Raw genomic sequence first — 72,089 nt, forward strand, 5'->3', positions numbered from 1 at the left:
TCCTCAAGCAATGATCATGGAGTGTTCAAATTGTTCTCCATCACCTTTTTCTTCTCTTGAAACACCTTTTATAAAATCTTCAGTTTAGTTCAAATTTCCTTGTACCATTTATCTTCTTTAATGTTTACTCATTAATTACATTTCACATACTCTTGAAGAATCTTCTTTTATATCTGCATTACACTCCTTTAATAAAGTTGTAGTCTAAGAATATGAACTCACTATTTACATTTTTCTTCCATATGTAATTGTTGTAAGTTGGTCATGTTACCATCTTTAACAATGTTAATCCAATATCCTTCTACCACTAATCATGTCTTAATATGGGGTCACTTATCTTCCATATTAAATCAATGTAGACCATCATAAAAAGATTCTCAATATGAAATGGCTTTGCAAACACCAATGTAATAAACATGTTGGAAACACATCAAGTATGAACCAAACACAAAGCATACACATGAAAACATGAAGTATATACATGGATTTATGCAAACATGAAGCCTACACATAAAAACACGAAGCATACACATGAATATATGCAAACATGCAGCATACATGTGAATACATGTATTGTTAAGATTCTTCTTAGTGACTAGAATGATTCATTGATTCATCTTTTCGCTGCAAGATAGCAAGATCAAGGCTTTGATACCAATTGTAATGTCCCCTATTGGGAGGCTACCTATTCCCCAATAATCAACACCCATTACTTAATATTATCATGCCTTATAATTTTTTAAACTACATAACCATATTTATTCAAAGTACAATTAATAGTGACTATATTCAAACCCTAATTCTTACTTCCTTTCTAATCCTCAACCTCGAATGGGGATTTATTTGTCTAGGGCGCGGTGACACCACCTCCATAATTGGGCCCAAGTTTCAAGAACATTCATCCAGACTACCCTTGGGGCTCACCTAATTTGGGGTGGATTTACTCTGCCTCTCCCTAACAACACCATGCCTCTCCTTATGGGGGGACAATTGAAATGATTAAGTATTGGGTTGCGAGTATGCTAACTTCTCATGTAATATGAATATATATGAAAATAAGTATGACTATCATACATATTGTAGTCTATATTAATATTACTATTAAATTTTGCATAAGAACATTAGCAGGCTAATAAGCATACATATTAAGCACATCCCATGCATACCACCAAGAACAAGGATGTTACCCCCTATAACTTAATAACAATCCCGATATGATCTGATAGATGATGATGTCCTTGGACACTTTTGATTCCTTTCCTTTATATCTCTCAATGTGAGGGAGAGGTCACACCTCACCATCATGTATGCCCTTTGGCAAGAGGCACACCCTTTAACCATTAGCACCCTTTGAAAGAGTGCAACTCTTCATTAATTATGCCCTTTGAAAGGGACACAACCTTTCACAATCAGATTTGCACTTCTTATTTAAATCAGATCTGCACTTCTGATTCTCAAATTATCTCCCTTCAAATGAGTTATTTTCTCCCTTTTATACCTCATATTTGGGGAAGTCACAACTTATCATTTCATGTCTTTTGACCATTAATTATTTATTACTAAATTATATTTCAAAGTGGAGACATTACAAGAATATATTAAAAAATTATTTCCAGATCTTCTTACTACTACAAACATTTAATTTGATATACTATAATTTTTTATTTTTTATTTTTTACAAGATTTTGAAGTTCTAATTATAGTTTGAATTTGCAAATCTAATAATGTGTTAAAGCTAGCTTATATGAATCCATGCAGAATGTGAAGCCATTAGGATAGAACCTTCATTTCTTAAAAGAATACCGTTGTTTGGAAAGCACATGTGATACCACCAAAGATTCAATTTTTCACTTCAGGTTGTGTGAAATCATCTCAGAGTCTCTACACTACATACTTTCTAGAGTAGCATAAGTCTTCAATCATTCATAATATTTGTTCTAGAGCAGTCCTTTCCTTCTCAAACTGTTTAAAGAACGGAACCAATTAGAATGTGTCATTAGTCAAGTTGGACCACACATTAGCTCTTTGGAACTGACGTAAGCACATTTGTAAGTAGTATAGTTTTTCGACCAAGGAGAGAGGTTAATTAGAATCATGCTTAAGAATACATATTTTTGTAATACATTTTTTAACTGGGAGGCCATCGAGACCGTCTCAATAGGAGGTTTGCAACTACGATTGCAACTATGCCATGCATCTAGGGTTTGGCACAAGACTACAGGGGTCGTAGCCTCTAACGTGGGGGAGAGCAGGTGGCCTCCTCCACGTAGGTAAGTTTCTCTCATCTCCTGGGTGTCTTTTTGTTTTTCGAGTCTTCTTTTTCTCTTGTCCTTCCCCGTCGTCGCCCGCACTCCTCTCTGCGTGCATGGGTTTATGAACATTTATGGAGGGCTCGTCCGAAGGTGTCTCCAAATCGCACGTCAGATCAAGTGTCGAAGATGTGAAAAAGAAAACCTTCAAAGAAGTCGTTGATCAACCACTCGACGCCATCGTAGAGGGTGCTAGGTTTGTTACAGTAGATAATGGCAGCCCCGTGGAAAAGGTAAGGACCCTAACTCTACCTTGGACTCCATCTCTATCATTCCTAATGATTTAATGTGTGACGAAATAGCTCTTGAAAAGAATATATTAAAAGATAGTGCTATTTTCTTTGTTGTTGTTGATGTTGATAAATGTCCAGCCTGAAAATTTCTTGATGACTGGTTTAGAAATGTTTGGAATATCAAATAAGGTTATCATGTTTCATTTTGTAGATTAATTCAAAAAGGATTATTCGTCATTTTTTTCAAGGATCATAAGGCTCAATTGGAAGTCATTAGTAAACAATACTGGACGGTGGCTAAATGTACATTTTGAGCCCTAGGGTGGTCTCCTGAAGTTGTCGATGAAGAAATATTGGCACTTTCGTGCCCTAGGTGACTTCTGGTTAAGAATGTCCCTCCTCTGCTATGGAGATTCATACCCCAAATGATTAATCCTATTGGCAAGACTATCTGGTTGGATAATTCGGCCCCCCTTATACCGCACTTGGATGCTAGGATTCTGGTTTCGATCAACCCTGGCCTTGACCTACCCAATTCTATAAACATTGAATTAGGGGATGAAATTGTGTTTTGCCCCATTGAAATTCTCGGAAGAATTAATGTGTGCTTCCTCTGTAGAAAAGAGGGACATATTCGAAAGAATTGCCCCATTATTAATCGGAATAAAGGAATGGAGAAGGCCTGTAATGGTGCTAACGATCCTCCACCAGTTCATGGAAACCAAGTGCCACTCATGGATAAATTTGACTCCCTTAGTAAAAAGATCAATAGAGCTATGAATGGAGCGAATAATATGTCTCCTGGGTCTAGTAAAAATGCAAATATTGGGAACTCCAATGAAGTCCCCCCTTCCCATTCTGCAATTTTGGAAGCCCTAAAACAGATGGGTGAAGATTAGCAAGATGGTTTTCAGGTGGTTGGAAAAAACCCTAAGAAAAGGAGAAGGAAAAACGCCCAACAATTGGCTCTGGAGAAAATTAGAGCGACTAACCCTAATCACAATAAACATAGAGAGGATAAAACCTTTGTAGTGTACAACCTGGCCTCGCTTATGGAAGATGACATGCAGGAAATCCCCCCAGAAAGGAGATTCTCGAACACGAATGCAACCTCCGCCCTTGTCAGTTCTGTAGCTAAGAGTTTCGAAGAGAGGGACGGTTTCAGCAGTGAGTTAGGTAAGGGAGGGAGCCCTAGTGGGACATTGAGTTTAAAGGCTACTCATAAGAACTCTACAGATATGGATGTTTCCTATGAGCGTGCCTTAACCTGTGTCCCTGAAAATGTGATAGGAACCCCCTCTCTTACAGAATCCACTCCTGAAGCAGTCATCTCCCTTCCCCCTAAGAAGTTTGTTGAAATTGAGCATAACTGTGTGATTGAGGTCATTGTTGCTGACCCTAATAGATGTGATGCCAGTCTTAGTAAGCCTTTAGCACTTGAGGATGAGACCCTAGGCAGCTGTAATAGTTTGAAGGCATTCAGACCTTGTTCTGAGAGTGGAGATGCCCCCAGTCAGCCTGATCCCAATAAGGATCCAGAGTACAAGGATGACTCTCAATATGATGAATACACCGGCGAAGAAGGGGAGTGGATGACTAATAGTGAGAACACTGAGGTTATACCCAGAAGAAGAGGTAGACCACTGGGCTCCAAGAATAAGGGTTCAACCAATAGAAGGAAAACCGAAGAGAAAAAAAATCTCCCCAAGTGTTTCAACAGTTTTAAGACTGTTAAAGAGTAACAAGCTCTCGTTTAGTTATGATGAAGTGCATTTCATGGAATATTAGAGGTTTGGACTCACCAGATAGGAAACAGATTGTTAGGAAGTTTGTTAACTAGCATAAAGATGCAAATGTTGTCATGTTACAAGAATTAAAAGCAGTCAAGTTTACCTTGGAGGTCAATCTAGAATTCATCTGGAAAGACTCTATTAAGATTTGTTCAAACCATGATAAGGGAAGAGGGGGAGTTGAGCTTCTCATCAACGCCAAATGGAAAGATCACATTGTTACCAAGGGTGCTCACCGTGTAACAGAGCAATGTGGGTCTCACTGGACATTAACAAAACTGTCATTGGCGTGTGCTCAATCTATGCTGCCAATGACTATAAGGAAAGGATCGAATTATGGGATTGGATTGCCTCCCTCCCTGATATTCCGTGGATTATTGGGGGAGACTTCAACATGATTGAAAGTCATGAGGATAAATGCGGTGGTGTAGCTATGGAATGGAAAGGAGCCGAGAAACTTCATTGGGAAAGAATGAAGAATTGTAAGAAACTCTTTGACCCCCTACTTGGTAACAAGAAGGCTGCAAAAGGAATTTGGTTCACTTGGTGCAATTACCAGAGAGGAAAACATAGAATCTGTTGTATATTGGATAGGTTTTATGTAGATAGAGAACAATTCTCCTTTACACCAGATAATCAGGGTAATGTTGTGACAGTATGGCCGATTTCACTCTCGGACCATCACCCTGTGGTTTCTCTAATTAGGTTCAGAGACTCCAGCCAAGCAAGGGGAAGAAGGAGATAAATTCATCCTCAACACCCATCTCCTTAAGGATCCGGATGTGTTGGTCGCCATAAAAATTATTAGATTACTCAACAAAGGAAATAAGGATTTGAAATCTCATGTAAACAGATGGATCCAAAATGTTAAGAGTTGGCAGACCCTTCTACAGACTATTGGGCAGAAAAAAGCTAAAGATTATAGATCGCAGGAGAAAACACTTACTGATGAAATGTTCTGATGCGAAGTAGATGTCTAGAACAGCCCGAGCAAAGTGGAATTATCCGACAAAGTTGCTCAGGCTAGAGATGCTCTGAGGAAGCATCAACAGGTTAAGATTGGAGGTGCAATGATTAGGGCCCGAAGTCAGTGGATGCAATTCGGTGACAAAGGGTCTAAATTCTTTTTCAATATGCTTAAGCAAAAACAAACCAGAGAAAAGATTAATAGGATATGGGTAAACAACAAAGAGGTAATGGAAATAGAAGAAATTAAAGAGGCGTTTTGCCTTTTCTACAAATGACTCTTCTCCTCGGAAGATTCCCTCAAGTCTCAGGAAGCCAGAGAGAAATGCAGAGCAATTATTCCCAGTAGGATTACTGAGGACTCACAAGCATTGAGGAAAAATATATGTGGGTGAACTGAAAAATGTCATTAGAAACCTTAACAATGACAAGACATCGGGCCCGGACGGACTGCCTGTTGAGTTTTATAAAGCTAATGAGGAATGGATTTGCCAAGACCTCCATGACCTATATTCTGAGGCCTATGAGAGTGGTTCTCTAGGAGAATATATCAATAAAGGGACTATTAAGCTATTACCCAAAGAAGGGGACAAGTCACTCATAAAAAATTGGAGACCCATTACTCTCCTCAATGTGTCCTATAAAATTATGGCCAAGGCTCTTGCACTCAGGTTAGAGAATGTGCTCTCCAAATTCATCTGTCCCACACAAACAAGGTTCATTAAGGGAAGGTTCATCCTAGAGAATCTAATTACTAGTTGGGAGGCAATGGACTGGGCAAATGTCTCAAGGCAGAATGTGGCCATGTTTCTTTTAGATTTTGAGAAGGCTTATGACAGGGTTGAATGGGAATTTATTTTGATGATGCTAGAAGTCTTTGGATTTCCTGTGGAATTTTGTAAATGGGTGAAGATTCTCCTTAAAGATGTGTCTGCACGGGTAGAGATTAATGGATCTCTCACTCAGGTAATTAAACTCGGTAGGTCTCTTAGACAGGGTTGCCCTCTTTCCCCTGCGCTATTTGTTATTGCTTCTGATGCCCTATTCTATATATTAGGAGACTACACCATATCCCCTAAAATAGGAGGTGTTATGCTTCTTGATGAGTCTAAATTGATTAATACCCAATTTGTTGACGACACTGCACTTTTTGTTGAACTTACCAAGCAAAACATGGAAGCCCTAGAGTGCGAAATTAAGTTCTTAGGTGAGATTTCAGGGGCAAAAATCTCTCAGGCTAAATCTACCATGCTTGGGTGGAAAGAGGAGCCTCCATAATGGTTACACCAGTTTGGAATCCAATGGGGGGGGCCTAACAAGATTGTAAGATACTTGGGGATACCCTTCGCTATCTCCCCCTCTCTCAAGGAGATGTGGATATGGGTTAGAGGCAAAATTGACAAGAAGCTCAATAAATAGAATAATAGATATCTATCGCTTGTTGGTAGAGTGCAAGTTTGTCAAAAAATTCTATCCTCATATAGCATTTAATATTCCTCTGTTTGGATGTTCTCCAACTATCAAATCCTGGAAATACAAAAAACTATAAGAAATTTCCTATGGTCTGACGGGAAAGGAAATAAGAAGATACACTCTGTTAAGTGGGGGTGGTGCCACATAGAGAAGAGTATGGGAGGGCTCGGGTTAAAAAACCTGAGAATACAAGGGGTTGCTCTTGCTACAAAATGGATCTTCCAGGCATTTGATGGCAATGAACCATGGAAAATTCTGGTCAGAAACAACATCATGAGAGTTGTTCCTAAGAAGGCTAAATCCTGGAAGTCTTTACCCTTTTGTGACCTAGTGGCTGGAGGATTTGCAGTCTCAGTGCAAGGTTCGAGTGTCTTTAAGTCTATTTGGAAAGCCTAGGAAAGTATTAGACCTTGTATCACCAATAGTAGGGCCAGCAACAATGACCACATCCATGGGGAGAGGTCTATCTGGTGGAACCTTTTCCATTCTTCTAAACCTCTCGCGCTTACTCAAGGGTGCCCTACTAAGTCTTGGGCAATTAAAAGCATTCGCTGCTTTAAAGACATTATTGATAATGATAGGCTTATTAGCTGGGATACCCTTAGAGTTAGATATGATCTGCAGACTTCCCAAAAGAGAACCTACAATATGGTGAAGCATGCTTGTACAGATTTGCATTTGCCTAAAAACTGTAAGATAAATAATGAAAGATGTACTGATCTTATGTGGAATAATAATATTTATGTTTCCAATATCAAAGCTATTAATGTTTATAATACCCTCTCATATGATGAATCTATTATAAAGTATGCTAACACTTTGTGGTATACAGACCTCTTTGTGTAACAATGGTAGAAGATATTCTCACGACTATGGAGCAGCCCTACTACACCCAAGAAAAAATGTTTTAAATGGATGATGATTATTAACAGGCTGCCATTCAAAAAAAATCATAATAATAGTGATATCTGCAACATGTGTAGAGTACCTGAGTCTGTTAGGCACATTTTCTTTGAGTGTAATATTGCTAGAGAAATTTGGTGGTTGTTTGGTATTTCTATTCCTAATCAGATTCTTATTCTAGATGTTCTCATTGGATATATTATGAGCTTGAAAAAGGCTACTAACCTATTTTTGCATATTCTATCCACTGAAATTTTATGGTATATGTGGAAAATTAGAAATGAAGATAAGTTCCAAGGTAAAGCTAGGGCCCTTACCGAGTCATTTCATGGACTCACTCTTCATCACATCTTTTTGCAGGTATTTGTTACAATGAACATTGGGAGAACAAATTTCTTAGATTCCTTAAAGACAAACAAGCCAAGATGTTCGTACATGAGTTAGAGAATGGGTACAAATGGAGGCAAGCTGCAGGGTAACACCAGTCAGTTGATTTAGCATTGGAGAGTCTTGGGTTAGAGATTGGGAAAACCAGAGACCCAGTGATGGAAAACATTCAAATGCTTAGTCAGTTACTTGAGGGAAAGCGGGCCGTGTGGATGGAAGGCCCTCTGGGGTGGACGACCTGGATGGAGGCCTTTCAAGACCAAAAGCAGATGTGATCTGGCTTCTCCATTCCATTAGCACACACATGTGATCTGGATACCTCATACTACAGACTAGTGTCTTCTTTGTAGATGTATACATAGTCTTTTATAGTTTTTTGGATCAGCGATCCATATGTACACACAGCTGTAATCAGTAAGGTACTGGTAAAGACAGTCTTTTTTTGTATCAGTTCACTCCTTATATGCAATATAAAAAAAAAACTAGGAGGCCATCCATCTTGTTAGTTTGTAAAAGAGCCGAGAAAATCTATAGCTAATAAAGAATAAAGATATTGATTAAAAAAGTTAGAGTTCTATTGAATTTGAGACTTTGAGTTATAACTTGTCAAGAATAAAAATATCGATTAAAAAAGTTGAGAGTTCTAATGTGTTTGAGACTTTGAGTTAGGTTCTTCATTTATTTATTTTTGTTATGGGCGTGATTGCATATAAGAGGGCAAACTGAGATTTCCACTACCAATTACAAAATGATATCAATGCATTTGTGGTTCTTCCGAAAGTGAGCTGAGAGCAAGTTGAATCTTAGAAGAATAGGAAATGTGTAGATAGAAATGTTGATTGTGAGGCAATTTGCACTAGGATAACAAGGCACTCGACCTGCAAGCAAGTGAAAACTCTAATTACAACTTATGGTTTTGCTTGACCTGTTTTCGACATGTCATCCAAAAGTGTAGCCAATAGAGGTATAGCCATAGTGGCCAATACGGGTCAAGGGAATCAAAGTCTCACAAATAGAAGAGCTAAAGATTATGAGGTATATTGTGTCTACAATAAATATCCTACAACAAGACTAATAAGAAAGGATGTAAAACTAAGATGATTATGAGAGTTGCAAAGAGACCTAATGAAGATTGTAAACTATCGAAGGTAAAGATTCCAAGAGAGATCAGCGTGAGAGCACTAAGAGGAAAGAAGGTGAGCACATTGTAACATTTTCACATACATTTCAACTTGTCATCCAAATACTGAACGCTTCCATGGAAAGCTAAACGCCCATAAATGGGCATATGAAAACAGGCCTCTAGCCTTCAAACATGATACTCTTCATATTCTCAAAAATAATTTTTGGCACAAGGATTGCTTCGAACCATTGATGCTAATTACCATTGCATCAATATATTCATCCTCAAGTACATATTCTGCATTAAAAACTTACTGCAGAAAGGATCATACCTCTATGGTTGAGAGGTGGGATATGTAGAGCACCGACAAGGCTTGTGAAAATGAGCCTTTCCGGTGCCTCTTGGCTTGAGACTAAAAATTTAGGATAAGAGTAATCCAGTATATAAAATCTCCATCTATCCTAAAAGTGTTCCCAGTAAAGCAAGTGAAAAAATGAACTTTTGAACAAATACATATATTATATGCCATACCATCCAAAACTGCTCAAAAGACAACAAAGTAAAAACAACATTAAAACCAGGAGTTGGGGCAATATTTTATCTTCGATTATAAAGAACATTAACCCTTTTCCTTTTAAAGCAAAAGAATAATCAAATATGAAGTTCATAGGAAAAACAGAAAAAGAACAATAGGGAAAACAGGAAACTACAAAGCTAGATGGTGTATCATTAATCCTCCTGTGCATCCCTTTGTTCTTTTATGAGCATTTGATTTTGTCAAACTGTTCGAGGCATTGCCCCTCACCCCTGCCATCGCTCCCCATCTCCACACACTTGATAGTATTTGGCATTAGTGAACGTGCATAACGGATTCAACAATTGATAAGAGATGATGAGAAATAAATATGTATAGATAATTTTAAAACATAGATTCTCATAACATTTTTCAACTGGTCATTGTTAATGGTTTAGCATATTATTACCAAATACAACAGGAAGATGGAACACATTCAAGGTAGCAATATGTGTCACTTTGTTTAAGGAGAGCATGATATACTATTTGAATATCCATTGTATACGGAACATGATATACATATAAAAAAGACACCACAGATTCTTGTGCTCAGCGGAAAATGTTATTTATATTGGCAATAAAAAAGACATGCTTTAAGGATGGAAACATTCTCAAACTGTTCAAAAAAAGCATTCCCTAGCAACACAGAAGCCCCATCCAAAAGCACTGGGTTTCCCGATCTTGCCTGAGCATAATATAATTGCTTATGCATGTTTGGAGATCAACCATAAATAAAAATAGTTGCAGAAACTATGGAACCAATAGGTGCAGCTTGAAAACTACTTAAGTAGCTATAGACAAGTACATCCTCTGATACTTGCCTTCATTTCCATAATTTCCTCAATGACATGTTTTTCTCTGTTTCCTTTTTCATAACTTTAGCTACAGCCATTTCAAAATCCTCCTGTGTCACATGGACTCGTCTTTCTCGTAATGCAAACATTCCTGCTTCTGTGCATACAGCCTGTCCAAATGCAAAATGTATAATAATTAGAACCTAAACCATAGAACAACAAACAAAATGTACTTGCTGTATAAATACAAATAGAGAACTAGTTTACCTTGAGCTCAGCACCTGAAGCACCATTCATTTTTTCAGCAATTTTCTTCAGATCAATACCACGCATCAGGTTCATTTTTCTTGAATGGATTTTCAAAATGTCCCAGCGAGACTGTGATATATAATTACGACAACAGTTGATTAAAAATATATCTATTTGAGAGTTGCTTGCTAAAATCAAGAATCTCTCTTAAATTCAAATTCCTGTTTAAAAATAGAATTCTTGTAAAAAGTTTATTCACGGAAGGATGCTCTTTTCAAAAGTAAGCAGTGATGAAAACCCAAACAATTATCCAGGTGCTTGGTGGATTTTCAAAATGTCCCAGTGAGACTATAATAGATAAATCCCACTACAGTTGATTAAAAAGATGTCTACTTGAGAGTCTTGCTAAAATAAAAAATATCTCTTGCTGAACTCAAATTTCTGCAGTTAAACCTGTTTAAAAATAGAAATCCTGTAATAAGTTTATTCACAAAAAAAATGCTCTCTTCAAAGAAAGCATAGATGAAAAGTAAAACCCAAAGAACTATCCAGGTATTTGAAAGGGTTTTTAAAACATCCCAGCAAGACTTTAATATATAAATACTACTACAGTTGATTAGAAATACGTGTACTGGTTGGTCTCTTGCTAAAATCAAGAATATCTCTTACTGAACTCAACTTTCTTTGATCTGTTTAAAAATAGAATTTGTCTGACAAGTTTCTTCACAAAAAGGATGCTCTCTTAAAAAATAAGCATTGACAAAGATGCAAACAACTATCCAGATACTTGAATGAATTTTCAAAATGTCCCAGAAAGACTGTAATATATAAATAATGCTATAGTTGATTAAAATATGCCTACTTGAGAATCTCTTGCTAAAATCAAGAATGTCTCTTACAAACTCAAATTTCTGCAGTTAATCTGTTAAAAAGAGAGTTCCTCTAATAAGCTTATTCACAAAAGGCTGCTCTCTTCGAAAGTAAGCATTGAAGAATATACAAACAGCTATCCAGGTACTCTTTTCCCTAGTAATCCTGGTCAATTCTAACAGGTCCAAGCATTATATTTAAAAATGCATGTACATATTTCCCATCATAAAAACTACACACAGTTCCCAACCCTGACCCTGTTGCTTGGCAGCTAATGTACCAGGTTTGGGAAATGGTCCTCATACCTGAACAGGTACAAATCTGGATCTAGGTGCTGACCTGGGTCCATTCCAAGTTCACCTAAGGCAAGGACCAGGTGCCCGAGGTACCCACCAGGTATGTCTGAGGGAACAAAGGTCACCTAGAGCGTACCTTGAACAAACCTGGGGGTAAGCAAGGGGACCCACTGGCAGCAATATCCAAATTTAAGAAAAAAGGACAAAATCATCTACCATCATTTAAACTTCCCATTTCTTCTCAAAGTTTAACCTTGCTGGTTTTTTGAGTGGTGAAGGATTGCTAAGGCATAAAGTATGTTTATTAGGTGCTTTTGGAAACAACTAGCTTGCAACAGTAAGTTTTATCAATCAACACAGTTTATTTTGAGTTTTTTTTCAATCTTCTTCAGATTTTTTCCAAACTTTCTAGTTTCTTTTAAAAAATTTGAATGTATTTTGTAAATGTTATTCATTTTTTTTTACTTATAAAGGTATTGTAGGGTTGTATTGTTGCTGGTTTTTTTAACAAGTTAATATGCCCTAGGGTTACATTCTGAATTTTTATTTGATTTTCCTAAATAACAAGAAGAATCCAGACAGAATATTTGTTCCTAGTTCTAGTTCAGTGGCCAAAAGGACAGATAGGTCATTCAAATTTGACCAAGCATTGTATCTTTGGCAACATTTACAATTATTGAGCAACTTCCTAGAAGTGGTGGTTTTCTTTGATGTTGTAGTCAATGCCATAATGGCTAAAAGAGATCATATAGTCTCGTGAAAGCTCATCTATGTGCTATGGAATCAAAGTTTGTCCAAGACCAAACAAAAAGGAGCTGCCAAAGGAATAAGTTCTCTCATATATCAAAAGACAAGAATAAGTTGATGTTATCAATGAGAGCAATATTAAGATCTCGTCCTATATCTAAAACAAGATTGTGCAAACTACCTACAAGCACATTTTTAGAATCTTCAATAGTCGCTGCCCCATATCCTTTATCAGTGACACTATCTTCCCAAGAAGGTGATAATTCCTCCCTTTCCCTTGAAAAAGGCCCATTAGAAAAGGCATTTTAGAATTAAAAGAGGGGCATTGCAAACGAACTCATTGTGTACAACATTTATGCCGATAGGCTTCCTTTCAATCTAGTGAGATCATCATATTAGAAGATGTGGTAACAGCAATCAGTCAAATACCCTCAAGTTACAAGTCCACATATAAGAAGGTGCACACCACCTTATTGACCAAAAAAAACTTTGTTGTGGAGTTGCTACAACCAATCAAGGCTTCACATGCCCAAACAAGAGTGTTCAACATTTCTCAAGGATGCAAAGATTGTAAAAACTAACATTTACTCAATATTATTGTGGTGTGTCTTAAAGGAGCAATGTTTTTAAAGGAAGTTGATTGTAACAAGCAAGTGAAGAATACAATCTTCACTGCCAAAATCTTCATAGAGGCAACCAAGATAGTCAGAGTTGAAAAAGTTGGAAAGTCATAAAAAAAAACACTAAAAATTCTAGGGCAATAGATTTGTTGATCAAAGCAACATACACAATCCACTCCCTCAACTTGGTGATGCAAAAAATGGCACAAAGATAGAATGTATGAAAGAAAAGTACACCGAGGTTCAAGAAATTAAGATGTATGTGACAAACAATCATATGTCACAACCATCTTCAAGTCTTTCTCAAAGTTTGCAATATACTTTTAATTCGTACTTTTACACTATATTAAGCATGGTTACCAGACACACATCTCCGACCCCCTGAGACACATCTCAAGCACCGAGATGCATCCTCAGTATTAGAGACTTGGCCGGAAACGTCCCAATTTGCCAGGGACATTCTGCCAAAGACTCCTTACTCTTCTACATCTCCTACGAGAACCACAAGGTCTGCTGACCCAAAAAGAATGAAAAGCAAAAAAGTAAAAAATCTAAAAACAAAATGCAAACTGAGGGAAACGTACACACTACGGGGAAACCATACATGCTGCCAGAGAACTAAATCAAGCCAACGAGCAGGAGCAGGAGCAGACCAAGTGAAAATATAGCAACAAAATAATGAAATATGTTCCTCCATGCTTCATTGTCACTCTAAGCAACAAAATATGTGCCTCTAACGTAACAGTTCTTAGCTTCTGAACTTCATAGTATCGTGTTCACACAAATGAAATTGAAACATTTAATAAATTAATTGTCTGAAGACCAAACTTGTTTTTCTTCTGCGCTAATACCTGTGGAAGGAATTTGAGATAAAACCAACTGCCACATATTTCAGGGCCTTCCATGAGGATAATTCTTTGATACTTCAAGCACATATGCAAAGATTCTTACAAATATTTAAGAAACTGACAAATCTGATTTATTTAAGTTTTTGACAGATTTTATGAGAAACGCTGGAAAATCAAAACACAAATACCAAAAATTGTGATTCTGATTTAATAGATTTTATATGCAAAAATGGGAAGCAAAATCTCATATAAATGAGATGGAATTCTACACAATTACATATCTGTCACAAGCTTGATACATCTGTGAAAAGGTCCTAATATTTTTTTTATTTTAACGTGTAGAATGTCAGGTGAGGGAATTTACGAAGGACTGTACCCATTGTGAAGTATTGGGATCATGTTTTGAGATCGAAGGGTACAGGTGGAACAGCCATGATCATATGTTAGCTTTGTCAAATGTCATCGCAAGGTACTTACACAAGAGTAAGGACCCATTTCCTTCACATACTTGGAAAAGGAGTTGATCCTTGTCCAAATGAAGTGCAACAATATGATATTGTGGGGGATCAAGAAAGGGCTGATGCAGAAGTTTCTAATTTGAGCTCTCATGCTTCAACGACAAGGACAACTGCTGCAACTCAAAATCAAAATAGAGAGTGTCATGCCCCAGATCTGATCCTCTACTATCGGCGATGAAATTGCCTTACAAGGTAAGACTTCACAATTTCATGAGGCAGAAACCCATCGATCATCTATCTCTTGCAATCGGATTTGATTATCAACATCAGCCTGGAGGATCAATCATTCTCTCTCATTAATGCAAACGACTTGATTCACAAAATTATCAATTTGTGATTAATAGACAAACGGTTAAGGGCAAACAAGTGTCTCTTGGTAAATGATGGGCTGCGATCACATTAAAGAAGATGTCTCCTCTTAGTGAGCATAACCTTGGGAAAGGACGTAACTTCTCAGCATAGGGGAGAAGGCTATAAGAAGTCACTCCATCATCCTAGGGAGATCATCAAACTGGGGATAATTACCGGTGAAGGCGCCAAATACACAGCAGATCATCTGATTTATATCGTGTGGGTTTCAATAAGGTGGAAGGTATTTCCCAAATCCACTTATCTACCTAGAAGTAAAAAAACTAGGGCAAACTTAGGGCACACCCAATTAGGGGATATTACACAGACAGCAATCAATATTACTACAAGCACTATTATTTTGCATCTCATAGCACATATTCGAAGAATTAAATCAGACATAGCAAATAACAAGATCATCTTGCATATTTGCATTGCCATATCAAATATAGCAGAAATCCTAGTGATCATTGCACTACGTGCAAATTATATCAATTCACTTAAGCATACTCTAAATTGTACAAATCTGAGATAACAAGTGGCATTGATTACTGTCATTTAATATATAATTATATTCCTATTATCAATTACACAAGTTTATTGCAAAATCAGATATTGTAATTCTAAGGAACTGAAGTAATTGTCCCATAATTCCTAGTCATCCTAAAAGAAGACATTATAGAGAGTGAAAGGTAGATGTGTCTTCTAGAGATGTACCAACAGAATATACTCATAGGGGACCACACATTAGCAACTCAAACCCAATTGGAAGACAATCTGATGTGCAAGGTCAAGAAGCAATTGGTGCAATGATTGCACGCTTCTTTTATCCAAATGGAATACCATTTCATGTTTCTCAATCACCTTTCTATGGAGAGATGTTAAATGGATACAAACCACCTAGGTATGAAAAGCTTTGCACTACTCTAATTGATAAAAAAAAAATTCTATTTGAACAACAAACTACACCGATGAAAAGACTGGGCTATAGAAGGATGTAGTATTGTGATGGATGTGTAGATAGATACTAGAAATCATCCACCACTTAATATCATGGTAACATGCAACAAAGGGCCTTAGTTTTTTAAGGCAATAGATTGTTCAAAGAAAGAGAAAAATGCAAAGTTTCTTCATAACTGGTTATGTGATGGTGTTGAGGTGGTGGGGGCATCACATGTAGTCGAAGTTGTTAGTGATGCTGCCCCTATTTGTACAGAAGCAAGTATGTTGGTGCAAAAAAAGTACAGGCCTATATTTTTGACACCATGTTGTGTGCATTCGTTGAATAATGCACTCAAAGACATTGGCAAGTTTCAAAGGATTTCAAATCATAGAAAAGGCCACATTTTTTACACCAAGTTGTGTGCATTCGTTGAATAATGCACTCAAAGATATTGGCAAGTTCCAAAGGATTTCAAATCATAGAAAAGGCCAGAAAAATACAAATGTTCATATGTAACCATCACTACACACAAGCCATTTATTGTGGAATTTCTCAAAACTACTAATACATGGTTTGCATCTTATTTTATTCTTCTTGACCATCTTTGTAAAGTCAAAGGAGCTTTGTGTTCCACGGTAGTTACTGATGCATGGGCAACTTGGAGACATTCTACATCAAATACTGAAGTTGAAGTTAAAGGTATGATCCTTGATGACCATTTTTGGGTTGATATTAAATTTGTTTTGAACTTTATTAAGCCCATATATGAGGTGATTAAATTTGTTGATTCAGACAAGCCATATTTAGGAGAAATTTATGAAGAAATAGATTCCATGTGTGAAAAAGTCAAGAAAATAACAGATGCAAAATATCTCTCTTTATATCCTTCGATAGAAGAAAAGTTACATGGAAGATTGAACAAACTTAATGCACCCCTTCATTGTGTTGCCTCTGCCTTAAATTCTAAATGGTATAACATATAAGAGACCAATGAAAAGGCTCCATATCAGAATATAGAAGTAAAAAAGATTTGTGGTTGAGGTGAGGATGCTTCAATTATGAGGAGTCAATGGAATAAGTTTTCACATGGGCACGATGATTTTTCTTCCATGGAAAATTTATATGATATGCGATCAAAAAAAGACCCTATAGAGTGGTGGTGAAACCATGGAGATGAAACCCTTGAATGCAATCATTTGCAATAAGATTGATCTCACAAATAGCCAACTCTTCATCTTGTGAGAGAAATTGGAGTATTTATGGTTTTATTCATTCACTAAATAGAAACCGATTATGATCAAAGAAAGTATAGAACCCGGTGTACATTCATAGCTCACTTCGTCTTCTCTCTCTAGTAGACCCTAGGTACATAGAGTCCTTCAACAAAATGGGACCAACTTTCACCTAATGGAGAAGTTGCAGTCATGGTGGATGAAGTGGTTGAAGCAAGATGGCCTTAATGATTTACCCCCAATTTTACTACAAAAAAGGGACTTTTGTTTGAGAGTGATGAGTATTTGGAGAGCTTCATAGTTGAGGAGCTTGATATTAATGATGATATTAATGATCAAACTGTAGAAGTGTAGACAATATATTTCTGATTTTTGCTTTTGATTTGTGTATCAACCTATCAAACTATCAAGATTTCTGAATTTCAATACATAATGATAATCCAATATCAAATACTTAGTGAGTTGTTAACTCTTTGACACAATGACATTTGACATTTGTGTATTTAAACTTAAACTCACTGTTCTTGTTTTGAATATTCTATGTCATGTTATTTTCTGGAAATTATTAAATTTAATAAATTGTATTAACAAAAAAAGAAATGGCATCTCCAAGTACCCCTATCTCCTATTTTTAAAATAGTTGTACCGAGACCAGTACCAATACCAGTACCAGTCTCTTGACAACCTTGATATTAAGTTGTTGAGACTCAATTGATATTAAGTTGTTGAGACTCAATTCATATTGCACACAATCGTCTTGAGACAATTTGTGAAGGTGTGAGATGCATTGAGCACTATGGTAATTAGTAAACTTTAGAGTGTGTGAAAGCAAGCAAATTCATACAAGGCTCAAAAAGTCAAATCGTTCATCCTAGACCATGATTGTTGGGCTAATGTGAATTGCATCTTGAGTTTCACAAGTGACCTTCCTGCTAAAAAAATTGACATCTCCAAGACCAAGATGTTTCAAGGACTTGAGGATGAAACTTCCTCCCTACCAAGTTACCAACCCTCCGCTACAAACAAGTACAAATGTCACTAAAACACCCCTACCAAAGCAAGGGACATTTCAAGTGTATCTCCTCTACAAAAATTTTAGAGGATGCATTCATGTTTATTGGATGTCCAAAGGATGCCTAATTATCCCTTGAAAATCTTCGGATATTTAGGAGGTCCACGATGCCCAACTCACAAAAACATGTTTCTATATTTTTAAAAAGACTTACACATCAAACCCTAACCCTAAAGTGTCGATGGGGCACACCAACACCTCACACCTCATAAAATATATAAATAAGCTAGCCCACCTCAATTGAAATCATTTTGGCATTTGCATTGAGCAAGAAGAAGAGGAAGACTTCAATAGTCGTCAGCAATCAATCATTCAAATTATTTATGATGCCTTCAAGTTCAAAGCAAAGAAAATTCACCATTGTCCAGTTTTTGTTTTTTTTTTACTAATGGTTTAGTTTATTTAATTTAGTTGAAGCATTGCAATAGGATTATCAAATTTTCATCAATACTTTAATACTCAAAATCCAAATTTCATATATTTCATTGCATTGTTGTCTTTTTCATTTAATCAAATTTTGGAATTGAAAAATTAAAAACATTGTTCTTTTGTTTTAATATTGCCAATTTAACATTTATATATGCAAGTTCTTGGTACTGTGGTTTATAAGCTAGTAAATGTTATTTTCTAGGTTTTATAAATGCCATTTTTAGGGTTTGGTTGGGGGTCTTTAATTTAAGTTTTTTATTAAATGTGTATTTATATAATGAGTAGATGATGATTTTAACTATTTTTTAGGCTTTTATTATTTAATTTTACAATTTTTGATTTAAGGGTTTTGGCATTGTTGTTTAAAAGTTTTTTAATGCTTTTAAGATTTTAAATTTACATTTTTGTAAATGTAAATATACACCAGATAGTAGTTCATTTTCAATGATGACTTCTATGCATCCTCTAGTTCTATGCCTTTTGTGATATTAAGTTAAAAAAGTATTTAAATGAAAACCAAAAAGCATCATATGATCAATTAGGGTTGTATCTTTTGTGTATCCTTCGATTCTTTGCTTTTTATGAGATGAATTTTTAAAAAAAAGTTATCTTTGTTTAATGAGTTGAATGATTAGAATTTTTTATTATTAACTATTAATTTTTATTTTACAATTTTGCTAATCAATGATCAAACAAAATAAGTCAAAGTTGAAAGAACAAGGATTGCAACTTTTTTGTATCTTATACTTCTAGACCTTTGCAAACTAAAGTGAGAAAAACATTAGGAAAATCCTTGTGTTTTGAACCCTTACATTATGTTTATGCAATAAAGTTAAACCATAAGTTTCATTTCTTGCAATGTCACTTTCAAACCACAAGTAACAATTAGGAGATTGGGAATCCAAACATTGTAATTGAACTTAAGAATGTATGCAGGCTAGTGGCAAGGGAGTGGAAGCTTTTTTTATTAGGCATGCTTCCCACTTCAATTGACTTTCCAAGATGTTGGAAGATTTTGCCAAGATCCCTTTCAATACAAAGGCCCCTTTAAAACAATTTGCTTCCAATATACAATCAAACAAATATAGCAGTTCAACAAGGACTAGACTATTTAAGTGTCCTTTTTGTGCCCTTGAATTCCAATGCAATGTTACATTAATGTTCTCATCTTCTTCATATCCCAAGCAAAGGTGTTGTGCCATGTGGCAAGTTGTCAGTTAAAAAGGGGGCAAACATACACAAATTGTTTGGTAGCAATGATGAATGTAACACACCACCTATTACTATGATAATGAGAGCTGACGATACTTCTCAACAACCAAAAGTTCCTCTTTTTTCACCTAGTGCATCAAAGCCTAGGAGAATCCACAGCCAATGGTAGATATATTTGATGTATAAATTAAGGACGAAATAGATGATACCATTAGCAAATTTTTCTTTGCCAATGGCATTTCATTACATGTTGCTTACTCTCTTTATTATTAGAAGGCTATGGCCAAGATTATGAGCACAGCCTTCATATGTGCCATTAAGGGGGATAAAATTGAGAAAATAAATGTAACATTATCATGGATGTATGGACAGACATCAAACATTGTCCACCCATCAATATCATGATGAAATTTATAGAAGACCCTTACTTTGTTAGAGTTGCTAACTATTCAAGGCACTGCAAGAATTTCAATTTCACATTCTCACAATTTCTATTGATGAACTTGGCCTTAAGAATGTGGTGCAGGTTGCAAGAGATGTAGCTTATGTATATAGCGTAACGAGAAAGTTGATTGAAGCAGTCTACAAACATATATAGTGAACTCCTTGTTATGTGCATTGCCAAGAACAATGCTCTCAAAGACATGGGTAAATAGACTAGATAAAACAATTAGTACTTGAAACAAAAAAATGTGTAGATGTTTACCAATAGTCACCATAGGTTGCATATATTATCATAGATCTTCCCCAAGAAGGGATTTCTTAAACCTATTAAGACTAAATATGCATCATATTTCATTCTCTTGGAAAGGATGATTGAGCTCCAAGAGCCATTTCAATTAATAGTCATGAGGCAAGAGTGGAATCAATGAGCCAAGTCCACATTAAGAAAAGGAAGAGGATGAAAGAAGTAGTCAAGAGCAATAGTCCTCGGTTTGATGCAATATACATTGTCTTCATCGTATCTCTAATTTTCATAGTGATCAGATATGGGGATTCTAATGCTCCAAAACTTGGAAGGTGTATGAGTGCATTAATAGCATGCTTGGCCAAGTGAGGAACTCTAATGCTCGAAACCTTAGCGAGGTGAATCAGTGCATTATTAGAATGCTTGGCCAAAGGAAACCGCTCACTTTGGTTTTTCTATTATGAACACATTCAACAAATGTGGAAGCTCACCACTCCCTTGCACATAGTTGCCTATGTATTGAACCTGAAGCAATATGTGCAAAGAACTGTTATAGTTGTCCCTAGGGCAGATGTTGAAGTAAAAAGAGGATTCTTGAAGGACATCCCAAGTGTAGTGAAATAGGAAGAAATCATTCCCCACTATCAAAGGCCCCATAGGGCACTATCCTCAACACACCCCTACACAAGCAAGGGCATCACCTATCAGGAGGTTATGAAGGGACACCCTACCAGTCCGAGGATTGCCAGGGGGCATCAAAACATTCCCTTGACCATCTCAGGAATGGCAGGATATCTCCTATAGTGATTTAAAAAATAGACATTTAAACATTAATAATATTTGAAAAAAAAAATTGAGATTGGTTAAAACTTAGAAGCGATAAAAATTATGAAAAATCGATGTACCTTGACCCCACTCAGGGCTGCAACCGCAAACCAACCCTCTTAAAAAACAAAACATAAAATCTGTTTTGGGCTACACCAGATAAAAAAGCAATATTTTATCCCCTGTTTTTATTAATATTTCAGTGTTTTTTAGTTTTATATGTTTTTCTAAATTAAAATACCAAATAATTGAATTCCATTTATACTTTGTCAAACCCAGTTCCATGTAATGCTAATATGGTTACAATCAAAAGATTCAGAAAGTAAATATAATAATCTTAGTGAAAATGCTTAGAATTCTGATACCTACATTCACAACAACAATTTGTCATAAACCTCTTTGTCAAGTTTACTCTCTAGTGAGTCCCCTTGGGAACATGCTGAAGCTACTCGCTGATATTATAAAACAGCCCATTAAAAAATTGACTAGCATTCATATATCTGCCTGTATTCATTTGATGATTAATGATGGAGCCACATATTATTTTTCAAGATGAAAGATGGTAATAGGTTTGATCTTTGAAAAAAGCAACTGCCAAAACAGTGCCAGAATTTTCTCAGGATACTTATAGCATGGCTGACTTGAGAGGTTAGACAGTTCCGAAGATAATCTTACAAATTCTTAACAACGGAGCCTTGGTCAATGGTACAATTTCCACTCAAGATTCTCAAGATAGGGGTGGAGAGAGAAATATAATTTGGTGCAAAATGTCATACAGCAGTAAAATGTTTATAAGTTTAGGCTAAGAAATATACTTTGGTGCAAAATGTCATAAAGCAGTAAAAATGTTTGTAAGTTTAGTAGGCTATTTATATTGTTTACAATGACATAAATGATAAATTCCAAGTTTTTTCTATTGTGGCCAAAGTCTGTTGCTTGCCATCCCTGATACCTCTCCCGAAATTCAGAGAAACACAAGACATGTCATTTACTTCATTTTTTAGGCTAGTGCTCTCCTATTTTTAGCAAAAAAATTTGGGAGCATGAACATTGCATGAAACTCTTCCACATTGACCTGTTAAAGGGACTTGCATAGATAAAAAGGATCATTAGTCTTGTCCAAGAGTATTATAATTTATAACAGAAACACCGAACTTTGACAAATTCAAGAAAACAGACTTAATCCTTTAAATGTGCAACATACAACAAACTTAATTTGAGTGTTTATCAAAATAGTAACCCGGAAACTCATACTCCAACTGCCACTACTCATATACAGTATTGGATACATAGCCCATCGTAGAGACCATATTTAGACATACATTGAAATTAATAGAATTCAGGTGGCATTTTCTACTCTCCATACATCTCCCAGAAGCATCCATCAGAAATTAGGAAACTTCGTGTAAGAAGAATCCTAAATATTTGTTTTTAATTAATTTGTTTTTTTTTCTCAGCTAATAACTGGTTGACAAAGTTAAACAACTGAAAAAAGACACTAATAGTCATGTAATTTGAATGTGTGGCGATAAAGTTTCTTATAAAATACCAATGTAGCACCAGCAACAAGAAAAAAGATTGAAGCTTAAGATTCCTCTGTGCATAAAAATTTTATCAATTGATTGAAATGGGTAAAGAGGTATTCCATCTTAGTAATTTTTACTAATAAACTATATGCTGTAAATGTAACACTAGTCATAAAATCCTAAAACTTTATACATATTTATTTTTATAACTAGCCATTTCAGTGTAACCCCATACCAGATTTTTAAACTGGCACCCCACTGCCAATACCCATCTTTCATTCCAAGATGTCTTCAGGCTCAGGGTGAACATAGCATCATCTCATCTTAAATGCCTTCACCCATTTTTATTCTTGTCTTTATCACAATACACAAAGAAACGACCTTACAGAACACTTGCCAAAAAATTATAGATATTATGAATCCCTTACCCAAAAGCATATAACTATTTTTCAAATTGTTTCACTGTTCTCAACTCTCTGTGTATTTATATAAATATTTCTGCTAGGTTGGTGGCAATAGGACAGAGCATACCTCTTCATTTGGATTGGGAAACTCAATTTTCCTGTCAATTCGACCAGGTCGAAGAAGAGCTTGATCAAGAATATCTATCCGATTAGTGGCCATAAGAACCTGTTAATCAAACAACAAAATAAATGATGAAATGTGACAATTACTGCATATATCTCTTAATACAGCTAGATGTGCACAGCGATGTGCATAAATGTAAACAATTTTATACAAATCAGAAAAGAAGAATTACACTTGAATGGCATTAACATTCACAAGTGATAACAGGGAAAAAAACATGTAAATCAGCATTGAACATTCACCGATACAAATCTCTCAAAACTGACACACAGAAAATAAAACTAAATCAGCATGAAAAAAAAAATTAAGGTTGAAATTGAAAATAGTGCACAGACCATAAAACCAAAAAACTATCTCAAGAATATGCTGTTTTTGATAATAATCTAACCTGTCTCTAGAAATAATTCTTGTATGGAAGGCGGATTCATAAACAAAAAACCACATGCACGCATTTTTTCTTTAGAAAGGAATCACACTTTCCATTTGTACCACCCCATTAGCATCTGGAAAGACAACACTCTTGTCTAAAAACCAAGATTTCCATAAAATTCAAGACAGACAGGATTCTGGTTGTACAGTTACAAAACTGACTCAACAATTGTATCCCTGCAAACTGGTGGTTTTGTGACGACAGTGGCAGTTTGGCATGACTAGCAGTTTCTTTTGTGGCATTGGTGGATCCATTTATGGCAGTAGAAGTTTGTTTGTGTGAATGATAGATTCGTTCTACCAACTGATGTTTTTCTCCCAAAAACATCAGCCAGTGCAGAAATGGCAAAGAAAACTCTCATATCCAATAGTTGGAGGTCCTTTGGTGCATAAAAGGATATCTCTAATACTTGTTTAAAATAGAAGCACAGACAAATGCACATTAATTATCATCATAATCCACATTCCAGCACTATTATTTGTAGTACAATTCAAGTAGGAATGAAATTCAATTTGTAAATAGTTTTCACCAAGTGGGAACTTAGAAATTACATACCATATTGATATCAGCGCAATTTAACCTTTGGATATTATGGAAGCAGTTGCATTGATTGTGTGATAGCTACAATGTCTAAGAAGGAAGAACTACAACCTCATTAGATTTCTGCAAGAAAGTGGAAGCAGAAAGTGGGGAAGATGGGTAAAGGAGATGAAGTCTTGGGTCAAAGCACAAGAGAGTGTGTCACTCTTGGAGAAAAGTGTTTACTACAAGATGACAAAACAAGACCAACTAACCAAGAACCAGGTAGAAATTGATAGGGCGATACATGCTCTTGCCAAAAAACTTAAGTGGAAGAAAAGCCACCCAATGAATTCAAAAAGATCTCATGAATAAAGAAGAGCAGCCCAAGAAAAACAAAGGTGAAGTATAATGACCTAGGGTTGCAAAAACTTTTATCTAGGGTTTACTTTTAAGTAAGATCTGAACTAGTGCTGTAATTATTGAACAAATCACCTAAATTTCAATAACTGAAACACTGATCTACTCAATGCAAGAAAATTATGTGCAGAATTGAGCCTCCTACAAATCATGCTTCACAACACCTTATAACAAAAACTGTCACAGCTGTAGATATGTCTAAGTTGCCAATTCAGAATGGAAACGGAATTGGGTACGTGGGTATGATGTGTCTGTATGTCAAAAAAAAACTGGGGCTGGGTAAGTTTGGGTACGTCTGTACAAAAAAAGTATATCATAAATATATATTAAAAATTAAATAGATTAATTATAATTTATAAATTTATAATTATAATTTTAAAAATAATCCTCTCGCAACCATAATAGTTTCACTTTATAGACTGTATCCATTATATGTTAATATATAATTTAAAAAATTAAAAAAATTAAAAATTAAAAAAAAAGTTTTAAAATTTAAACTATTATATTATATTTTAAAAAATTGTTTATTAAAATATATTTAATAATTATATGATAAAATTATAAACTAGAAATAATATGAAATTTAAAATTATAATTATAAATTAACAACTTGACACTTGAACATTATTACATATAAATATATTTATTTTTAATTTATAAATGTATACATTTTTATTCTGAATAAATTACTAATATATTTAATTTTTAATATATTTATATTTATAAATTTATAATTAATATATTTAATTTTTCATATATATATTTATGATTTTTATACCTTTTTTGTACTGACATACCTGTTGACGTGTATTTTGTACACAATCAAACACAGAATAAAATACCCAAGGGTACCTTATCCTCTCTTGAATAAAGCCTCTGATCGCTGAAGATGTCGCAAAAAAATGATCAATCAGGATGACTCCAAGGTTCTTTGATGTAGGGTCTCTACGTGTGGATAAGCACCAGTGGTCATTGTGAATGCTGTTTCATCAAGGGGCCTTACGTTTCCGAATTTGTAGGAACAGAATTTCCTAAAACTAACAAGTTCTCAAAAGGATCAAAAGGTAGGGTTTGCAAGAGATGAATTCTAATCTAATCCTAAGAATGATTCAATGTGGGCTAGACTTGGTAAGATTCTACCAATTTCAGTATTGCCAAGGAATAACAACTCTACTGAAGTTGATGCGATCTTCTAAGGTGACTAATGATTTTTTTCAATTCATCAAGAATCATAGACACTACCATGAAGGTACGTATCAATAGTTCAATAATGATTGAAGGTTTAAGCAATCCAAATATCTCCAGTTGACCACACAAGGCGTCCTTACAATCAGCAAGAAGCTAGTGGTTTGGAACGTGAATCTCACCAAAGATCAAGCTCAACACTTAGTCCTTCAAATTTAAATACTACTTCAACCAAGAATGATTCAAGAAAGTAAGCAACCATGAAAGTAGCCACAAGAATTACAATAAAACACCATAACTTCAATATTTTATTGATCTCAAAGCCAAAATAGACAACAATTGCTTGAAATTCTCTCTTCAATGCTCAATCTTGCTACAAAATAACTTCTAACTATCTGACTCTAATATCTATTTCTCCTCTTAATCTCTAATTACAAAATGAAAATGAGTGAGGGTATATATAGCATCCTCAATTACAATGAACGGCCCAGATCAAAAGAAGATCAACGGCTGAGATTCTGACACCTAAACCCTAATTAAGGTTTATTACAAAAAGTTCCCCTTTTATTGAACAATATTAAATGCATAGCCAAATATTTAATTGGCACAAAAATCTAGGAAACATAGACCAATGATAATTAAGGTGCCACATCATCTATAACAACCTCTCTTCTAGAACCTTGTTCCCTTTCCAATGCTCTTTCTTAGCATATGCGATGAATCTGGACACAATTCCTTCAATCTCAGCAATAGGAATCTCGAGAAGATTCCTCATCCGTTCCTCCAAGTGGATAACTTGATCGAAGGCCTTGAGAAGAGCTGCATCCCATCCAGGTTCGAGTTCCTTGATTTTCTCAATTAGGAGCATAGTAGCGAACATTTGATCCCTTTGCTCATCTGTGATAACATTCTCATCTTTGCAAAAGATGACCTTGACCTTCTCTTCCAACTCTTGAAGATCCACATCTATCTCATCTTCAATCCTTCTGCCAAGAATAGAACATAACACCCCAAACACCTTGTCCTGAATTGGATGGATGACCTCCTCAACTTGATTGCATTTGGTGCTGATGTCTTCGAAAAGAACTTCCTTCATCTGGGGTAAAGTTGACCACTGGAGTAGATTATGAGCTCCTCCATCCATTATCTTTTCTTGTGCTAGGATCTTCCTTGGTGTTTGCCTAATTACTTGTAGAACAGGAATGATAACATCTCTAGTGTGGGCAAAGGCGGCTACTATTATCATTAGGTTGTGGATGATCTCAAGGACCTGGATAGCTCGATGGGTGGTCTGCATCATTCTTGTTGCGAATTCAACGGCTACGGTATGGGACTTGTCAATCCAAGAGCTCATAAGCTGAACCAAGCTCTTAACTCTTTCTGCCTCGCCAACTGATTCAAGGGGAAGTGCTTGCACGGGAGACACTGCTGGATTCTGACGTCCCAAGGGCTGATTGAGATGGCTAAAGTAGCCTGTCCAAGCACCGACTTCTCGCTCAAGCTTTCTATTCTTTTCCATTTCTTCTTTAAGCTTGTCTTTAAGTGCCTCAAATGAATCGGATGCCTCATCCAGTGTCTGCTCAGCGGTGAGTGGACCAAGTTCAAATGTTTCTACATCATACTCCTCTGCAAGGATTTCGCCTTCATATTTGTCCACTGCTGGTGTAGCTATCTGCAACTTCCTGGACCCTATCTCATCTCTGATCATCTTGGACATCTTGGTGGCCTTCCTCTTTTCTGTCACTCCCTGAGAATTTCCTACAAGGCTCTCTAAGTCAATTACGTTATCTTCATCTTCGATCACAATCACCCTTGTTAGCCTCTCCTTCAACCAATCTAGGATGGCGGATCTTGTCTCTCTAACTTGTATCTCTTTAGGCAATGGTTCTTCTTCTCGGAGAGGAGATGTCACTTCATCATTATTCTTGTCTTCATGTAGCTCATTAACTTGAGGAGATTGACTTGATGAACGTTGAGATGCCTGTCCTTCTTCGTGTTTATCATTCTGTACCATTGATTCCATAGATTCCTCGACTTCAGGTACCCTCTTCTCTTGTCCTACAACTTGACTCGTCCTTTTTTCATGTCGAGAAGCTGTACCGAATGAGCGATCTCGATTGGCCTCTTGTTTCTTCTTGGAGGGCTCCCTTTTCTCGGGTCTTTCTTTCCTCTTCGCGCCTCTAGGATGAGGATTGCCTTCACTTGCGCTTTTGGGATGAGGATTGCCTTCACTTGCACTTCTAGGATGAGGATTGCCTTCACTTACGCTTGCTCCTCCTTCTCCCGGCTTTTCCTCCAAAGTAAAAGTTATTGGTACGTTCTGATCTCTCAACTTTTGATGTTGTATATCTACCCATTTGTGAGTATATGACAAAAGTGGAGCCATCAAAGCTTTTAAGTCCAAAGCCTCAGGCTCGTTCCAATCTATCTTCACTGCTTTGTCTTCTCAGTCATAAGATGATTGGAGATGTCTGCCACTGTCCTGAGCTTGATCAGCCACTCTGTAAACTTTGCACCTCCTGATGAAATCTAAAGGCAATCTGGAATGCATCTTTCTTTTTACTTCTAGATCACTTGAGAGATTCATCCCAAAATCCTCTACCTGACATTCATGCCTGTACCTTCTACCAACTATCTCTTCTATATACCCATAAGGATCAAAATTCTCCCTCAAAGCAAAGAATGAAAATGAATACAAGGCTAACTCCCTTTCTGCATCATCCAAGGCTAGAGCATTAGGACATACCTCAACTGAATTCCCTAGTATGATAGGCACAGGAATTCCATTTCCATGCCTGTGTCTAAATGCCTTCGCATAAGCCGCCAACTGCCTAGTCAACTCAAGTAGCACTATCCTGTCTGTCGGATATCTTGGCAACATATAGGGAGGTGAAGGACACCCATGAACTCTAATATATGTAAACTTTTGGAATTGGATGAACCAAGCACCATACCTCTTTACAAGCTCTTGTGCATCTTGAGATAACCAATTGTGAATCCCGCCCTGCAATATCCTAGTGATGTTCATTGTGAAGGTATCATTGACTATCTTGTAGTCACTTCCTGGTGGGTGATGCAAATGAACATAAGATTCACAAACTCTGACTTCCCTGGGCCCTCTTCCGATCACTCCTCTGTGAGGTAGTCCTGCATATTCGAAACTCCTAATCAAGGCATATATGATGTACGAGCTCATGTGGAATGACTTGGTAGCCTTTAATCTTCTCAACTGCACGTCCAAGCAATGGCTAATAATTCTAGCCCAATGAATTGTTCCTTTTCCTTGAACTATCACTTGGATGAAGTAGAACATCCACTTCTCAAAATAGAAGGCTTGAGGAGTGCCTGTAACTCGATTGAGCAAAGTTATCAAATCTCTGTACTCCTCCTAGAAGTCGATCCTATGTGGTGTGTTGGGAATCTTGCTCAGGCGAGGACGACTTTTGAGTAATCAATTCTTATTGATGATGCTCAAGCAAGTGTCTGGATCATCTTCATACATGGACCTAGCTCCTTCTAAGCTTTTGTAAATCATATCTTTATGTTCTGGAAGATGGAGAGCCTCACTTATAGCCTCTTCTGAAAGGTAAGCCAAAGTGTTCCCTTCCTTGGACACGATTGATCTTGATTGTGGGTCATAATGGCAGGCACACTCGATCATCAGCTCATGGCACTGGACTGCTGGAGGGAAACCGGCCACCTTGATGATGCCACTTTCAATTATTCTCTTTGCGACAGGTGATGGTTTTCCAATGTAAGGGACCTCTCGAAACTTCTTCACACTGAAGTTTCCCAAGTTGGTATCTCCAATGTTGCTCCACTTTGACACGATCTTGGTCTCCAATTCTCCATTCCTCTGATCTTCCTTCATGAGAGCTGGACGACTAGTGGATGCTCCTGCCTTTGGGGTTGCCATCTTGACACCTACACAACATTTCATAATGAGCAATATATTTTTAACGTAGAAATATAGATTAGAAAGGAAGATTTAAGCTTTTAATTAGGAAACTTCATGATAAATCTTTGAGTTATCATTTCCTAATTAACTACGCAATTTCAAAAAAAACTTGAAGTTCAAAATTCAAAATTTCAACATTGGGACAAAGATGATCACGCCATACCTCCACTTTGAATTAATTCTAAAAAATGATGCAAAAATAAGGTGAATTTGCTAGGCAAAATGTAGATCAAGACTCCCTTTAGCAAAATGCGCCTCCTTTAGTCTTCACAAGCATCAATTCCACCACCACTAGCCTCCAACAAAGTTCGCTCCAGCTAGACCAGATTTCGCACTTCTCCCTAGCTTCTCCAAATCGCACTTGATACAATGAATGAATGATTGATTAAAATCGCTCAACACACCCCTATTATATAGGCGCTCACCACTTCATTTTCCCATAGGCCGACTTGGTGAAAATAGGCCAAAATAAACAAAAAATTAATAAAAGAAGAAGGCCGACTTAATTAAGCAATGAAAATGATACCTCAAGCGCTCTATCTTTTAATTTTAATTTAATAATAATTAATTTCAAATGCCTCAATTAATTTAAAAAAACGATTTTCCAAGGCTTAAAATTAATTATTAAATGCTATGCGCTTTTCATTAAATGCCAATTTAATTAAAAATTTTAAAATATTTCGAAGTTTTTTAGCGAACTTGGCATCTAGTGCGATTTGCTAAAATAAGGCAAAAAATAATGAATGTTGATAACTTCGCTCTGGTCCCTTGGAGAGGGACAGGAGCGCTCTTGTACTTTAAGCCTTGCATCTTTTGTTTCCACGTTCAAAACTTCATCCTAGGTGTCCAAAATGGCATTTTTTTATAGGAGTCTCGAGTTTAATTCACTTGGCTTTTAGAAGGAACATGCCTTAGGATAGTTTCGCCCTGGTCCCTTGGTGAAGGACAGGAGCGATTTTTCACTTTTGTCCTTGATCTTTATCTTTTAAATTGCCAATTCAAGTTGGGGGGTAAGCAATGATCTCCATTGTTCATTCTATGCATGCTTAACTCGTTTCCTCAAGGCAAAATAGGCTCTCCCAAGATTTTCGCCCTGGTCCTCCAGTGAAGGATAGGAGCGATTTTTACATTTGAGCCTAGGATTGTCAATTTTTGGAAGCAATTCCTTGTTCACCATTTTTTAAAAGACATTCCTCATCTTGCATCACCTTGTCTTGGCGTGGTTTTGGAGGGACATTATTGGTTTTACAAAAATCGCCCTGGTCCTCCAGTGAAGGACAGGAGCGCCTTCTAGTTCATGGTACAAACTCTTAATCACATCAACCTCCAATTACCTTCAAAGCATAAAACATCATTCCCCACTCCTTCTTGAGTCTTGGAAACAAAAAAATAGCATTTCAAAATGTTAGGCAAATAGGCATATGTGGGGATTTCGCCCTGGTCCCTTGGTGAGGGACAGGAGCGCTTTAGCCAATTGTCATCGAAGTTTGTGGTCCTTGCAACTCCATTTCACCCCGAAGCACTTCAAGTATCATTCCAAACTTGTGCCTTGGCCTAGGTTCGTCCCAATTTGGAGAGAAGAAGTAGTCCTTTAGATCTTTCGCCCTGGTCCCCTGGAGAGGGACAGGAGCGATTTTGCAATTATGAACTTATCTGTGCTTTGCTATCCTTCGAAATTATCTTCAATGGACCAATTACACCCTCTTTCATTCATTTCAAATACAAAACTTGCCTTACCTTTTCAAGAGATTTGCCTTGTTAGAAAATCGCTCTGGTTCTTTGGTGAGGTACAGGAGCAATTGTTGCCTTTTGGGTTGATTCCCTCCTTTGTGGCCCACTCAAATTATATTCAACGGACAGAACACACTTCCCTTGGCCTCTTCAAATCGTAAAATCACTTTAATCTTGCAAGGATAATGCAAATTTTGAAACTCAAGCTCCGGTCCTTCAGTGAGGGACAGGAGCGCATTTTGCCCTCTAGGCCAAATCTTTTCGCTTTTCATCTCGAAATCTCTTTGCTAGGGAAGATATCATCCTGTTACAAGCTATGAACAAGAGTTCAAGTCCGAAAAAGGTCCAAAAAGGGATGTATAAAGAAAATCGCTCTAGTCCTTCAGGGAAGGACAGGGGCGAATTCTTCCTAAACCTTCAAATTTCATCATTTTTAAACCTTCAAAATCCTTAAAATCGTCAAGTCACGTCCAATTAGCTCCCCTGGAGACCCTGCACAAAACAAATTAAAAAAATCAAAGACCAAAATGCACTAAAAAACATTTTTGCCTTGGTCCCTGGGAGAGGGACAGGAGCGATTTTACCTTTTCTAAGCTAAAATATCCACAATTTAGATCTTCAATCATTTCACAAGGCATAATTAGGTCATTTTTAAGGCCGGGAACCAGTTAGCAAGCCTTCGCAAACAAGAAATTGCACTTAGAATGAAATTCGCCCTGAGCCTCCAATGAAGGACAAGAGCGATTTCTCTGTTTCAGGCATCATCTCGCCTCCAAAATTTGATCAAAACTTACCTAGGCAAGAATATACAATTCCATCTTCAAAATGCTAACACTTAGACAAAATTTGAATTTTCCATCAAAAAAAACCCTGACTAGACCTAACCTAAGACATATCTGACTTCCTGACAGGCTCATCTTATTTCAAAAATCACAATCTTCGGGAGGATGCGTAATAACCTTCAAAATTTGATTGGACTCGGCTTGAAAATATCCAAAAGAAACCCCTAAGGCTTAACCCTAGCCCAGACAACTCACTCACTCACTCAAAACCCTAAAAGCAGAGAGAAGAACAGGCAAAACAAAAGCAAAAAGAGGGGGTCCCCATTTTAATGGGGCGATGTTGTGAAATGGTCACAACAATACCCAGCCACAAAAAAAATTGACATAGAGACACATCATACCCACGTACACGATACCGACTCTGATTCCAAATCAGCAACTCAGCTTTCACGATTTCTACCCTTGTCAACTATTCATCCTTAATTGCTGTCTTTTGAAAATAATTATTTATTTCCAAACTGATTGATTGCTCCTCCTTCAATTGATTATTAATTGATGAATGGGTGTCCTTCAATGAAATTATCTCCCTTTTACATCTCATGTTTGAAGGACTCACAACTCTTCATTCCATGCCTTTTGACTATTTATTAAACTTAATAAATTTTAATTAATATATTTTACTTTTTATTTTAATTTATTATTAAATCCCATTTCAAAAAGGGAACATTACAATGATTTCTACCTCAGAAATGGGCTACTTTACAAGATGGCCGAATGGTATGCTCCAAAGGAGGAAAGATTTTTATTCACAAGGAAAGCACATACTTATAAGTTTCAGATCATTTTAAAATTGGCAAAACAATAGCAAAAGTGTAAAGGGTAATCTATTCATCTAAAGTGCACGATGATACTAAATTCACTAAAGGGTGTATGTTATCTTGTGCAAGTAGTTAACAACTGTACAAAACTCAATATATATGGTGTGCTCCAAAGGAGGAAAGACTTTTACTCACAAGGAAAGCAAATACTTCCAAAGTTTCAGATCACTAAGGAGTTGGCAAAACAAAACAAAAATTATAAAGGTTATTCTATTCACCTTAGATACAAGGCAATATTAAATTCACTAAAGGGTGTACGTTATGTTGTGCAAGTAGTTAAGATCTGTACAAAACTCAAGCTATATGGTGTGCTCCAACAGAGGTAAGACTTTTCCTCACAAGGAAAGCAGATACTTCCAAACTTTCAGATCACTTCGGAGTTGGCAAAACAATAGCAAAGTTGTAAAGGTCAAACTTTTCACCTAAAATGCAAGATGATACTAAATTGACTAAAGGGTGTATGTTACATTGTGCCAGTAGTTAAGAACTGCACACAACTCAAGCTATTCCTAATAGGCCATAGGAAATGAATTTCTATAAGTTTTAGGGGTATTACCAATATAAAAGCATCATATGATTATCTTAATGTGATTATGGGTAGATTTAGCAAAACATGTAACCACATAAAAAGAAAATCAATGGCCATGAAGCAATTGAATTATTCTTCAATAACTTGGGCGCATTTTTGTTTGACGTCTATTGTTTCAGATAGAGATTACAAATCTTGAGGGGAAATTTAGGACCACCTTGTGGAGCAAAATAGACACCAAATTGAAAAGAACCACAGCCTTCATCATCTACCTAACGGGATAACAAGAATGGTTAATAGAACCTTGGTGCAACTCATAAGAATGTACGCAACAGGAATCCAAGAACATAAAATGTATATAGGCAGTCCCCTTTTGAAGCATGTTTGGGTTATTTGCCTACTAATTCACTTGATTTTACATCTAAACAGCAAAAGAGAGAAGTGATTCAGAGATCACAACAGCAATCAAATTCACTCAGATGATCAAGCAAATCCATTTCAAGTTTCAAGAACGACTATGAAAGTTTCAAACCATGGACAAAGGAATACGTGACCAGCATCATCAAGGCAAACTTCCAAGAGGTGGGTTATAAGGTATGACTTTACTTCAGAAATGAGATTCTTAATAATATTAAGAAATAGAAAGCTACTTGAATATAGGCTATTCATCATCATGGAGTAGGTTGGAACAATACATTCAAGCTTGATTTGCCTTCTTTCATGACAACGTGTTTAATAATCATCATGAAAGCTTGCATCTTTATGAAGCTTCCACACCAATGAAGAGAAAAAAGAGTAACTAATAAACTCCATTTAAAGACGTTTGTCTTGGATACACAAAACAAGTTAGAGGAGGACACATGTGCAAAAGAAATCTAAGAGAAATGATGCAAAAGCCAAACGAGTCTTGATCAGTTGTAATCAAGGTAAGACCCCATGACAAGTGAAATAGTACACCAGGGAGAAAGTGGGGGCCATCTTCCCACACCTATTGAAAAATTAGGCTTTTGTGGACATAGAGCCTTCCAAGAAAGAGAGGTTCAATCCATAAGGATCAGGATAAACATCACACTAAGCCAAAAACCAAGATTTCTAAGTAGTTACAAACAATAAGATGGTTCTATTTGTAGTCCCTCAAACCAGCAGTTTCATTTGTGCTATGGGTGGTCTTGTAAGTGAATGTGACAGCTCTTCAATAATGGCAGTTTTGTTTGTGGCAATGTCAGTTCCATATGCACCAATGACAGTTCCATTCATGGAAGTGGCAATTTTATCCTGAAAACAAGCACTTTTTTATCAAAACAATAACAAGTTCATAAAACAACCAAGGAAATTGCTCACTTCATATTCCCCATAGTAGGGAGTTCTTCAGTGCATGAATGGACAACTTTAACACTGGTTTAAATAAGAAGATAACACACAGGTAAAGGCACGAATGTAGAAAGCAAGCTGATAGTAACTTAGAGGTAAGTAAGTATGTGAAACCCATGAACTAATGAAGAGTTTCAAAAAGCTGTAGCAGTACCAAATCACTATAACCACACTCCAAATTTGTGTTCTTTATAATTTCCCAAGCTGAAGGAGGAAAGGTGGTGATTATTTGCACCATGAAGCTGGTTTGCTCCACAGCAAGGTTTTCAGGGTAAAAGTTGAATGTATTAATGCATTAATTTGAATTTGAATTTATTGTTTGTTCATGTTTCATTTCCAATAACATATAACTACCAAGTTGGTTTTCCTCACAGCAATGTTTCCAGAGTAAAAGTTCATTGTGTTAATGTGTTTGTTTGAATTTGTTGTTTGTTCATGTTTCATTTCCCATAACATATAACTACCAAGTTGGTTTTCCCTACAGAAGGTTTCCAGAGTAAAAATGCATTGTGTTTATGTGTTTGTCTGAATTTCAATTAAATTATTTGTTCATGTTTCATTTCCCATTACATATGGACACTAATTCAGTATAATCCACATTCAAGTACTATCATATGAAGTAGGATCAGAATTCAATCTATAAATGATTTTCAGAGTGTGGGAACCAGAGAAATTTCAAATCATGTACTGGTCAGTCTCTGAGTTACCCATCATTCATACCGAGGAACTACTAATCCATGGAATTAATTTCAACAAATATCTAGAAGGAAAGCTAATTTTTTATCAAGATTAGAAGCAATACCTTAATCTTGTTAGATGCCTCAAACCCGTCAAGCTGATTAAGCAACTCAAGCATAGTTCTCTGCACTTCACTATCACCATTGCCAGATCCGGACTCCATTCGAGTAGACCCTATGCTGTCAATCTCATCCATAAAGATTATGGAAGGAGCATGTTCTCTGCAAATATGAATAACAGGAAAAAAATTCAGACATGACAGTCTCCATGTTCATAAAACAAACAAAGATCAAATTAAGAATGCTATATAATTCTAACAATTGTATTTATTCCTGTTATGCTCAAGTTCCAAGAGGGCAGTAAAATGTAAGAAAAACTACAGCCGGGATCCAGAGCTTATTTAATTTAAATCGAACCAAAACTAGACAATTTACTTCAAGAAAATAATCATAGTCACATATACAACAATTTTAATTAACAGTGGATCCAGACTGACCACTTGATTTCAAGAAAATATATGAGGTCCAAGTAAAGAGCAATGTGCTTTAATAAGTCAGTCTGGCAGCAGCTGATAACAAGATTGAAGAGATGGAAAATACCAAAAATATGATACCAATCACCAGAACAGGCACTTCAAGCTTTCAAAGCATAATTATTTCAAATTTTCAATCATCCCCTGCTCTATACTTCCTGCCAAATTTTCACAAAGCCAAACTCCTATTTCACATCTCCCGAATATCAACATCATGTTTTCCTCACTTTCTCACTGACATCCTAAATAATTTACTATATGACAGAAATCACTAATATGAGCAGACGCTGCTTCTAAAGAGTAATTAAAATTCTCGTTGTTGTTATGTTTCTTATGAACTGATCTAATTATGTACTACTTTTATAACAAAAAATAAATAAAAAATCATTATCCCAGACCATCTATTTTCCATCTACCAAACTTCCTGTCTGTTATTCACACACTCACTTTCTCACAGACCACATTATCATCGTTTAATTCCCAACATTGCTGCTTGCAACACATCCCCTAAGACCCCATTTGCTTCTAGTTCTCATCATAATGATTACAGTTTAGCTTCCAAACACTTCAACATATGGCAAATAGGATCATTGGATAACCTACTAACTGCTAAGATGCAAGTAAAATAGATCCTTTGATATATATATATATATATATATACGTGCAACTGGACTGGTTACCCTAATTAGCAACAAGAATTTCAGGTTATTTTGATGTGTCTCAAGAGATCATAGCCAGTTTGTCACACAATAAGTAATCCAGGTAAATGAATGTCTAACCCAAATCTAAGTGCTTGCAGATTTCAAATCATTTAACCCCTTGTATAAAAGCTCTCCAGTAAGAGTTCTAACTACAACAAGAAAGATACATTTCTATGATAAGGAAACAGGTGGTGAGGGTTAAAATGTGAGCTGCAGGGCTTGCCAATGCTAGTGACTAAAATTGAATTAGTGGAATTACTCATAAAAGTGTGGGATTACAAGAATTATAACTAAACAAGAGATATCAAGGAATTATTTTTCATGATAATTCCAAAACTATCCTTGTGATGGAAAATCTATATACTCGATGCTAAACATAATATATGTTCCTACATAGATGAACTAAAGCTGAACAACAGCAACCATGAAGGAGAGACAGGTGACACTAGCCCATCTCAATTTAAACAATCAAATTATACATTGGTATTTTAAATATATTAGAATGCCATCCAATAACATCACATGTGTGCTAGCAAGTGAATTTATAGACTAGCTACCATTTGCAATCTATTGAATTTTGATGGTTGAGGTTGATATAGAATTTCTTGAGAGTCAAGATCCACATCCTTCATGAGTCATTATAAAGATTTCTGGCAATTTTTATTAACATGAATGAATCTTCTACAGAGATAAGATTTTTCTTAGCTATTGGGAGACCCACATTATTTGACTTCATGCAAGTTACTTCTAATGATGATTGATACCTGTAGTTTTCATCTAGAGACTACTCACGAGACCCATGTAATGACTATGTTGGAGAAACTTTCTGGAATGTGTAAAAAATTTCTCACGATACCAACTCTTGACAGCCAGTATTTCAGAGTACTTAAAAAATCTAGAAGGGCAAATAAAAGAATCTTCAAATTGTTTTCTGCTTTATCTTCTAAGAAGGTGTGTTCTTTGTGAGATTCCACAGTTCAGCACTTGATGATATTACAAATTAAAAATTTCTATTACTAAAGGCAGTGATTTCATAATATGTAACTTCAAAAATTTATGCATCTTTATTCTTCATATATTAACTGCTATCACATCAAGTTGTTGGAGCATTTCCAGACCTTGATCCACAGCTGGAAAATGCATGCAACATTGTGAGTATATTACCACTAAAGTTCCCAACAAATTGAAAAAATGGATAAATTGGATTCAAGTTACTAATTACCCCTCCTAATTGTTTTCTGCTTTATCTTCTAAGAAGGTGTGTTCTTTGTGAGATTCCACAGTTCAGCACTTGATGATATTACAAATTAAAAATTTCTATTACTAAAGGCAGTGATTCCATAATATGTAACTTCAAAAATTTATGCATCTTTATTCTTCATATATTAACTGCTATCCTATCACGTCAAGTTGTTGGAGCATTTCCAGACCTTGATCCACAGCTGGAAAATGCATGCAACATTGTGAGTATATTACCACTAAAGTTCCCAACAAATTGAAAAAATGGTTAAATTGGATTCAAGTTACTAATTACCCCTCCTAATTAAAAAAGCCCTCTAGCATGAAAGTTATATTACCACACATGAGACTTCTAAATGAGCACACATCAATGACAAGAACCAAGGTATTTGCTTATAGTAATTGTGGAGGATTAAATTTCCTTAACTGGCCAGGAAAGATGAATTATTAATATTATACATCCAGCCATAGGGAAAAAAATTCCTGCATTGGCCTACAAGGGCCGCACACCAAAACAAACAATGAACTGGATGTGCATACCAAAAGACCCCTGGTTAAAACAGATGGTGGCCATCAAATCTAATTTTAAGCATGCTCTGGGTTAAAATAAATTAACAAAGCCGCTATTGTCAATTATTAAAGTAATATTGTAATATTTAGCTATGATGGTCATTTAAATCGTTTAGCTAGTTTTAAGTAGCTTTCTATTATGTAAGTCAATTAGTTAGTTTTTAGAATCTTTCTCTCTTTCTTCAGTTCTCAATCGTTTCTGTTCTGGAAAGATCTTCTGTAATTGCTTATATAACAAGTATCCCTCTCCTTTGTTAATATCAAACAATCAATTATCATTTCATGGTATCAGAGCATAGGTTCTTTTTTTAGTGAATTTTTTAATAAAAAAAATTGTGGTACATTTACCTAGAAATTTCAATGAAACTTTTAGAAGTTATTTTGATCGATTTTTTTCAAATAAAAATCATGCCATTTTCTTCTTTGGAAATCTTGACCAGTTTTTTATCAATTTTGTCTATTGGAAAATGTGGGCATTCTGAACTTCAAAATTTGAAGGTTTTTTCTTGAAGAAATCAAGTCGGATCTTTTGCAGAAATCAAGTCAAATCTTCACCTTGTAGAAATCATGTTGAATCTTCAAATTGTGTGGATTTTTTTGGGGCCTTCGCCTGCTCTTTTACCACAAGATGCACCTTGCAGCACTATCAAAAGTTCACAGATTTGTCTGATTTTCTTCCATGACTAGCTCAGCATCTGCGTTGCAGAACGTTTTCATGGTTGTTTTTTGATCGCGTGAGAGTTTTCTAATGGCCGTTTTCTGGCCACCTAAAGCTTTTGTTCACTGTTCCAGGGCCATGTGTAAATCTCTTTAACAGAATCATGGGTTCTTTTTTGGATGATTTTCTCACAAAATCATAGCATTTTTCTTAGTATTTTGAGCAATTCCTGAGCAGCTAGGGTTTCATGTTTTTGGCATTTTTTGAACAAAAATCATCGTTTCTGCAAATTCCCTTTTAAGGGTTCTCTATTCCTATGTTTGAGGGTGTTGCTATTTTGACGATTTTTCAACAAAATTGTGGTTTTTTTTTTACTTTTTGGATACAAAACTGTTAAAATATTCGATGTTTCTAAAATAAACAACGGTAAACTGAAGCTGAAAATGGTCAATATTGTGTTATATTGTAAATATTAGTAGTTTATAATTTTACTTCTGTTATCCCTTGTTTCTTAATAGAAACATCAATCTTGTAACTCTATAAATGATGTTTCGATCATTCATTTAATTCATTCAATTATTTACCAATTACTTGTGTAATAAAAACGAGGGTTTTTGACAATTTTTTCACATCATGTGTGATTTTTGCCTACAGCCTCGCACCTAGAGTTTGACAATTTTTCCACAAAATCATGATTCTGTTTTGTAGTAACTTTTTAACGATTTTTGGACAAAACCATGTCTCTCTGTCTTCGACAAATCTTTTTGACGATTTTTGGATAAAATCATTGTCTCTTGCTATTTGTTTTTGCAAATTTTCTGATTTTTACTCAGACTAGGGTTTGCTTCAGCAAGAGATTTTTTGCACGATTTTGATTATCAATTTTTTGCAGTGTTTTGGGGTCAAGCCTAAGGTTTCTAGGATAAACGGCATTTCTGCAAAAGTACTAAGTTTTTGCACTTGCTATTTTTCTCCAAAGAAATGTAGGGCTTTTGACCTAGTTTTTCTGAAGATTTTTGGCAAAATAATGGATTTTCAATTATGAAGGTTTAAAGCGATTTTCCAAAACATGGGTATTCAAAAGATTTGTACAATTTAAAAAAAAAAAAAATCGTGGGTTTCAATTTTTTTCCAATTTTTTATCAACTAAAATTGAAGGTATTTGAGAAGCTGATTTTTTATCTCATTTTTCGTGCCTCTGAATAACGGGAGGGATGACTCCATTACCCAACATCATGTTGGAAGGCACTCAGAGGTTCAACGGCAAGAATTACAATGCTTGGAAACAGAGGATGCTCACAATTTTTTGGTACTAGTGCCTAGATCAGATTGCTTTGGGTAATTTTGTTCATCCCACAATGGCAAACAAAAACCAAGACAAGTTTGATGAGCATAACCATGAAGTGGTTATGTTGCTCATGTTAGCAATCACCGATGAGACGCTTCTAGAAGTGTCATCTAGCAAGACTAATGCACAAATTTGGATTCACTTGAAGGATCTGCACAAGAAATCAGATAAAGGCGGAGCTTTCTTCCTTAAGAACATGAACTCAATTATGATGGATGACAAGATGTCTTTGCAGGATCATCTCATGAAGATCAAAGACATTCGTGAGCAACTGGAAGCCATTGGTCACAAGATGGAAGAAGAGCATATGGTGGTTATCACACTGAAAATCTTAAAGTGATCCTATAAGCACTTCATCAAAACTCTCAACATTACATCCACTAATGTTGAACTTAAAGTTGATGAGCTGTGCAATAAGCTCTTGCAACAAAACAGGTGGAAGAAGCAATTTGGTAGCAGCAACGAGACAGCCAATGTAGAACAGGCCTTTACTGCCAAAGGCAAAGGCAAAGGCAAAGGCAAGTCCACTTAGCAGAAAGGACAAGGCAAATCTAAGGAGAGTTCCAAAAAGAATATCACATGTCACTATTGTGGTAAACTTAGTCATATGAAGTTCTGCATAAGCTGATGGCTGATCAAAAATCCAACCAAGAAGGGTCTCAACAGCAGGCTCATGTCGTAGAGCGTTCGAAAAAGAAGTCGTCTGCCTTCTATGCATTCATGGCCAAAAGACCAACAAATCATGAGTCCTATGCATGGTAGTTAGTAGAATGACCATTAAGGGAGGGTATCAAAATAATATTGTTATATTTAGCTATAATGGTCATTTAAGTCGTTTCGTTAGTTTTTAGTAACTTTTATGTGAGTCAATTAGTTAGTTTTTTAGTATCTTTCTATTTTGTCTTTAGTTCTCGATCGTTTCCGTCATGGAAAGATCTTCTGTAATTGCTTATACCAGGAGTATTCTCTCCTTTGTTAATATCAAACAATCAATTGTTATTTTATCAGTCAACATAAGATCCAGGTTCAAAGCCCTTCATCAGAACGTTATATCTATGAGCTGTATCAGTCACATTGACTTGCGTCTTAAATTTTAGAACTGTAATCATGTGACCCATAAGCACATTTCAGAGAAACTCACTTCTAAAATATGAGGATGTATAACAGGTCATAAAGAGTTTTACACAAATCTGAATTTATTTGATACATAAAATAAATAAGCACCTTGCCATGACAAAAAGCTCACGAACCATTCTTGAACCTTCTCCTATATATTTCTGAACCAATTCAGAACCAGAAACTCGGATAAAAGTACAATCTGTATGATGAGCAACTGCCCTTGCCAGTAATGTCTTTCCTGTACCAGGGGGTCCATAGAGCAATACACCCTTAAACAATAACCACAAAAAAAAACCATTAAAACACTTCTGAGACCAAAACCTTGAATCTTGAATATGAAAAAGTCCTACCAAATTATAAACCTAATCTTATAGAGTTGATGACAATAGCCAAAAAAATAACAACTGTAACACATACCTTTGGTTGTGCAATTCCAAGACTTTCAAATAGTTCTGGATGCTTAATTGGAAGTTCAATAACCTGCACATGAATTAATAAGTTAAACAACTCTAACCTGAAAATACTCGAACACGATAGTGTGATACACTATTGGACACCACCCTGTTATCCTACTGCCATGGGACAAAGAGACGGACAATAGACTTAGAATTATAATTTGTGTGGGATTTGCCGTGTGTGTGTTCTTAAGTCATCTCAAGATGACCTCCTTTAGTGATCATTTACACCAATGACAATTTATTTCATCATATAGGTTGGTAATAATTACAAGACAAGGAGTTAACCCACAAGTTCCTCTAAGCTTTTATTATTAGGTGAGGGGAATGGCAAATGTAATCACCACTTTGGACTTTTTACCCCACAGCCTATTTCCCCATGCTTTTGGAGCTTTGTAGTGCAAGTAACTCGTTTCTTGTAATTCAAGCCAATGTGGGAGATCCATATCTCAGCCTTTAGACTATCATTGAGCTACCAACCAAAAAGATTAGAGCAGAAAAACTTTTCTTTCGCTATGTAGTTTGATTACGATATCCTGATCAAAAACATGCTTCCATCAATTGACAATGTTCCATGCAGACTACTAAACAATAGTTGAAAATAGAATACCTCTTTGATCTCCTTGATCTGTTGATCAAGGCCTCCAATCATATCATAAGTAGAATCTGGCACTTTCTCCACCTTCATCAGGTTCACCAAAGGATCTACTTTGCTAGGTAATATCAAGTGAAGCATGTAACTATCATTTCGAAGAGCTACTCTTGTAGAAGGTGTAATTTTTGTTATATCAATGTTCTTGTCTACATCAACAACATATTTTCCTTCAGGATGCACCTGCCAATAATCACCAAATGCAATTTATTAGCAAACCTGCTGTCTATCTGAAAAGAATAACACTAATTCAAGCTAATACCAAGGCTCTTGACTGTTTAGAAAGAATAACTCAAATTCTCTGAAACTGATTCAGGTTTGTATTACATAACAAGAACACAGCATTTCATGACTCTGGCCAATTCAAAAATGGAGAATCTGCTGATTATCTGCTAAAATGCATTCAGCAGACTCCACTTTTTGCCAACTACATAAAAAGACAAAAACCTTTGCATTGCACATTAAAAGAGAGAAATGGTGTAAATATGGAACGCCAGTGCATACCAGTAAAGCTATAGACAAGACCAATTATACTCTTGGATGAAGTTATTAGCATGATAGACAATTGGATTCTTTTGCTGAAAATCACTAAAATAAAGTTGAATGCTCTTCAATTGCACTTGTCTTTGTATGGTTAGCTGTGTTTTTGAGTTATAAATCCAGTGCTGTTTCAGTTAAATCAATGAACTAAAACAGTTTAGCAACATATGGCTTGGAATAATGATCTCACAAGCAAATATCATCATCAAACCATTGTTAATATTACTTTATGCAGTTTCATTTGCTACCAATAGCGAGACAAGATTATTTGAAGCACGCTGATGAACTGATAGAATTGGCAGTTAAAGCATGGTGTAACACTGAGGCTAGGGTGCATAATTAGGGCACATAAATGCAATATAAGATCTCTAAGAATAGTCTATGCACCAACTGGCTACATTTCTCAATATACCAACCCCTAGAGTAGTTGACAATGAACAGGATGATCAGAACATTATAGCTTAAATTTGGAAATCTCTGCTTGCACTACTTCCCCTTCCAATATCATATAATATTCCTAAGTGCAAACAGCTCATTGTGACCAGTGCATTACATGCTAGCTAGAGTTTTTTTAACCATAACCTCAAGTATAAGCAAACCTTGGTAAAGGAATCACCAAGTAAAAGTCAACTACAGTTTGGGCATTCACAGCATCTTATTTTGTTGGCCAAGTATCTTAAGTTAAAGAATTCCAAACTCAAAGTTATGGGATGTGACAAAACTTGCAGAAATGAGCCAATCAAAGCCTGTAACCATGACCCATAAGATGGGAACAGCACAGAAATTCTTTTTGAACCTCAGCTTAAGGAAAATCCATTTGCTCCTCCCAAATCCACACTCAAAATCACACCGTTGGAAAAAGAAACAAAAAATTCATCAACTCGTGACTGCAAATTAATCCAAGATAGGAAAGTCCTAAATTTTTCATTATTCTCATCAGCTTTCACCACATTTTCAATTCAAAAAAGCAAAGAAAACAAGCTTACCATACACTGATTCGATTAGGAAAATTATTTAAAAAACACTTAACACTGATTTATGTTCAGGCTGAACCTCTTTTCGATAAAACAACATGGTTACAGAGAAAAGAAGCAGCCTCCAAATCTCACTGATATGGTTAGCTCATAGGTCTCTATCTCACACTTTATTAATCAAGGATAGCAACATCCATCATTCATTTCTTCCTTACTCATCTCTTATAAGCCTATCATTCATCAACTTATAAGCCTGGAATTCTCTTTCACAATTCTTTAAAACAACCAAAGAGATTAAGCCATCATAATAATCATAGAAAATGTGTGTGCTTGTGCTATACAGACATCAAATATAAGGTTCAAGATCTTGAAATCCATATATATTATATTATCACTGTATAGCATAATGCTCCAATGGTTTACATAACCAGTTATTGTGTAAATAAAGTATTTTTGTGCTGCTGTTAAAGTAGGTAGATCACCATAACAAACTTAAAAGAAAGATCAAAACAGTTTTTACTCTTTTTTGTCTTTTTTATTTTACTTCAGAACTCCTTTCTTGTCATTTTTTTTCTTCCACGGGATTCTCATCTGATTCCAGGTCTTGAGGAAGTCAATCCTAGCACAGAGTAACTGAGGTACTCATAGAATTCACAACCAAATTGTAAAATCCATACAGGCATCTCTTTCAAGATGTCCAACAACCAAATTAAAGCTCGTTCTGACCATAAAATAAATATCACAATGTACATTATGATCACAAGACTAAAACCAACTTTATGTGGGAATTAAATGCAACATTATATGACTGGCAAAAAATGAATATTCACAAACATGCAAGAGATCATGCACAAAACACAAAGATATTGGGGTTGATTCCCTTAAATTTTGTTTCTATAATTTGAGAATAAAATTCAAAAATATTTGTTCCTAAAAGACCAGTCATAAACAGTTATTGAGTTCACTTAAAAAAAATTTACTTGTATTTTGGATTAAATGGCTAAAAAGAATAAATTCACATTTCTAAATAATTTCCATAGAATAAGCATCTCAAAATAGCTTTCCAGCAAGCAACCATTGCACATTAATTAAATGAAAAACTTTTAGGAGCACAACAAATAACAATATTTAAAATGTTTTTAAAGGGTGAAAGATCAGACTATTGGATCTCCCCATGGGCTACGGCTTATTTATTACATCAAACAGCTCTGAATCATCAAGAGCAACTGGTTCAATGGCACCATCACTAGCAAGGTGATAGGATTCACCCTTGAGTTCATCACAAACAAAATCATGTTCATCAACAGCATAAGAGTCATCTAGAACATGCATCTTCTTCAAAATAGATGCATTCGTCACTTTACTAATGGTGTGATACAAATTGCTGCAAGCATATACATGGTCTCCCAACCTTCTTGATAAAAATTTACTCATTTCCTTTGACTAAACATGATCCAAAACTGCTTCAGTTCCTCTCATAAGCCAGTGCCCCTACTCCCTGACTCAAGGCTTGAACTAGAAGTGATGCAGTCCAAACATTTATGCTGCCATTCATCTCCAATAATGTCCCCTTTTCCAACTATGGTTAATAGGGTTCCAAATAGTCCGTCTCCCCTCTTCTATTCCTTACGTCAGTCTCTATATTTCCTCACAATATCTTATTCTAGAACAACTTTTTCAGTGGCTGCATTAATACCACCCATGACTTCACTGTCTTTCTCATCTATGCAATATGCAATACATTATTAGCTTCAAATAAGACACTGCCACATGCAAATGAGTATGCATCTAATTCATCTTCCATAACAAACATCCAATATTTTATGTAATTTGTTTCCACATTATTGAATGTCTTTAGGCTGGCTTCTTTACAATGGTCCACACCCTCATAAATGATACCAAAACAAGGGAAGTCCATCAACAATGTGAAGCATGTAAATGATGGGTGCACGCATTTTAAAACTTCACCAGCTTTCTCTCAAAAAATAGAACATAATATGATTAAGTTAACTGGAATAGAATCTTCCGCTCTTTGCTAAAAAGTAAATAACAAAAGATCAGAGAACCAATTTCAACACAATCACTCTTTTCAAAATGATAAGGAAACAAATATTATGTCACATGACTTCAATAACTATTTGAATGCATGCTGCTTATATGTAATGTGAGGCAATGGTTGTTTAAAAAATATGAAACTGTTCTTCCTCTTTGAACTGCAGCAGCATGTATAAAACATAATTTGGATAAACCATCTAGTGTTGAATAATTGCAATGAACCATAGAAGGGCTCCAATAAATATATTACTACTTCTGTGTGTGTGTGTAATAGCAGGGCCCAGCCGAATTTTTGAGGGGGGCCGCCGGGGTGGGGGGTGTGTGTGTGTGTTAATTCGAGGAGTAATTAATAAGCCTGCTAGCCCTTTAGATAGTAGGGGTGGGAACCTAGCCCATAGAACAGTAGGGGCATCCGGAAACGCTGCATTCGGAAGAATAGTTGAACAAGGATAGAAGCTCTAAGTATAAATTAGTTGAACAAGGATGGAAGCTCGTCAAGGCAATAACGGTCGATGGCAGCTACAGCACCTGAACATCCACAGCAAACCTTCACTAGAAAGAATACGATGTACGAATTCTTCAGATTTCTCTTACGGTAAGCAACCCCCAAAAAAAAATTATCAACACATCTCAACTTTCAAATACACCCAAAAGTGATTCTAAATGCTCGTGAGAAAATTTTCGACAGCCTCCTCTTTTCACAACTTCACACACTTCCCACACAAAACATCTCCCTATGAGTCTCCTTCGAAAACATATATTTTCCAAAATACGTGTTTTGTTTTTTTTTAAATCACAAACTTCTGTGCTCTTAATGAAGACGCACAACTTCATCAATTCAGCAAACCACACGCCACAAACTCTTTTTAGATAAAAGAAGAAGGGTCGCTAAACTTTGTTGCCGCCAGCACATAAATTCAGTTCTATTACCAACTATGGTGCCCCTTACAAAATAAAGTGCTTACGACGCAACTCTTATGAATCACAGCAGTCATTTTTTTATTTGAACACTGGCGCTTGGAAGATAGAAAATGCACCATTAATAAAAAATTTGATTTCAAATAAGAAATCATTTTTCATCAAGAAAAAAACGCATGCATACACCAAGTATAGAGGAAACGACCACGGCACACTTAATGCCTACGATAGCACCACCTGTAGCAATAAAGAGAATAAAAGAGGAAGACCAAATTCGGAGCAAAAGCATCTCTGACAGAAACTGCCGACTCTTCAATGAGAGAAAATAAATAAGTCCACTCCCAACTATGAACTCCGAAAATTTAGGAAGCCATAGATTATACATTCAATAGAGTCATATTTGATTTGCTGACAAATAGCTGAAGCTGTCATATTAAAATTCAGAGCAAAAGCGTCTCTGACAGAAACTGCCGACTCTTCAATGAGAGAAAATAAATAAGTCCACTCCCAACTATGAACTCCGAACATTTAGGAAGACATAGATTATGCATTCAATGGAGTCATATTTGATTTGCTGACAAATAGCTGAAGCTGTCATATTAAAATTCAAAAAATAAAACACTTCCAACTCCCATGAAACAAGTGCGTTGAAAATTTATTTAAGCTGATACACAAAGTAAATATAAGAAGGAATCAACTTTGGAAGATTCAAAAAGCTGACATGGCATAGAAGCTGATGTAGCAGCTAACATATGCCGAGTAGGCACACAAGCTGGTCAAGCTCCTCAAACAGGTCAAGCTTTAACAAGAACATCAATGACAAAATGTCCAACACATAGGTTCTTGAGATCCCAACATATTAGGTTTACCTTTTCCTAATGATGGGTTCAATAGGGAGATCTGAGAAAAAGGAACATGAACAACCCATGCAACAGAACTCAAAAGCGTATGGTAAATGAATCCAATGCAAACAACCACTCCTAAATCAAAGCTTCAAATTTTATTCATGAAGCATGTCAGGGCAGCCATCTGACTTAAACTGAAATAAACAAAGATCCTCTTTCCAAAAAAAATGACTACACAATAACTATCCAAATAACTACATGTATTGATTTCAGACAAACTTGACCGATTTTCAAAATTTAATTGAAAGTGAAATAGGCAAAACAAAATGTATTTTGAAATCAGAGGACAAAATGCATTAAAGAGGCATGGACGATGTAGAAACCCTTTTTTCTCCACTGCTGTAATTGATTGTTTTTCAAATTTGGTGTTTTGAAGCTAATAGGCTTTTCTTTGGATTTTTATGAATAACAATGCCAGGCAGAAAATTAAACATGAAATGAAATGCAATAACAGGAAGAATTAACAGCTACAATCTAATTGGAATTTATTCAATCATTTTTTTAAATATATTTCACATTACATTCATACCCGGAATATGGAGGGCAATTTACGTTTGTATTTTCTGGAAATGGCAGCAGCTGTAGGCTGTACAGCAAGCATTAAATAGATTAACTATGCCTTGGGAAGAGTTCCATTAGCCCTCCAATGCAGCGTCTGGACTCCACAAACCCCCACGACCCTTCCCCAAATTATTCAGAATGTTTTAGTGCCTTCAAGCACAAAATCGCCCAAGCCCTAGTTGTACGGCTGCGAGGAAAGTGTACGGCTGGGTAAGGGTGCAATTGGTGTGCAGATATGATGCCTTGTTTCTGCTCTCCAGTCTGCTTACTGTCTGCTTACACACCACCTTTAATCTGCTCAAAAACCTGGGAGAATTCTTGCAAATTAAGCACAATTAGAGCCTCTAAATGAAGCTCTCCTGGATACCAATTTCAACGGATATTCCACCACCTTAATTGGCTACACACTGAAGATTTTATCGTTCTCCAATGGCTGGTTGCTTGCTGAAACCATTGGCTCCTGCTTGCAGAGAGATTTCATGAAGGAAAATGCACAACAATAATGGTTCAATTTTCCCAAGGCAAGGCTTTTATATTTTCCCACTAAGGGGTCGATTTCTCTCAATTAACCCATTTAATAACATTTGAATGTTATTACTTGCATCTCAAATATTTATCTTTTAATACCTTGGGATAAGCGCTCAAAAATAATTAATCATTTGGCCCCCTTTTTAATGATACTTGGACCCTTAAGTTATAACATTATAATGACCCCTTTTATTATTTAATTATAATATGAGCCATTAAAACATTAATATCTCCCTAAATACTTATTATTTTGCTATACCACCTGAAATGGGAGTCAACACCGCTAATCATCATGTGACCAAATGCTCTGCTAAAAATAGAAAGGGGTCCTTCTCGACAAACTCTGACTATAAATAGTAAGTATAGCAAATGAAGTCCAAATGATGCCAAACGAAAGCCAAATCGAAACATACTGAACTCTAGAGACGAAACAAGCCTCAAGAGACCCTCTATACATACTCATTAGCCTACGAGAGTCGGAATAATAGGCTAATCATCCATGTCTGCTAAAATGGGGTCATTACAGAAGATAGAAAAAAGGTTTAGTATGCGAATCAAATACAATAAAACAAAATCAAGATAAGAAAATTGATATTTAATGTTAGATGATGAGTATGCAGTAAAAAGTTATTGGATCATTTGAAACACACACCTAAATAGAAGATTCAAATATTTTCTTATGAAGAATGAAGACATCTTGCTGTTTAGACATGGGCATTGGAAATTTTGTACCAATTGACATGCTGATATGTATTTTTTATATATACAAACTAGCATTATGCTGTTTTGCATGTTTAACTGAGACTAACCTAAAAAGATAGTGCACTAGTTTAAATTTTTAATTAACTGATACTGCAAGCACAACAAATGAAGCACAAAGGGACACAGGAGAACCGAGAAATTACCATGTGAGAATTTGACAAGATCTAGAGTCCAATTGATAGCACAAACAAGAGAGACAAATATTGATAAGAACAAACTGTATTCCTATCAAGATGCAAAATACCCAACTAACTAAGTTGATTGGATTGAATTGAATTGGATTACATAAAATGTAAATGAGCCTGCTTATAAAGCCAAGGCTATGAGAGCACACAAGCATGGCATGTGGCCCAATGAGATACAAGGGTAGGTAAGGGGTAGGTAAGGGGTAGGTAAGGGTACGTAGGAGAAATAATAAAATATTCCACAAGAGGTGGATCACCCACCGAATGTAGAATGTGATAACAAGATAAGACCACAAAAGGTGGAATTTCTCCTACAAGCAACTTCCCTATGTGCACACTCCCCTAAGTGTCTCATATGCAAACTACAATGAAATGCATTATCCTAAGTCAATTTTAGTAAAATGTAATTATGAGCATAATTTACGCCAACATACGAAAAAAAAGAAAAATAAATGCATTGTACTTAACGATTGACCAGAAAGAATTGTGTTAAACGAATCCTTAAATTTGGAAAATCTCACAGTAACCCTTGAAAATCTCTAAATCTCGTAACTTAAGTTTGAGGCAACCATTGAAGCAGGGTAGCTAATATTGCACATGCTCAATTCCTGATAAGAAGTTATTGAGAACTACAAGTAACAATAAATGATATGCGGTATCCAAATATATGCAAACAATTTAAAAGCTCAAATCCACATTCAGTGTATTCAACAGATTAGATATTTGTGGAAATATTTTCGATGCCACTTAGTGGTGTGACTTGTATGTATAATAAATTATAACTAAGTAGCTAGAAGTTGCATTACCTTAACCAATACTTTAGACTTCCCCATAACCTTGACAACTTCACCTACATATGATCCCGGCTCCTGCAGCAACTGTAACTCTTCTCTCAGCATCCTTACTGCTCAAATTAAAAAAGCCAATTGTGAAATTATATATGCTTCCAAAAGATAAAAAATGAAAAAAAACAACAAAATTTGATAGCTTAAGCATTACAAATCATATAAGCATAGGCAGAAATCAAATCATAATAGAAAAAATTAGAACTACCAATCCTTTGGTATTGAATTAGCTCAATGCCCATGGATTTACATCTTATAATCACAAGCCTGCAAAGCTGAAAGTACTGCATCAGTAATGCATTTATCAATATTTTCATATCTACAGTAACGCCATATGATCCAGGTCTCACACAACTGTCCAAAAAGCAGAGATTCATAAAGGAACCAACAAACTCAAACTTACTACCATAAATCTAAGTATTTATCAATTACGGAAATGCACAAACAGAAAATCAAAACAATAAAGCATATAAATACAAGTTTGTAACCAAAATACAGCCTAATCACATAAAAACAACAAATCTAACAAAAGACAAACTCAGAAACAAATAATCGCTACAGATCAAATCATTCAACTTCAAATTCAGAATTTGATATTATTTAGTTTTGAACTCAACAAACTTAAACTTACAGAAACAAAGCATTTAGAAACATGTAATACAAATGGAAATGGAGACAAAGAAGATAAACAAAAAATAAAATCAAATGATATATTGATGGAAAAAGCAACAGCACAACAGGAAGCCCAAGATTCAAGTTCAGTTTCTTGGAATTCAAAACTTTAAATTTTGGAATTTCCAAATTATAAAACTAAAAATTACAGCGACAACACATTTCAATATAGTGTAATAAAATGGAAATGTACGAAAGCATCTAAACAAAAAAGAAAACTAATAGAAATTTAAAAAGAAAAAATAAAGCACAGAAAGAAACTTAAAATTCTATAAACTACAATTTACCTAAACAAAATTTTAAAAAATGCATAATCAAAGTCACCCCTGATATACGGGAACCTGTACAACTAAGTCCACGGACAAGAACTTATTTTCCCCCCAGTTTTTTTGACCTTTTTCCTAAGTTACAAGTTTGGGTTCAGGTTCAGTGGTTGGGTATGTGGATACGGCATGCACAGGCTTACATCTCTCTAATGAATTTGCCAAACTGTATTTTGCATAATTGTTTCACAGTACTCCAGATTTCTACCGCGTATTGTTCTCCAAATTCCTTAATTTGGATCAAATGGTCATAACTGCTGTAGAAGTTGCAAGGGCAGAGCGCTTTTTTGGGAGTGTTTGATAAATTATTGGGAAGTTAGACACATTATCGAAGCTTTGTAGAAAACACAAGGGGCTATGGAATTAATCTTATAAGACATTTTTTAAGTATTGTGAACGTATATGCGCAATTAGCTGGAATTTTTACCCACAAGGAAATTCTCCAGGGTACCTTGGTCTCATTGTTATGGTGTCTAAATCTCTTTTCTCTTTCATTTCATTCGCTTCAGCATTTCCGTCATTGTGCTCTCACATTTTAAGACTAGCCATATCCATCGTTGACTCCTAGAGTGCAACATTGTCGTCCTAGATTGGGGATAAAAAAATGATATTATAAAAAAATATTTAGTCTCGTTTCTATTCCATTTCTATATTAATGAATGGCTACCATCTAATATCTATCTTTTCTTTTGTAAGGTAGTCTTGGTATATGTGATGATGCATTGGAACAAAGAGAGGCAAAAAGGACTGCAAAATAAATTCCAAACACTATGATTACTCTTATATCTTATAAAGTTCTTGTAAAACAATTGTTGAAGGAATGAAAACAACATCAAAAACAGCAAGGACATTACTTTAAGCAGTCATATCAAATGCATATAACTAAATTATACAATTGAATGTCTTACAGGTCAAATTAGCCTACAGGACATTAAAAGTGGTCGTTAGTAGTTTCAAGTAATATGTTGTGGAACTTCTCTATGCTTATAGCGAGTCTTATCCATCTAATAATTTGGTATCTTCACTTGGAGGTGGCCTCAACAAAACTACATTTACCTCTTTTTTTTAACAAAGCAAGTGGCACATCCTCAATAGTTGAGGGTTTCATTCTAGCATAATACTCTTAACTTCCTGTGGCATCTAAACTAAATGTTTCCGCAAGGGCACAGTTTACTGAATAAACGATAATAACAATAATTATTGTCTCTCCAAGGCATATTTTCCAATTCTACGAAGAAGTTTATTGCAGAGTAGAAAATCTAATAACTTAACGTACCCTTGGAATTAAGATCATTGCGCTGGGCCTCGAGGCGGTTAAGATTGTGGGTTTTTTGACGGACCTGAAGCTGCAGGTCATGAATGTGCTGCAGGTAATATTGACGCAAACCCTCGCCTTGTTTCACCATTTTGTTATTGGGCTTGTGTTGTTTCGCTGTCTCTGCTCGTCTTCCAGTTTCAATTACTCCAACTTCTCAAACCCTCACAAAACTCGATTGCAAATTAAAATTTGAAAGAGGTGGGGCAATTTGGCGAGGATAGAGATTTGAGAGGGTTACCGAAAGTTATTTGGGCCGCCTCAAAATTAGAGAACAGAATAAAGCAACTGTCAAGTATTTGTCTTTTTAGTAGTGTTGTTGACATAAAAGTAAGTTTATAATAAATTTATTTTATCTCAATTCTTAAATTAAATATATTTAATTAACTAGCAATCGCATCTTAGTGTGCACTGGGTATGTCAAGAGGTGTGAAAGGTCAATTAGGGCAAAATTGGTCAATTTTTTGCACAAATTTGTGTAGTACATGAGATCAATTGGTAGGCCAAATTTAGAAAATAATGTTGCTTGTGCAACAAAGGTCTCAATGAAGAAGTGATGGTTTCAAATCCACTTTGCATCCTCTTACAAAGTTATAATTAAGGTTCCAATTGTTGTCGGGAATAATCATTATGTTATGTTGTTATATTATGTTTATGTTGTCGTCGGTAATAATGAGTTACGACGGTCAGTTAGTTAGCCGACGGGTAGGTAGTTGGAGTCGCGACGGTTGTGTCGCACCCCTTCGGCTGTCATATATTGTACCACCTCCGGGTGTTGGGGGACATGTAATGTTAGTCGTGTCACATGTAATGTTGACGACAGATTATAATATGAACATCTTTTGACATTAATGGAAAGCTACATCCTTTGTAATTGCATTGTGCATTGCTATTTAGTTTCTGTATTCTTCCTGTTTACCCAGTGAGGTAAACATTTGGCGCCGCTGCCTAGACGAACTCAGGAACGGAAGACACGGATGGCGCACAGACACAATGGGCCTACCCGTTGGTGAAGTAAACCCGGAGAACCGACGACAGCAAATTTTACGAGAATTTCATGAGCGCCAGGATGACGGACGTAGGGAAGACGGACGAAGGACAAATAATCCTTAAATTGTGAAAGGAGAGAAATAAAGAACACTGTTAGAAGCAGAAGAATTATGTTGATTGTATACAAAAGAATGAATTAATAAAGACGTGTTGTGTTTTGATTTATGTGTTGAGAAACATGAAATTGTATCACAATTAATGCCCAATTTACTGAATAAAGACAGAAATAAGAAATTAGAAACCGACGAGTGGGAGGCTGAGCAGAAGGCTTTGATTCTGGAACAACATGTAGAACGTAGACGGAGGCTGAGGCAACCTGCCGAAGGACGACCTGCCGAAGGGTTGCCCGAAGGGAACCAAGGAGGTGTCACGGAAGGTGCAGAAGCCGAGGGGAATTTCTACGCGTCGCCAGACTACGGTAGAGCGAGAAGCCTTGAAGAGTTTTTGGAGGAAACTAGGTTACGGAGAGAACTAGTTGAAGAGACTCGAGATCGGTTCAAAAACTTATCTCTCACGCCACAAAGGGAGGATCACCGAAGGGAGCCGGGCACGGGTGACGACGAAGCGCCACAAAGGGAGGATCACCGAAGGGAGCCTGGCACGGGTCACGACGAAGGGGAAGTTAACCGCACGGTAGGTATAAGGCAGAACACCGTACCTTCGGTCACCACCACAGGAGACATCAGCGGCATCGGAGGAAGTAACCGCACGGTAGGTACAAGGCAGAACACCGTACCTTTGGTCACCACCACAGGAGGCATCAGCGGCATCGGAGGGAGCAGCACCGGAGGGCAGACACAGCCACAACCACCTCCAAGTAGATGATTTCCATCAATGGCAACCAAACAGAAGTTACCCAAATTCAACGGGGATAGCAAAGATGATCCCGCACGGCATTGCCGTACATGCGAAACCATCTGGACAGCCAACGGGGTGACTGACCAGGGTGAATGGATGAAGCAGTTCCCCGCCACACTGAGAGGAGTGGCTATTGACTGGTATGCAGACTTGGATAAAACCAGTGTAACTACGTGGGATGAATTGAAGAAAGCATTCGAGAAGGAATTCCGGCTTCTCCGGGATGATAACGAGATAGTTTCCGAAATCTACGGAACAAAGCAAGGAAAGAAGGAGACCGTATGGGCGTACGGGCGCCGACTAAAAGAGTTAGTCGGGAAAATGGAAAGCCAACCGGCCGATGGCTTGAAGAAGAGGTGGTTTGTCGAGGGTTTGAACCCTAAGCTACGACGGAAGATGAAAATTGTGCCTCCAACATCCTACGACGACGCATACAACCGGGCCATGGACCTGGAAAGTGAAAATAAGACGGCCAAAAAGAAGAAGAATAGATCTTCATCATCATCTGAAGATGATGACACATCGGAAGAAGAAAGTAGTAGTGACGAGAAGCCGAGGAAGAAAGTCACAACCCTTCAAAAAGATATGGAAAGGATGTTAAAAGAATTTAAGACAATGAAGGGGACTACAAGTAAGGACGATGAACTATGGTGCACGGAGTGTAAGGAGAGCGGCCACACGAAAGGTGCCTGTCCCAAGAAGGCATTCTGCGACATCTGCCAGATTATGGGGCATTCTACGAAGGAATGTCCATACAATCTGAAGGCACGTAACCAGCAAGTGCTCTTTGTGCAGGAGCAGCCATCCACATCGGAGGCAAACAATAATGCATCATCTGGAGGATACCGGGACAACAGACGCGGCGGCGGAAGGAATAGCAACAATACCAATAACGGAAGCCGTATCCAGTATGACGCCAAGGGCCGGCCAATTATCCAATGTAGGGCCTGTAATCAGTGGGGGCACTTCGCCCGTGATTGCACGAAGGAAGCCACCCCTCAACACCTCTGTCGTTGGTGCGGGCCAGGCGACCATGAGGACGCAAATTGCCCGCAGGCAAGGGTTAATCTCCTCAACATTGAGAAGGCTGAGAAGACTGGTGAGAAAGAAGTACTGGCGATCACCCGCGCCCAGACGAAAAAAGCCACTTATCCCGACCCCCGTACGGAGAAGGAGAGATTACGGGAGGCAAAGGCCAATATTGAACGTGAGATGATGACCGAACGACGGGACAACGAGGTGGCGAGTACATCATTCCGTACGGAAGTGAAAAATAACATCATTGAGCAAATCTTGCAGATAGAGGTGCCGATAAAGGTAAAAGACCTTCTAGACTCTATGCCACAATTGAGGACTGCCATCCTCACCAATGTGCAAAGCACCGCATCGTCGAGTGCACCACAGGTAGGGGTTCCCGCCACCGCTACGAAGAGTACACCACAGGTGGAGGTTTCCGTCAGCCCTTCGACTGACCCGATGTTACTAGCCGTGAGCAGTGGTAGACACCCAGCTGTGGTAGAAATGCGTATCCGTGGGACCATTTTGAAGGACACCATTGTGGACGGTGGATCTGGGGTGAATGTACTACTAGAAGAAACATGGAAGCGGCTAGGGAAGCCCACCCTGTGGCCACCCACATTCAACCTGGTGGGAGCGGACCAACACGGCATTAAGCCACTCGCCCTGTTGATGGCCCAACAAGTGACAATTGGTACACAACCATTCTTGTTAGATTTCGTGGTTATTCCCTCGAAGAAGAAAGGCTATGACGCCATCCTGGGGAGAGCGTGGTTGATCAATGCGAGGGTAAACCACAACTGGAAGAAAAATACACTTTCCATGGAGAAGGGAGGGCGGAAATATACCATTGACCTACACACCCAAAATGTCGACGAAGAGCTCGCCTCTTCCGACTCGGAGGACTCTAATAAAGGGGAAGGGGGTCCCGATGAAAGTAAGGGCAAGAACGCGATGGAGCCGAACAGTGAAGGGGTGCTTGAATTGGAGGGATGTTCTGAAGATGAGAGATGCTCACTTAATGGGCTCTTCCACTGGCAGATGGAAGATTACGAAATATTCCAAAGCTACAGGCTCGAAGTAGAGGAACCAGAGCAACCAACAGAGGTGTACCTGCCGGAATACAAAGAATATTGGAAGGGAGACACCCCAAACCCTAGCGACATAGATAATTCGAAGAGTGTTGGCGATGATTGGAACCTTGTGTGGAAGACCGCAGTCTTCAAAATATTTATTATTCTTCTTCTTCTTCTTATGTACGAGAAGGAGACCATGGTCCCTGTAGAATTTGTGGTTCCAGGTCTTCGGATGGCCATGGAAAATAAACTTGCCACCAATAGGTTCAAATTGAAACCCTACCACGAGAAGCGCGTAGGGAACCTAAGAGGCCGGAAGGACACCCGGGAGTCTGGAGGGGGACCCGAGAGGATGGAAGGGGACTCGAGAGGCCGGGCAGGCGACTCGCCAGGTATAGGACCAAAACAAGAGACTCTCGAGCGAGGAAAACCGAGAAGGATGAAGGGCAATCCTAAAGACATGGGACCCGAGCAGACGACTCTCTAAGACATCTAAATTAGGAGATGAGGAAAAAAAAAAAAAAACGAACGTACGGTTGTATGACAGGCGACCGTACGGTCAAAAAAAAAAATTTAAAAAGAAAGAAAGAAAAAGTGGCCACCGTACGGTGGACACAGCAGATGGCACCACCGTGCGGTGGAACCACCGTGCGGTGGCACCACCGACGGTGGCACCACCGACGGTGGGACCACCGTGCGGTGGCACCACCGACGGTGGGACCACCGTGCGGTGGACCCACCGACGGTGGCACCATCGTGCGGTGGAGCCACCGTGCGGTGGAAGCCACCGAAGGCCGCGGGAATATAAACGCCGCACAGCAGCCGATGAACAAAACACCACGCCACGCCGCGCAAAGGAAGAAAAAAATGAACGCCGAGGAGAGGAGAAGCCGCCACGTCGAGCAAAGGAAAAAAGGAACAACACACCGCACACGGAGGATAGAAAGAAGACACGCACACCGCACAACACCGACCACGCACCGCACGGCCTGATCAACACGCACAGCAAGGGTTATGCACACCAACGCGCAGCAGCCTTAAAAAAAAAACAAAAAAAAATGACGACGGCCAGATTTCAAATGATTTGCTAGAGTTTGAAGCCAGGACACTGGAAATTCAGAGTAGAAAAGAAAGGTTTTTGGCATCTTGAAATATCACAGAAATGCAGTGCGCCATGGACTTTCGTGGGGTTCTGAAGGTTGTAAATTGGTGTTGGCGGCGGGGGCGCTGCTCCTCGACCCCGCCCTGTACTGCGACAGGGAGCGCACCTGGGGCGCTGCCCCAGGACCCCGCGAGGGGCGCTGCCCCTCGACCCCGCGGGGGCACTGCCCCAGACCCTGCGAGGGGCGCTGCCCCTCGACCCCGCTGGGGCGCTGCCCCAGACCCCGCGAGGGGCGCTGCCCCTCGACCCCGCTGGGGGCGTTGCCCCCAGACCCCAGTTTATTTTTAAGCTACAGAATACCACGAGAAGTGTCGTGCTTGTCCGTACTGTGAGAAAGAAGCCTGCAACTAAGCATTGGCGGGGAAGAAATAAGTCGTAGAGGGAGACGGATTTGGAGGTTGCAAACAAACAAAGTTTGAGGGAAGGCATTGCAAGTCCGCGCAGTCGTACGACAACAGGGAGTTATTCAGTTCAGTTTTTAGCCTTTGGGGAGTGTGATGGAGGATTTGAGGTGTCTCCTAGCATTTGTGCCAGTGGATCGTGGCCACCTCCAGGCATGACTGGTATGCTTTGAGGAACTCGGAGGATGTCTCGGCTGGACGTGAGGTTGCCGTGGTGGATGCACAGAGGGCTCGGGAGGAGCTGACCACCAGGTTGGAGGCAATAGTCGTGTGAGACTTAGTTCAGCGTACCCAGGAGAGTAGCACGGGTGGCTATCGAGGACAAATTGGCTAGGGAGACAGTATCAATTGAGTAGCAGTTGGTGGAAGTTGAGACTGAAAAACATGTTTTGCAGACAAGTTTGGGTTAGGCACAGGAGGACTGTGATGGCAAAGGAAGCAATATTGGTGAAATCTGCACTTGAGCATCGGCTGGTAGCAGAAAAGGTTTTCAGGCGAGGACGCAGCAAGTGTATAAGATCTGGGCCTGACTAGCGTCAGTAGTTCCTGCCGTTCATCTCTATTTTGTATTAAGTCGTCGGAGTCGACTTCTTTTCTTGGGGGGGATGATGTTGTCGGGAATAATCATTATGTTATGTTGTTATATTATGTTTATGTTGTCGTCGGTAATAATGAGTTACGACGGTCAGTTAGTTAGCCGACGGGTAGGTAGTTGGAGTCGCGACGGTTGTGTCGCACCCCTTCGGCTGTCATATATTGTACCACCTCCGGGTGTTGGGGGACATGTAATGTTAGTCGTGTCACATGTAATGTTGACGACAAATTATAATATGAACATCTTTTGACATTAATGGAAAGCTACATCCTTTGTAATTGCATTGTGCATTGCTATTTAGTTTCTGTATTCTTCCTGTTTACCCAGTGAGGTAAACACCAATTATAACTAAAACAAAACTATTCAATTATGAAGATAATCGAGTTCCATAACCAACAAACTCATGTTATGTTTGCAATTAGGTGAGAGGGAGAGAGAGGTAGAGGGGGGGAAGCAAGAGAGAAAGAGAGAGAGGTAACGAGATAAATATAGAGATATAGATAGAGATGGAGATGAAATGAATATGAAGATGGAGAAAGGGAGAGAGATGTGGAGGGAAAAAGATAGAGAAGACATGTATATAGATAGAGTGGGGAGAGAAAGATAGCTCGATAGAAAGGAAGATAGAGTGAGAGAGGAAGAGGATAAAATAGATAGAGAGATAAAGATATAAAGATAGGGGGATAAAGAGGTCTATAAAGGAATATGGAGTGATAAAGACATATATAGATGGTGAGATAGAGTGATAGAGATATAGAGATATAAGGAGACATGGAGAGAGGGAGAGATGGAGAGAGATACAAAGATTGATATATAGATATAGAGAGAGAATTAGAGATAGATAAATAGATATGAAGGGAGAGGGAGCGAAGTATGGGGAGATAGAGGAAGAGATAGACATATATTGGAAGAGGAGCGAGAGATAGATATATACAAGAAAAGAAAGGGAGAGAGAGGTAGTGATAAAAAGATAAATAGTGGGTTACAGAGGGAATGAGGGAGGGAGAGATAGGGGGAAATAGAGAGAGATGAAGAGATATAGATAGAGGGAAATATAAAGAAATTAAGAGGGATAGGGAGAGAGACAGAGATAGAGAGAGGGAGGGAGAAATAAGGAGTGTGTGTTTATAAGTTAGAGAGAGAGAATAAAAAGAGAGAGATATAAAAATTAAAATTTAAAGATAATTATTCTACAATAAATTAAAAATTAATAAGACAAGTGCATAAAACAAATTAATTCTATTGTCTTTTAAAATCATTATTTGTAACTTCATAAGACAAAAATAATTAAAATTAAATTTTAACTTAGTGTAAATTAAACCTTAGAAGAAGATGATGATGAATAGAATAATTAAATTAAAAAAAGATAGAATATCCTAATAAAAGAAGATTAAATTAAAATATATTCTTATCAAAAAAGATAGATTTCTAATTCAAAAAATAAGTATTCTACAATAATTAAAATTTTAACAAGTGCCACATAGTGGCGAGTACTTGCCATCATAGTATTGTAATAAAAATATTTGTTCTAATTTTTAATTATTATAATTTAGAATTGTAATAAAAATATTGAAAATTTTAATTATTATAGTTGTGAATCATTGTTATTTTAAAATTATATTAGAATAATTATATTTATGTAATATTAACTACAACTATTATTTTAATAAAATAATATAAACTAACAATAGCACTTTGGTGTGCAATGTGTATGCCAAAGAGGTGTGGAAGGTCGATTGGGGAAAATTTGGTCTACTTTTTGGGATAAATTTGTGAGTGTGTGAGGTCAATTTGTGATGTTGTTTGTACAACAAGGGACTTAATTGAGAGGCCATAGCTTAAAATCAACTATGCATCCACTTATAAGGATTCAATCATAACTGAAATGAACCTTTGAATTGAGAAGATAATCAAGTTTTATTAGCAACAGGCTCATATTATCTTTGCAATAGGGTGAGGGTAAGAGTAAGGTTGATATAGGGCTAGAAAGAGGGATATATAGAGGGGTAAGAGTGAGAGATAGATTGATAAAGAGATAGATATAAAGATAGAGAAGAAGATGAAGATATAGTTGGAGTCGAAGATAGAGATGGAGAATGGGGAGAGGAAGATGGAGAGAAGGAGAGAGATATGAGAGAGATAGAGAGAGAGGGGAGAGGAATATATAGATATGCAAGGGAAAAAAAAATAGTTGGAGAGAGATGAAGATATAGAAAGATAAAGATAGAGATAGGAAGTGATATAGAGAGAGAGGGAGAGATATAGTGGTACAGAGAGATATAGATAGAGGGATAGATGAAAGAAGTGATAGGGAGAGATAGATATAGAGAGGAAAAGAGATATGAATATAAAGGTCCAAAAAGAGGGAGAATGAGAGAGAGAGATGGATGGATAGAAAGAGGCATGTCTAGAGATTAGGGGGATAGATGAAGATAGAGGTAGAGATGAAGATAGAGAAAAAGAGGAGGGAAATTAGATAGGGCAAGGGAAAGGGGGAGATAAAGATAGAAAGAGAGGAGATAGAGAGGGAGAGACAAAAAGGAAGAGATAGAGAGAGATATATAAAGGAAGAGGGAGAGATGATACATATATATGGTGAGATAGAACAAGAGAGTTATATATATATATATATATATATATATATATATATATATATATATATATATATATATATATATATATATATATATATAGAGAGAGAGAGAGAGAGAGAGAGAGAGAGAGAGAGAGATAGGGAGGGAATGAGGGAGGGAGAGATGGAGAGAAATAGAGAGGAGGGTAAGGTAAAGAGAGGGATGGCCCAAAGAGAGAGAGTGGGGGAAATTGATATAGATAGAGGAAAATATAGATAGATAGAGAGGGATAGAGAGAGAGAGAGATATAGATATATGTATAGAAAGAGATAGATAGACGAGCCAAAGAGAGATGGAGAGAAACATAGAAAAGATATATTGTACAAGAGATATGGAGCAAATGAGAGAGGGGGGGCAAGAGTGAGAGAAAGGAGCTGACAAAAACAAGTAATAGAGAGAGAAAGGTTTAAACTTTAGAGAGAGGGAGAGAGATAAAGAGGGGGAAAGATAGAGATAGAGAGAGGGAGAGAGGGAGAAACATGGAGTGTGTGTATATACATTAGAGACAAAAGTAGAGAAATATAAAAAGAGGGAGTGATGGGGAGATAGGGAGAGATCAGATGGAAAGAGGGAGAGAAGCGATATATAAGGATATAAAGAAATAGATATATGGATAGAAAGGATCTAGAGAGTAAATATAACTTGTAAAATATAGAGGGGGTGAGCAAGAGGGAGAGATAGAAGGAGAGGAAATGGGGGAGAGGAAGAAATGGAGATAGAAAGATGGTGAGAATTAGAGAGGGGAAGATAGAGAGATAGAAAGATAAAGATATAGGAAGTGATATATGGAGAGAGAGAGAGAGAGAGAGAGAGAGAGAGAGAGAGAGAGAGAGAGAGAGAGAGAGAGAGAGAGAGAGAGAGAGAGAGAGAGAGAGAGAGAGAGAGGAATATGAGTGTATAATATCTAGAGATAGTGAGATATAATAAAGACAGGGAGGGAGAAATGGGTTGGAGTGTGTGTTTGTAAGAAATAGATATATGGATAGAAAGGATCTAGAGAGTAAATATAACTTGTAAAATATAGAGGGGGTGAGCAAGAGGGAGAGATAGAAGGAGAGGAAATGGGGGAGAGGAAGAAATGGAGATAGAAAGATGGTGAGAATTAGAGAGGGGGAGATAGAGAGATAGAAAGATAAAGATATAGGAAGTGATATATGGAGAGAGAGAGAGAGAGAGAGAGAGAGAGAGAGAGAGAGAGAGGAATATGAGTGTATAATATCTAGAGATAGTGAGATATAATAAAGACAGGGAGGGAGAAATGGGTTGGAGTGTGTGTTTGTGTCAGTGAGAGAGATATAGATATAAAGATAAGGATGGAGTAAGACAAAATATGTGTGAGTAAAATATATATAGAGATAGATATAAAAAGGAAGAAAGATATACAAAAAAATAGAAGGGGGGAGAGGGAGAGAGATGATATAGAAGTAGAGAGAGAGAGAGAGAGAGAGAGAGAGAGAGAGAGAGAGAGAGGGGGGGGGGGGGGGAAGAGAGGTAAGGAGATATAGATAAAGGAGAGAGATGGAGATGGAGATAATAATCAAATAACATGCTACCATCAGTTTAACTTCCCAAAGACATATGATATCATTAAATTATTGACATGAAATGAGTAATCAAAAGTTAGTTACTCTTTCTTTCTCTCTTGCTCTAAACATTTAATTTAGGTGTTAAGATGAAATTTATTTTATTATATAAATTAAAATAAAATTTAAATATAATTATTCTATAATAAACAAAATTTAAATAAGACAAAATGTATAAATTCTAATATAATTTAATTATTATTTGTAATTCCATTAAAAAACACAAATAATTAGAATACAACTTTAACTTAATTAAAAATAAACCCTTAAAAGAAGAAGTGGATGAATTAGAATAAATAATAGAAGATAATATTAAAAGAAAATAGCAAGAAAAGAAAGATTTTAATTCAAAATATAATTATTCTATCATAATTATAATTTTAATAAGACAAATAATTATAGATTAATTATAATAATTTTTAATTATTATAAAAAGACATAAATAATCAATATAAATCTAAGCGATTAATTCTATAGTCTTCATTCTTCTCCCCAATTTTAAACCATTGATTTCAATAAGTAGGTGGTTCACTTCATATAGGGAATGCTTCAACATAATAATTATAATATAATACAAATTTTATAGTGAAAATATATATTTTTCTTAAAAGCATAATCTTAATTTAATTTAAAGAAATCTTAATTTAATTTAAAGAAATTATATAATTATAATTATAATAATTAAATGAATCTCAAATATAATTACTTGTTTGTAATATAATATTATATTATTTTTTATATTTATCTAATATTAATTATAACTAGTTTTAAAAAAATAACTATTAATAATTATAAAAGTAAAAATAGACATTTTTTAAATAACTTAATGAAAAATATTTAATTTTATGACTAAAAGTTATTAAGTTGTTTTGTATATATTAAAATGATTAAAAGATTTATGAGTTTCAAAAAGTATTAAAAAATAGAATGATTTCAAAAAATATATAAAATATAATTATAAAGAATACATATAATAATTATGTTTATTTTTTAATAGAAATATTTGTATTTATTTTTCATTTAATTCCATTTAAACAAAATTAAATCCTTAAACTTGGTTTTATTATCTATATTTCAAGATAAAAAAATAATTTGGTTTTTTTGATCGGTAATGTTGTGATTTTTTATTTATTAAGAATGCTTTTAATTGGAGCTACAAACCAGTGGGGGTCACAATGGGGGACCCCCTCCCCAAGGGATTACATGATGAGGTATTAACACCTCCTCGGTGATTTGAATGCCACTCTTACATATATTTGTTATACCCATCTCTCCTTATCACTCCATACGCCTTATCTCTCCATACATCTCCTTATCACTACATTACAATTCTCCTTATCTCTCCAACACGGACTTTCTTGCTCCTTAAACTAGCAGGGGGCCATCATGAATCATCGGTATTTTTTGGCACGAGAGGGACTGCAACACGAGGAAGAGGCGTCGGGGGCAGAGCAAAGTCAATGTAGGTTGAGGCAGCCAAGATCGTCCAGCGTGGCATGAACACCACAGTGAGAGTAGGCCAAGCTCCACTGCGAAAGGGAACGAAACAGCAGTCGAAACCGCGAACATAGGTACACGGGCAAAGAAAGGGATATTAACACCCCCGCAGTAGTCGGTAGTCAAAGTGTCAGATTGCCAAGTCAGCGACTCCTTGCACGAACAACTGCAGTGAAAACCACCTCAAAACATCAACAAGTCCGAAGAATCGAACTCAAGACCTCCATATTAACATGGAGTTTGCAACACCGTTGCACTGCGGGGTCATCCTAGATAAAAAATAATTATTAAAATTTATATGCTTATTTAGAAAATATATTTTATTTACAATATTATAAATGATGAAAAATGAAAAAAACTATTTAAAATAGACATTTCAGTTTTTAATATACAAAAAAATCCAAAAAAAAACTAAAAAAATCTATCATCCCTAAAAATTTGCTCCTATAGGGGATGACCCCGCGGTGCAACGGTGTTGCACACTCCGTGTTAATATGAAGGTCTTGTGGTCGAGTCTTCGGGCTTGCTTGTTGTTGGAACCCTTGCAGGTATTGACCAGACTCTAACGGAAGGTGTAGACGTGGCTCGTTGACCAGGACAATTAGCGATTATGCAGGGGTGTTAATGCCCATTGTTTGCAGTCTTCGGTGTGCAGACAAGGCTTCCCGTCAGACGGTCAAACCAGTACGGTGGTGGCAATGACTAGAGAGATATGGACACCTGACTTGGAGAGATAAGGTGGTGGCCCGAGCTTCAAGGGTGGAGAGATAAGGTGTTATCGTGAGTGAAATATAACTAATGCTTAGAGGTATTAATACCTTAGATATGTAAGGCGGGGATGAGGCCCCCTGATTTGTGGCCTCACCTGGTGATTGGACCAGGCTAAAAATCCATGTCACCGATCAAAAAAAAAAAATTGCTCCTATAACACCAAATTTTTTAAACCAATCATAGTGTAGATAAATAATTTTTACAATATGTCAAATTTGAAAATATAAATCTTAACTTTACAAACACCAAGTTTTTTTTTTGAAGAAAAAATAATAATCACTTTTGATTGGTGCAAACTAATTGAATAAAGCAGTCAAATGCAATAGTATTGCCTACGGTAAGTACTAATAAGACAAATAACTGTAAATTAAATGAATTCTAATAATTTGAAATTATTATTTGTAATTTCATTAAAAAACATAAATAGTTAAAGTAAGATTTTCACTTAATGAAAAATTAATCATTTAAAAAAGTAGAAAAAGTAGTTAATTAATTCTTTTTAATTTTATTTTTTTATCTATTCCACTTGTCAAACTTCAAAAAAACTATGGAATATCCAAATAAAAGATGATACCATTAAAAGATATTATTATTAAAAACAAAAAATAGTAGAGTTTTCTTTTGTACACGTTTTTTTTCTTCTAATTAATCATATTAAAATATATTTTTTTAGATTTGTATCACTTTTTTAAAATCAATATTAATGTAAACACACAATTGAGATCAGTTCAATCATCTTGCATCCTTCTAGTCAATTTTGAACCATTGATTTCAATAAGTAAGTTGAAAACTTCATATAGGATATGCCTTCGACATAATTATAATATTAATCATAAAGTTAAAGAAAAATTATATAAATAAAATTTTAATGTAATTATAATAAAAATAAAAGTTTAAACTTAATTCTTAATTATAACTATTACAAAAAATTAATAAATGTTAATATTAAATTTATAATCGTAAGAAAATTATTTTTTAACACTAATTAATTTGTCAAGATTAAAATTTATTAAAAATTATTATTTTTAGTTTATAATATAATATATGTTATGTTATATTATATCAATATGTTAAAATAACATTTAATGTGTATACTTATGACATGTCATTAGTATAAGTACATACAATATACAAAGAAGATCTTTGCTATGCAAGAGGTTTTACAGATAAGAGGTAGCAACAACATGGAGATGTAGCGAAGGATCTTGAGGAGTTGCAAGGGCGTTCGACTATGGCAAGTGTCAAGGATGCCCATAAGAGCAAAGCAAGGTCCAATTCTATCAAGGTTTCAAGGGGTGTGAAGTTTTTTGAACCTCCTAGAATTTTGAAGGAGGATTTGAGTGTGGCTTGTCCTCCTATTACTACTATGACCTCAAATCCTTTGTCTCTAGCTCCTCTCCTCATCGATGGTTGCAAAAATAAATAGAATCCATTCCACGTATGTTCAAATTTCTGCAAATCTCATATTATTTAAGATAACCCTAAGCCACTACAAGATCTTCCTTTGCTAGGCTCTTTCATTTTTGATGTTGCTCGAGATGGTAGGCAAATATGCTCTTTGGGGGACTCTAAAGTGTCTAGTGGATAAACTAGTGGAATTTCATTTGCCTAGTTCATGCATTAAAGAAGTCTTCAATAAGATTGGGAACATATCTCTCCTTGTTCGTTATCTAACAAGAGGCCCCTGATTGACTAGTTTATTGAGTGTATGAAGATAACTTGGAGCAATGTTTCCACTCCCGACATCAATGTCCTTGATTTTGGTTTTTTCCAGCTCAGATTTGCCTTTGTGGAGGACTGCTAATTTGTTAAGCAAAAAGGCCCTTTGTTTTATGGCTAGTCGAGCCTTTTTTTCATTAAGTGGTCTTCATTCTTTGATCATGTTAATGTTAAGACCACCTTTATTCCTATTTGGATTAAACTGTATAATCTTTCATCAATCATGCATGTGTTTGAGCTCCTTAAAAACATGATCAAGCAAATTGGATCCTTTGAGAAGTTCAATTTTGTTGCCCCTCAATGATTATACCAGGGTTTGTGTCATCATTGATGTCTCCAAACTGGTGCACCATTCTATTTTAATTATTTTTGCTCGTGGCACTTGGACCTAATATCTTAACTATGAAGGGGACCCTTTAGTTGTTTTTGTTGCAACATGATTGGGCACATGGTTGATGGATGTTTTAATCCTAGGGTAGTCACTTCAAGGAGATTCAACCTCAAAAAATAGGTCAAGAAGTCAAGTGTTCCTGATTCAAATTTCATTTGGTGCAATCATGGTAAGTTTTTGTCTTCTCGGAAGATTCCTACACTAGTTCCTACTTAGGAGGCCCCAATAGTGGCCTCCCCCACTATGGTGCAAGTCTCCTCTTCAACCATTGATGCCCTTGAGGAACCACCTCCATCACAATTGATTGTAGCCCCTCCTAGTTCTGTCCAATCTATTGAGGTAGTTGGTAATGGTTACGATTTTAAAGTTTCCTTTACTTTCATGGATTGTTTGGATGACGATTATTCTAATTTTTTGGATCTTGATGATGTCGTTGTTCTAGTTTAAAAAATGCACTATATCCTAAACTGCAAGTGTCATTTCCAAACCAAATTTCCCTACCAAAAAGAACAAGGGATGCAAATTTGAAGCAAAGAAGCTTTGCATTTAAAGCTCAAAAATGCATTTATTAAAGGTACTTAGTGGACCATGGATGCTCTCTTATTGTTGGGTATGGCCTCAATAGGGGGATCTAGAGGTAAAATAAAATGCTTCATTTTGTGAGGCTTTTGCTTGATGGTTGGGCTATTGTTGTTTATGCATGTGAATGAGGTTGAGTTTTTACACAATGCTTTGAATGGAAAGGGCATGTCTCGGTATGGAGGTCCTTGAGTACCAAAGATGAATGGTTTCCTGTAGTGATGTCAAGCTAGATCAGTTTTAGTGATTCAATTGGATTTGATAGCGAAGGATGTAATCTATTTGACTAATCATGTTTTAATTTGTAACTTTATAGGGATTCAAGTCTCTCTCCCCTTCTTAGAATCTTGGGTTCAACGCATGTGGAATCCAAAGGTGATATGGAAGTGGTGACTAATAAATTTTTTATGGTCGTGTTTTTTTTCATGGTGGACCACAATAAGGCCTTTGAGGAAGGTCCTTATGTTTATAATCAATTTGGACTATTCATCAAGTCGTGGCATGTAGGTTTTAATCTAGCAAAGTACCTTCAATCAATAGTTCCTCTCTAGATGCAAATCCATAAGCTCTCACTAGAGTTCTAGAGGAATAAGATTCTACATATTATTTCTTTTTTGCTTGGTAAGCTAGTGGGGCCTTTGCAATAGACGCTTGACTATAACAAGGCAATCACTTATGCCCAAGTTTGTGTTGAAATTACTTTAAATAAGCTTTTGCCAAATTTTGTGGAAATTTGTCTTGGGTCTACCTCTTGGGTTTAACAATTGGATTATGAAGTTCTCCCATTTCGATGTCGATTTTGTCATGTGTATGGGAATTTGCAAAGGAAATGCCAAAAAATCAACCCCACGGAGACTTCATCTAATGTGCCTCCCTGTAAGGAAAACAATCCTTAAACTAAATCTCACAATTTAATAATTACTCATAATTACAAAAATATAAAAATGAAAGATAATATCTCAATGTACATAATTAATGTCGATACATCTCAATTAAGTAGTGCTAAATCCAAGTGTAAGCACATGTACAAGAGATGAAAAATAATTACATCATAGGCCCTCATGCCCAAGAGATAACTCAATACAAGAACATTGTACAATGTACAAGCTTATACAATGAATAACAAAGATATGAAAAGTAAACATGTGCCTCTAAGTGCCATTGACTACATATGTCATTTGCAACTTGAGAGATGAGAACATGGCTCAGGTGCTTTCCGCCCAACCATGAAGCTTACGCTTCTATGGAATCTTTCATAACATGAAAGATACCTGTCCCTGCACAAAATGCCTAGCTAACTAGAAATAATAGGTAGGAGGGAAACCTGCTACAACTTGATATACCTACATGCATTTGTTTGTATGAAATGTAATGTCCTACCATCACGATATGACAGAGAAATATATATTAATAAATTTAGCTAGGATAATTCATCTATTTAAATGAATACATGACTTTGCCCAAAGCACTTTAATATTTTGGGAAAGATCCTGAAAAAGAGGACCAGGCTTCTATGTTATTCCATATTTGGCACCCATTCCCAAAAGCATAAACTCATAACTCACAAAGAAAAAGAAAACTTCTCTCCTTAAAGAAAACAGTCAAGCAAACATGTATTTTGCATAAATTCATTTGTTTAATAATGATACAAGTAAAAAACATACATGTGATAGAGATCTATCTCTCCTTTCGATGGGATTATAAATCTACATGCATCCTTTTTCCTATTGTGAATCATGCATAATTTCTTAAAATGAACACCTCTTTTCATGCACAAGAGGATAAACTCAACTATCCATGCTTTTAAGGAATCTACATGGTTGTATGCATTTAATCATTTATAAGAATAGCTTAATTTATCCATCCATGTATACATATGTCAATCAAATCCCATTAATACATGCATGTTAATTTTTATACCTGTTGAAATTTTTTTCAACTATACAACAACAAAAACTAGTATGTGCCAAACAACATAAGTGTACATATGCATATATATGGTTATGTGTTTATATTTCACTTAAAATAAAAGAAAAGAAAGTATTCCACATGTCTTTATGCTTTTATCCACGATAAATAATCCATTTTTCTAAGCAAGTTCGGTTTATAAAATATAGTCACATAAATCTGAAAATAAAAGTCTATGAGATTATTTTTCCATTCATTGTATATAATTGTAGATTTATAAGGAACTGTGAATTTCTTTATCCTTTATAGTGTTTGAAGCAACAAGGGTGTTTGGTTTTATTTATGCACACATATGTATATACTCTTTTCTTTTTTTTTGGACAGATAATGGGTCGCAGTTGAATTATTTTATTGATCGAATAAAAGGTTACAATAAAATCCCAGTTCAAACGAGCATACCAGAAGGAAAGAGCTAGGAAGAAAACCTTTGGTCGTAGCTTGAGTGAAAAGAATAAATGTTACAATAGCTAGCTAATCGCCAAACTGTTACAGAGTAAAAATCCTTCAAAGATGTAGCAAGCAAAGAGCTATTACAAAGAGGATTGATAACATCATTTTATAGACAATCCATGATAGGAAAAAGAAACTGCAAGCATCCCTTCAAATGAGAGATTGAGAAGGGGTAGGGTGGATCCTCAAAGATCCAGTATAGGACACTATGTCAGCCTTAAAAGATCTAACCTGCAGAACAACCACATATGTATATACTCTTATATATACATATACTATATACATAAATTTGGGAAAAATTAAAACTAATGAATATCACCCATAATCTAGTTTTATTTTTTTCTTACTTCAAACCCATATTTCCATTCCAATATGAAC

The 72,089-nt window shown here is 36.4% G+C and overlaps 1 protein-coding gene across 1 annotated transcript; it reads right to left on the bottom strand.

The window, feature by feature from the left end:
- Positions 1 to 10,307: 10,307 nt before the first annotated feature.
- Positions 10,308 to 54,253, bottom strand: LOC131043892 (26S proteasome regulatory subunit 8 homolog A). The gene is made up of 9 exons (XM_057977122.2): positions 53,923 to 54,253; positions 51,613 to 51,710; positions 43,337 to 43,561; positions 42,689 to 42,751; positions 42,377 to 42,540; positions 36,169 to 36,325; positions 23,507 to 23,605; positions 10,820 to 10,930; positions 10,308 to 10,722 (listed from the first exon to the last, which is right to left on the bottom strand). The coding sequence occupies exons 1-9, from the start codon at positions 54,050 to 54,052 to the stop codon at positions 10,582 to 10,584; spliced, it is 1,188 nt and encodes a 395-aa protein (XP_057833105.1). The 5' UTR covers positions 54,053 to 54,253; the 3' UTR covers positions 10,308 to 10,581.
- Between the last annotated feature and the right edge of the window lie 17,836 nt (positions 54,254 to 72,089).

The sequence above is a fragment of the Cryptomeria japonica genome, chromosome 3 (genome assembly GCF_030272615.1).
Source record: "Cryptomeria japonica chromosome 3, Sugi_1.0, whole genome shotgun sequence".
Classification (NCBI taxonomy): domain Eukaryota; kingdom Viridiplantae; phylum Streptophyta; class Pinopsida; order Cupressales; family Cupressaceae; genus Cryptomeria; species Cryptomeria japonica.

Coding starts and splice junctions, on each gene's coding strand:
- LOC131043892 (XM_057977122.2), bottom strand. CDS start 54,052: ATGGTGAAACAAGGCGAGGGTTTGCGTCAATATTACCTGCAGCACATT. Junction 36,326..42,376: donor GAGCTTTTTGTCATGGCAAG/GTGCTTATTTAT, acceptor TCATATTTGCAG/AGAACATGCTCCTTCCATAA. Junction 23,606..36,168: donor AGGCATCTAACAAGATTAAG/GTATTGCTTCTA, acceptor TTTGATTAACAG/GTTCTTATGGCCACTAATCG.